General features: G+C 33.7%; 1 protein-coding gene and 1 long non-coding RNA gene across 2 annotated transcripts; both read left to right on the top strand.

Annotated features, from left to right (window-relative positions):
- The first annotated feature begins 33,673 nt into the window (after nucleotides 1–33,673).
- Nucleotides 33,674–34,409, top strand: LOC107870759. Its single transcript, XR_007056887.1, has 3 exons — nucleotides 33,674–33,806; nucleotides 33,881–33,965; nucleotides 34,037–34,409. It is a non-coding gene; the product is annotated as an uncharacterized LOC107870759 (long non-coding RNA).
- Nucleotides 34,410–58,023: 23,614 nt separating this feature from the next.
- Nucleotides 58,024–62,205, top strand: LOC107873437 (mitogen-activated protein kinase 3). Its single transcript, XM_016720287.2, has 6 exons — nucleotides 58,024–58,481; nucleotides 59,208–59,337; nucleotides 59,991–60,128; nucleotides 60,251–60,583; nucleotides 60,906–61,089; nucleotides 61,585–62,205. Exons 1-6 carry the CDS (start codon nucleotides 58,309–58,311, stop codon nucleotides 61,752–61,754), a joined length of 1,128 nt encoding a protein of 375 aa, XP_016575773.1. The 5' UTR covers nucleotides 58,024–58,308; the 3' UTR covers nucleotides 61,755–62,205.
- The last annotated feature ends 9,884 nt before the right edge of the window (nucleotides 62,206–72,089 follow it).

The raw sequence follows: 72,089 nt of genomic DNA, 5'->3' as shown, positions 1-72,089 counted from the left end.
ATCTTCCTCATTGAGTTCTAACAGATATTTAAAAAGAAAATGAAAGATGATGAAACCATAGATAAATATAAGACAAGACCAATTGTTAAAGGATTTAGACAATTAGAATATCTTGATTATTTCATCATGTACTCATCGATAACAAGAATCATATTTATTCAAGTGTTGATGGCATTAGCCACCATGTACGATCTTCAAATTCATTAAATAAGTGAAGATTGTCTTCTTAAATGGAGAACTAGAGAAAGAAATATACATGGATCAATCCAAAGAGCTTGTAATTCCACGAAAAAAAGAAGGTGCAACTATTTGTTATGACCTTAATGCACTCAAATAATAGTATGCAAAATTAAATAAAACAATATTGTCAAATGAATTTAAGATTAATAAGTATGAAAAAAGTATTTAAATCAATAACACTCTACATGTGTGTAGGAAGGCCAACGACTACATAAGCTAACAAACTACGACTACAAGAAAGAACAAAAGTGACTCACTTTTATTCTCATTGGGAATAGATATAGATGGGAAATCTATAGATCGTAGTAGTTTGTCAACCTCTCTAATTAACATATGATACAATTTCACTTCACGGCATGACCAAAGTAAAGAAAGAGCTTTCCTCGGTTAGCCTTCCTACGCTGATGAATGCCTATTTTTTCTTCTCTAAAGTCTATAACAAATAAGTGGGGGAGGCAAGATTCAAACTTATGTAGAAAAAAATCAACAGATTATAGTCTACCTTTTTGACCCATCATTCAATACATATTAATTGAGAATCTGTATAGGATCGTGAACCTTCTTTACTCTCAGGTCCAGAGGGAAACTCCTAGTATTTTCCCTCAGTGACTTGGATTGATGCCTATTGATAAGAGAAAAGCTCAAGGGTAGAACTAGGTTTTCTTTCTGTTGAGCCAAGGAGATAATCCAAATTGTAGTCAGTTTCCATTAATTAATTCATAACGACATGGTCTGCTAGTCACGTTAAACCATCCAAGGAAGTACCATCATCCCCCAAAAGTTCTTTCCTTTTCATGCAAAGGAAAAAAGATGTTTAGCTTTTTTGTCTGCCTCTTTTACCTATCAACGATTCTATTAACATTGTAGATGACACTTTCTTACCTCTTTCACACTCTGGGTCTATGTCTTTATCCTATATTCTTCATGATAGATTCCATTTTCCTACTAAAAAGAAATTTCTATCAACCACCTTGCAGCTTTTGTTCTCCTGAGTATCTTATCCATTATCAGCGTGTGGGAAGGATTTTTGGTTGATTGGGAAAGCTTTATTATATGAATATTCTTCTCTATATTCATTTTTTTAGTTGCTTCATTCGGATAAGGAATGGGACTCACCATCTCCTGAGACCAATACAACACATAGTATAAGACTTCTTCTATTGTCTAGGGTATATTCCTACATTTTATTCAAATGGGTGGAACAATTCATGTGATTTTTTGTTCGAAATCACATTGTCATTATTTGTTTATATGTTGATCATAAGTTGATAATGAGTAAAGATAATTCTAACATAAATGTTACTAAGTGTATGCTTCCTAGCAAGTTTGATATGAAATACTTAGGAGTTGTAGATTTGATTTTAGGAATTAAAATTCGCAGGACTCCTCAAGTTCTAGAACTGACTCAAACTCATCACATCAACATGTTATTTGAAAAATTTATGTATTTGAAACTTCAAAATTACAAAGATTCCACTTTATGTAAATCTTACTCTCACAAAGAACCAAAGTCAAAGTAAGTCTCAATTAGACTATGCTCAAATGTTAGAAAGTCTGATGTACATAATGAACTATATGTAATGACCCTCCGGTCATTTTCTTAATTTACATACATTTTTGGTATTTGATCCTTCTCACAGCGGCTATAGGTTATTTATGACTTATCAAAATTGTTAGTTCAATTATCAAATAGTTTGTTTGGGTTTTAGGATCATTTCTCTATTTTGGAGCTTTTATTATTTAGGATTTGGTATTGGACCAAAAGTCCTAGTAGATGACTAGAATGAGAATTCTAATAGCGCCAGTAGCTCTAGAATATTAATTTTAGGCTAGAGAAACCCTTGGTTCAAATCTCAAGTCTTCCATACTTATTTTAGGCTATTAGGCGAATTATATCCAAAGTGGAACTATAGGTGTGCGCCCATATTTAGTCAAAATGATCTCGGATAAAAGTTTTGTTGGTTCTATAAAGTCCAGAACACCGAATTTGGTATGGTAGCATAGTTTGTTGGCACACACAAGGTTTTGATCGAATCTCGATCACTTAATAAAAGTCTATTTTGGAATTAGAAAATATTAAGTTTCAGGAACCTGGCGGTCCGATCGCATAAGTGCTAAGGGAGCCGCTTTAGCGGCATGTAGTTTATCACCCCTTGAGTCGCTTAAGAGGCCTTGGACAGTTGTCAGGCTGCTTTAGCGGTAGGGTGGCCTCTTTAACAGACCGCCACTTTAGATCCTAAGGGTCACTTTAGCGAAACCCACGCCAACTTTCCAGACTGGTCAAGCGGTTGAGATGTTGCTTTAGCAGTAGGTGCTTTAGAACTCAAGTGTCCACTATGCCTACACTTGGGAGCTTTTAATCTCCTTTTCCCCACCATATTTTTCATCATTTCTTCCTCTATTTTAACACTAATTTTAGAGTTTCAAGAGAAGAAAAAGTGGGAAATCATCAATTGAAGCTAAGGTAAGCTATCCTAACACTCCTTGGTCATTTTTCATTAAGTTTTCCTTTAATTTCCATCCTATTTCATGGTAAATTCTTAGATTTAGGTATTAAAATTCCTAAACTCTAAGGGTTGATTTGAGACCCGATTTGCACTCTGTTTGTGCTGAACTTCTAAGAACACATTCCTTGTCCTTTGAGAGACCTCGTGATGGATTCAATTTTGGATTCTATATGTGAAGACCCAAATTTTGACCCAACCCATAGTATGGAAATATAGGTTTAATTTTGCTCCTAATGACAAGTAGATTACTATTATGATAGCATGCCAATATTTCAAAATCATAGAGCAAAAGCAGACAATTTATGGGCAGTCCTAGAGTTTGCAATTCGACATTGAGTTAGGCTTCTATCTACTCTTCTTTATGAAATGGCATATTATATATGAGTTGTGAGATATATTATTGATCTTGGAATTGTTTTTCTTGGTATTTGGGTTTAATATTAAGTTGAGATTTGGTTTTAATTCTTATTATTCGTGAGATCACTTGTATGTTTTCACCTATGAATTTTGTGTGTATTTGTACAATCATTAGCAGCTAAACTCCATAACTAGGGTTGTGGGAACCCTGATGGATTAACAAAGTAGGAGAAGTGCAACGTCATTCTAAATTGGTGTTCTTACATGTATTGGGACCTCTTTCATATTTATTGCTTTCTTGATGGTTGCAAATATTAGAAACTCATTTGTATTTGATACTTACTCAAGAGAAAGGTAGAGATTAGGAATAAGAAATCACAATAGTAATTTGAAGCTACCAACCTTCATCTTATTAACTTAAGACATAGAGGAGATAGTTAATCTGGGATCTAGAAAAAAAGTTAATAATGCCACACTCTGAAACTAAGAGGAGATAAGTAAAATTCACTCAAAAGGGATTCAAGAGATGGTTAGGTGAGACATAAGTTGTTACATTTGTCATGTAAGGCACCAAGATAGTTTGACGAGTAGGATAAGTCTGTGAAATAAAGAAGTCAGGGGGGACACAATCCTAGTGATCATCTCATATTGATAACAACCTTACTTTTCCAAGCATTATGACTATACTATTGTTCTTAAAAAATCACATTTCCTTTATGAACTGTCCAACTACATCAGCAAGCTCATGATAGACTTTTATCCTATACCTTGTGGGGTCTACCCCAGCCTTATTGTGTTCTATATTTGACATATGACCACATTATACTTTCTTAGAGTTATAATTTGGGTGACATCAAATTTTGGCATCATTACTCGGAATATAGTTATAGATTAATTTATTTTATTTATTTGAGGTTGTTGGTTTTTTGTTATTTTCTATTTCTGGTGTATGCCCAGTTCTCGAAGTCAAGGAAATCCCCTAATTCCATTAGATCAGGAGCTTGAATGGACCTTATAATAAAATTATGATATAGAATAGTATGGTCCAGGAGCCCATCGTGATGGGTTCACGATGACCTACATGCATTGAATCAGCCACCTCTACATGGTGTTCATAGAAATACTAAGGAAACTACTAATCTCTTGATATCTAAAGAGAATGCAAGATTAACACTTGCCTGATGTGCTGAGGAAAGGTCTAGACAAGAGAAAGTAAATCATCGAGCATCACTCAATAGGGAAAAACTTAAAAGGGATAGAGGTCAACCATCCACTTATCAGTACTTCCCAATTTATGATGATCAGAAAGAAGATTTGGAGTATGTTGAACGAATTGAGATAGGAGATATCATTTCTTCAGAGTTTCCCCAAGGAACAAAATTTGATGTTACAACTATAACAATCCAGTTGCTTAATCTGAATGGTGCGTTTATTGGTTTGCCTACTGATGATGCAAACATACACATTATGAACTTTGTTAGAATTTGAACTTTAGATAATCTACCATGGGTGAGTGAGGAAGATTTGTGACTCACGTTGTTCTCTTTTTCTCTTACAGGTAAAGCAATATTATGGTTAAGAGAGATACATCATAGGTCTATTACTACTTGGAATGAATTGAGGACTAAATTCTTGGAATGATTTTTCCTGCCTTCTATAATGATATAGTTGAAGGATGATAATTATAATTTCAAATAGTTATTTCAAATAGTTACATTCAGAGGCATTGTATAAGACTTGGTTGGTATTCAAGAAGAAGCTGATGAATGTTCCCAATCATAGAAATTTAGTAAAGAATTTGAAGATATTTTATGGATCCTTGAATGCAAACACCAAGCATGTGGATGATACTATTACAGGTGGGTATTTCATGAGTCTTCACTGGGAGAATGCAGTGGAGATCTTAGATCAGATCACTAAAACCAACCAAGGATGGCATACTTAAGAGGTGGATAGAAGATTTGGTACTTATGCTTTTGGTGTTTTCAATGGGCGAAGAGCCCTAGAAGAGATAGTGTCTCAAAAGGTGGCACAGCTAAGGATAGAATTGGGTTGCTTACTAAGCATTTACAATCATTGGAGATAAAAGGTGAATTAAATTGGTGCATAAGGTAAATCTTCTAGACATGATAAGTTTGATATTTAGGGGGTGTAAATTACTTGGATAGAGAGATGATAGGTTTTTGAGCCAAGAGTCGAGGGTCTAATCAATACACTTAAAACTCGAGGCAAAAGAATCAAGGTTGGAACTATTATAAAGACAGGTATAGGAACAGAAGAAGAAAGCGTGATGGTGATTATTGGAGAAAGAATTGTTATAAGGAGAAGTGTCGTTTTTATTCTCCACCGGGGAATCGTAATGCTGACTCTAGAATGGAAGAGTTTCTAGCTAAGTTGGTTAAGGGTTCAGAGGTCCAAGAAAATTACCCTAAGGAGATTAAGGCAAACATATTAGGATTGGGCCGAAAAATAGAATCATATGCTACCATGATTAAGAAGATTGAGCAGCAACTTAGGCAGATTTCAGCTACATTAAATCAACATCAATCAAGATCTCTTCTAAGCAATACCATTCAATACTCAACGAATGAGAATCACTACCTAGCCATCCTTATTAAAAGTGTTAAGGCTGCTATTGATCTGTCTATACCTATAGCTAATGAGGTGAGGAATGATACCATGGATGTTAAGGATGCAATGGAAGATAAAATTGAGAAGTTGATAATGAATATTGAGGCTTATCAGAAGCCTATAATTACAAAAAATAGAGTTAAAAACAAAATAAAGGTAAGGAGGTCACCCCACCACTAAAAACCCTTTCCCCAACCTTCTCTACCATTTACCTAACAATTGAAGCAATAAGAAGAAGAAGGAAAGTATAAGAAGTTTATTTCTATGCTGAAGGATTTGACTGTTAACATCGATCTTTTTAAAGCTCTAGAACAGACGCAAGGCTATACAAAATTTATGGAGGATTTAGTAACAAAGAAGTGAACTATCATTTATAAGGATATTGGTGGTTTGCATCATTATAGTGCAATTACATCTCGATCGCTTGTGCAAAAGAAAGGTGACCCAGTGGCTCCATAATTCCTTGTATGATTGGGTCATCTAAATTTATTAGGGCTTTGTGTGACTTGGGTACAAGTATTTACTAGATGCAGTTGGAAGTGCTCAAACAAATAGGAATGAGACCACCTAAACCAACGATAAGGCGGTTATTGATGATGGATTATATAGTTAAGAAGCCTATGGGCATATTATTTGATGTTTTGCCAAGGTGGACACATTTATCTTTTAGGACGACTTTGTTGTCTTAGATTGTGAGGTTGATATTGAGATGTTCATAATTTTGGAGAGACCCTTTTAGTCATGGGTAGAACATGGTTGGATATGAAAAAAGGTGAGCTTAAGTTAAGGTTGAATAATGAGAAAGTCATATTCAATGTTCATAGAACTATGAAGCAGCCAATTGATATGAGGTTGGTTTTAATAATAAACAGTCTTGATGACCCAAGAGGACAACCTTATGGCTACCTTGATGAAGTCTAAAATATTAAGGTCCCCACGCCATGTCACGACGTTAAATAAAGTGTTGCTTGGGAGGCAACTCAAAATGTCTTGTTATTTCTGCTTGTGATAATTTATGTTATTTGTGATTGACATTATATCTATACACCTACATACAACAAAAAATTATCTTAACTCTGTTACTTTATAGAGTGCATTGGGGATAATTCATGCTTATTAGATGAGGGTAGGGCTACCGTGTCTCTTTTCCATGGAGTGTGTTATTGTAGTAGAGGCAGCATGTTTAGATTTTGTGTTGTGTCATTATATGTTTTATTGTTGTTTTTGTTTAATTCTAAAAATAAGGAACCTAAGTGTAGTCGATATATTTTGTTTTGTATTTTTAAGTGTATGAAAAATATGATACCCCTCCAAAAAAAATTTGTGAACTGTGTGTTGTGAACATATGTATGAACATTGTCGAATCTTGTGGTGGCATTAGTTGTAGGGACAAAATAACCACAAAGTTTGGCATTGCATGAATCGGATAGATTGTAGTTGATAACATATCCCTGAACCATGTGTGTATGAGGCATTTACGTAGTTCACTTTGTGCATTTAATTTAGAACTTACCCAGTTAGTCTTGCCAAGGTTATAGGATAGTTGGTTGGGACATGTTTGAACAAGTCTACTCTTATCCTAAAAGACTAACCAAATGATAATAAGCATCAATTGATCCCTAAGTTGACCTATTTTGTTGTTTTCACCTTGTCACCTTCCCGTTTAGTTACAATAAACCTATTTTTACCTGATCCTTCCTTGGATACTGCGTACCTCAACTTATACAAATTGCATAAGTTAAGGGTGGCTATCATAGGGTGCGTAGATTAAAATGGGTATAAAGAAGGGTGTGGAATAAAATTTAAAAAGTAGGGTTGGGTGTGGTAGAAAAGGGTGAAAAAAATAAAAAGAATAAAAGAAAAAAGAGAAGTGAATAAATACAAGGAATGAAGGAAACCACACCCAATCCAAATAAGCAATAAAGGAGAAAAGGGGAGAAGTAAAGTGTAGTATCATAGAGGGTGAGTCACTATATCCCATATGTACCATACCTACCCCCAAGACTATATTACAAACCTCGAAAGTCCTACAGAAATCCCAGTCCAACTGTTCAAAGAAAATAAGGGCAAGCCTATGATATTTTATACACACTGTTTGAACTTATTTTGAGAGTGTGAATGTTTGACATAGTCCCTGTATTGATATGTATAATGATGCTGTGAGAGTTGGGACTTCCTTGATTTGAGAATACAATGGGTTATGTTGTTAACTATCTATTTGTTCAGGTAGTGTTAATTGAAATATACTTGGGTTTTTGCTGTTAATCTAATGTCATCACTTGATTCCTTTATGTCATATTGTTAAGCTACATGGATCCACACAGTAGTTTTGAAAGATATAAATAGGAGGTGGTACTATATGAGCTAAATTGAGTTGACTATTGTAGGTGCCTTAGGTTTCTTTTAGTTGAACATCGTGTTTTTTAATTATATGTTAGTTGCCTGAGAACATGCAAATGTTCTAAGTTGAGGGTGTTGATGTTTCATGGTTTCATAGAACTTTCAATGCTTAAAACAAGGAAATTATACAAGTGATTAGGTATTTTTGATAGATGTGATGTGATTTTATGTTAGTTTTGCAGGAAAATAGAGTTCAGAGCAGAGAAGGAGCAAAAAGTGTTGAAGATTAGCAGTAAGGCTACCTATGAGCCCTACTTACGGGCCCATAGGTTGGACAAGTGAGTTGATTCTGCAAGTTGATGTTGAGCTTTGATTCCTACGGACCCAACCTATGAGGTGTAGGTACTACCTACGACCCGTAGGTTACCCTCATAGGTAGATGTACTGAAGTCTGAAGATTCCTTTGATTCCTACAAACCTACTTACAGGGTAGATACTACCTACGGCCCGTAAGTGGGGTCGTAGGATAGTGCCGACTCTGATTTTCTACTTGCTTAGAATAGGTTTTCTGATGTATTTATAAATACCCATTGGAATTTCCATTGTTAGTTTACGTACTTTTTACAATGTTATGAGTTTTGAGATACATTATTGATCTTCGAATTATTGTTATTGGTTTTAGGGTTTGATATTAATTTGAGATTTTGGTTTTAATTCTTATAATTCATGAGATCATTCATATGTTTTCATATATGAATTTTGTGTGCGTTCTTACAATCATAGGTGACAGCGCCCAAGAACACATGCAAGAGTATGTGGTCTACCAAGTAATATAGTGGCCTTCAAGAAAGCCAAATATCGATACCACATGAACTAGTGTTAAACAACTATCCAATTCTAGTTTAACAATTAAGATAAAGTAACCAAGAAAGTTTTAGAATTATAAACTAAAAGTAAACTAAACTAATGCGGAAAGTAATGACTTTTGATAATCAATGGATAGAGATCCAGGGTTAAGGCCTAGGAACAATCATACTATGTCATTGAACTTCATTCGTTAGATTGCTTATCTTGGTTATTGATTCATAAGGTTTATCGCATGATTATGGTCTCCCGACCTCTGATCGTCTACCTAAATTGGACATTATAACTACATTGTTGAGCGGGGATGTAATAATCCAATTAAGTTCATGAAGCTATCATCCTACATGTGAACTAAACAAGGCCTCTAGGTACATCCCTGTCCTAGATGCTAATTCAAATTCCTTGTTTTATAAAAGAATAAGAACCTTATTCTATATGCCCCCACGTTCTATCTTTCTATTCCCCCTCCCAAGATCACAAGGTCGACAATGAATATATTTTAAGGGTCATGAATCCTTAAATAGTTATAACAAGGGTAAATAAACAACCATAATGATAAGCAATTCAACAAAATTAATTCAAAATGAAAGTAGTCATGATCTTGGCCTTAACCCCAAAAAGGTGGAGTTTATCCGCTAATCGAAAAAACCATAATCAACATAATTGAATACATGTTATAACTATTAAAAGGATAAATCAAAAAGATATAAACCCAAAAAATGTATGTAGCAGACTCCTCTCCAATCCAAAGACGTCCAAAAGTATCCAATAATGTGTACAACAAGTGGTATTTATAATGAACCAATCACTAGCCTTGTAGGAGTAGAATGTTGTACAAAAAGTTAAGAACCAAAGTGAGAAGGAAACGCAGGCTTCCTTGAACTTATTTGGAGTAGGCGACGCATCCTAGCAGCACCACGATAGAGCATGTAACGCGGGCTTGGAGCACCACTGTAGAGTAGGCGCCGAGGGCATCAATGAACCGCTATTGACCACACGTCATGTATTAAATTACATGACCTCACTGGAATTCATCTCCAACATTCTCACTAAGGAAATGGATCACTGAAATACGGCATGGTCATATCATAGGCAGCCACTGGAAATTGCATCCAAATATTTGGTTAAATGTTTTAACGTTGTTCCTTCCATCCAAGACTTTGGTGTTACTTTCCCTCTAATTTTTAGTTTGTTCAACATCCATTTTTAAAAATAATAAACACAACAAGCATCCAAAAACATCAAACACCATGTATTAGAGCTCAATACAAAAAAATATCAAGAGCAATAAGCTAGAAACTCAATCGTAGCACTAGTCTTGACCACTTACGACTAAACTTATTGTTAACTCTTGGATCATTCTAATTGAAATTTACACACCCTAAACAAGTTTTTACCCACATACTCACACATTAAAACCAATAGGAACTCATTATACACGTTACAATCCAACACGATAGATCAGAACATCACATAGCTCAAGCTAGTAAAACTAGTTTTCTTGTCTAGACTCTAAATGATCAAATTGAACCCACACTTCTTTGAAAACACTTTTAAACATTATAATCACATACTTGAACACTTATATGCTTACTTATATTATCATCACACATAAAGTACATGAGTTTTCCTCAAAACAAGGCTTAATAACCTAGGATAGCAACGCTAGAATGCATAAATACACCCAACATCGCCACCCCACACCTAAAGCCTTGTTCGTCCTCAAACAACTCTTTACTCTAAGAATCATAAGTTAAGGAGACTCTACGCTTCTACTACTATAAGACACTCAAGTTAGTACTATAATGACTAAACTGAATGCAAGTTTCTACACTCAACATATTATGTACACAATTGAAAGTTCAACAGCACTACTTACTAATATACTAGCCTTAAGAATTGACTCAAACAGAGGTAAACTCACGCATATTGATCAATAGAAGACATCATATAAATCACCTGCAGTTATCAAATATGTTCCCCTTATACCTAGAGTGTTACCCATTATTACTCACAATAATGCAATTAGAATAAGATGGGTACAAGAATCAAGTTATGCTCACTCTCACAGGGAATTCACAAGTTACACATGATGAACCATAGGCTTGCCCTTAGTGTAGTACTCCACTAATATCAGAATGATGAAGCTTAGGATAAAATAGGTCTTTAATGGTTATAATATTAGCTAAGGGGTGGGTAGGAACTATTTTGGCTAAAAAATAGTTACTATCTTCCCTAAGCGCTTTAATACATCATATTATACAATTAAAACCAATCTCCAACAACCAAATTAGACCTCTTTTGCCTACCCCCCTTCTTTTATTTTTGCCCCATCTCATTAAGATCATTCATAACACTATGGTGGGAGTATGCTAAGTATATATCTTTTAATATTACCCTTTTTTGCGCCTACTTTACGCTATGCACCCCGATGATACCCACTCTTAAATTAAGCAATTTGTCTTAATTGAGGTGCACAATGTCTAACAAGGACCAGGGCCAAAACAGGTTCATTATATCACACTTAGGATAAAAATAGAAACTTTTTAAGCACAGATTTCTCTAACTCCCAACCACAACACAACAATTTTCACACACCAATAACTATCACTTTGGGGCTTCAATTTCACCTTTTTCCCTCTTATTTTTTTTTAAACTCCTCACTCCAATAATTTTACACTAAAGAACTTAGGAGCTTTTGGATCAAATTTTAGGTTTATCTAAGAAGGGATTAGGCTACACACGAGGCTGCCAAAGAAAATTTAAAGGCTCAACGGAGGTTAACTAAGATTAAGGATAAAGGTAGGTCAAATGAGGTATGAAATAAGGCTATCAAATAAATGCCTAAATTATATCCTAAATCCACATTCCTTATTTTATTTTGCACACACAGCAGGAAATTTCCAACATCAAATGCAATAAGGAATATACAAAAAACTTTCACACACGTGACACATGCTTCACTCACATAGGATCATCATAGACTCTTAAGCTACAATAGCATGAATTCAAATTTTAAGCCAATAAATACAAGAGTCACAAACATGAGCCTAGGAGTCTAAAAAGCAATCATTCATACAATCAATTTTTTTTTCAACCAATAAACTTGCATCATGCTTTCAATTATAGCACTAACAAGAACATCTTATTTATTTCTAAATAAAATAAATTGACTCTAAAAATGGAAATTTCCATACCCCACACGTAAAAATCTACTTTGTCCCCAAAGTATATTCAAAAGTTAGAGATAGAAATACTCTCTGAGGCCTCTGGGCCTAGCTAGTAGCATATTTTTGCATTAAGAAGGTCCGAGGACCCCACACTTAGTATTTGCCATACTCCTTAGCTCAGGTTTTTTGGTACCCAGACTTCCCATCAACTTTTGACTCAATAAAAACAAAAAAACTAGTGATGTAAAAACTAAAAATGCTAAAAAGAAAATAAACTATACTTTACTTGGGTTGCCTCCCAAGAAGCGCCTGATTTAGTATCGCGGCACGACCCAATCAACTTTTTCCTCCACCTTGAGGATATGAATTTCACCCCCAACATTGCATCTACCTTTTTACCATGCTCATAGGGAGTGGTACAAAGATTAAAGAATCGAGTGATGTACGGTGCATTGTAAACCACTCATCCTTGAAGTGAGGTATGTTTTTATGTTGCTTTTCTTATGCAAAATTAAAAACATAGGATTATTGTTCCTCATCTTCATATCTCCTACTATTTCAGATGATTCCACAGATAAGACATCATCTAAAGATAATGTAGAAAAGTGCTTTGAGTGAGACCAACTAATCCCACTTCTAAATTTACATAATCCACAACACCCTAACTCATATTCACCTTCTCAATAGCAGCTAAAAAGAAAGATGGCAGTTGAGTGGCTATGATTCTTGTGTTTGTTCCATGGATTGGATAGGATCCTCTATTTCTTTTCTCACCTTTTGTGGAGATGGTGGTGGTGGTATCTCCTTAACCTGCTCAGCAACTTTATTTTTCAAATACTCAGATTTTCTCAAATTATCAGCAACTTTGTCTGTATTTGGTTGGAGAGTCCTCTCTACATCTACCTCCAGCTGATTATACAAATGCTTTGCAGCCACCTGCCGATTCTTCATATCTACCAATATCTGTATTTAAAGACGCTAAAAGTTATTTCAATATCTCTTCCAAGTTTTTAGTTGACTGATTTGGTTGAGCCTGTTAAAACTGTTGCTGGTTGTTGTTCCATGATTGAATTTATGGCTGAGTTTACAATGTTTGATTGTAGGTGTTCACATAATTTTGCCTTTGAGCATAGCTTGCATTCTACTCCACAGTTAGAACAGTATCTGTATCATACTGTGAAGGTCCTATCCACGCACTTTCATCAAAATCTGGACAATAAGCCTCATGATAGGGTACCCTAAAATATCAACAAGAATCATCATCACTCGAGGACCATCTATCCCAGGATGACATATCAAGAAGTGTGATAAAAAGAGAAATAAAAGAAACTAAAAAGAAACTAGAAAAAACTAAACTATTTACAACTCAATATAGCTAAACTAAAAATAAGATAGTTGCCAATTTACAAGTCTCCGACAACGGCGCCAAAAAGTTGACAGTGCCCAAGTGCACACGCAAATGTATGTGGTCTACCAAGTAATATAGTGGCCTTCAAGAAAGCCGAATATCGATTCCATGGGGACTAATGTTAAATAACTATCAAATTCTAGTTTAACAATTGAGATAAAGTAACCAAGAAAGTTTTAGAATTGTTAACAAAAAATAAACTAAATAAATACGGAAAAGTAATGAATTTTGACAATCAATGGATAGAGATCTAGGTTTAAGGCTTACGAACAATCATATTATGCCATTGAACTTCATTTTTTATATTTCTCATCCCGGTTATTGATTCGTAGGGTTTATCGTATAATTATGGTCTCCCGACCTCTAATTGTCGACCTAACTTGGATACTACAACTACATTGTTGAGCGGGGATGTAATAATCCAATTAAGTTCATGAAACTATCATCCTACATGTGAAGTAAACAAGGTCTCTAGGTACATCCCTGTCCTAGATGCTAATTCAAATTCCTTGTTTTATAAAAGAATAAGAACCTTATTCTATATACCCCCACGTTCTATCTTTCTATTCCCCCTCCCGAGATTACAAGGTCGATAATGAATATATTTTAAGGGCCATGAATCTTTAAAATAGTTATAACAAGGGTAAATATACAACCATAATGATAAACAATTAAACAAACTTAATTCAAAATGAAAGTAGTCATGATCTTGGCCTTAACTCCAAAAAGGTGGAGTTTAACTGCTAATCGACAAAACCATAGTCATGAGAGTAGTTATGAGATCATTCATATATTTTCATCTATGAATTTTATGTGCGTTCTTACAATCATAGGTGACAGCGCCCAAGAACACATGTAAGTGTACGTGGTCTACCAAGTAATATAGTGGCCTTCAAGAAAGCTAAATATGATACCACATGGACTAGTGTTAAATAACTATCCAATTCTAGTTTAACAATTGAGATAAAGTAACCAAGAAAGTTTTAGTATTATGAACTAAAAATAAACTAAACTAATGCGGAAAGTAATGACTTTTGACAATCAATGGATAGAGATTTAGGGTTAAGGCCTACGAACAATCATACTATGCCATTGAACTTCATTCGTTAGATTGCTTCTCTTGATTATTGATTCATAAGATTTATCGCATGATTATGGTCTCCCAACCTCTAATTGTCTACCTAACTTGGACATTACAACTTCATCGTTGAGCGGGGATGTAATAATCAAATTAAGTTCATGAAGCTATCATCCTACATGTGAACCAAAAAAGGCCTCTAGGTACATCCCTGTCCTAGATGCTAATTCAAATTCCTTGTTTTATAAAAGAATAAGAACCTTGTTCTATATACCCCCATGTTTTATCTTCCTATTCCCCCTCTCAAGATTACAGGGCCGACAATGAATATATTTTAAGGGCCATGAATCATTAAAATAGTTATAAAAAGTTTACATAAACAACCATAATGATAAATAATTCAACAAACTTAATTCAAAATGAAAGTAGTCATGATCTTGGCCTTAACACCAGAAAGAGAGTGTTTAGCCGCTAATCGATGTAATCATAATCAACATAATTAAATACATGTTATAATCTATTAAAAGGATAAATTAAAAAGATATAAACACTAAAAAATGTATGTATGTAGCAACCTCCTCTCCAGTCCAAAGAAGTCCAAAAGTATCCAATAATGTATACAACAAGTGGTATTTATAATGAACCAATCACAAGTCGTGTAGGAGTAGAATGTTGTCCAAAAACTTAAGCACCAAAGTGAGAAGGCGATGTGGGCTTCCTTGCACTGATTTGGAGTAGGTGATACGGCCTCAGCAGCACCATAATAGAGCATGTAACGCAGGCTTAGAGCGCCATTGTGGAAGGGGCACCACGGGCATCAATACACCACTATTGACCATGAGTCGTAGGCTAAATTACATGCCCTCACTAGAATTCATCTACAAAATTCTTACTAAGGAAAAGAAGCACTGAAATAGACCATGCGACGTGGGCATATCGTGGGCAGCCACTAGAAATTGCATCTAAATATTTGGTTAAGTGTTTTAATGTCGTTCCTTCCATCCAAGCCTTTGGTGTTGTTTTCCCTTTAATTTCCAGGTCGTTCAACATATATTTTTCTCCATAATCAACTCAATAAGTATCCAAAAAAATTAAATACCATGGATTAGATCTCAATACAACAAAATATCAAGATAAACAATCTAGAAACTCAATCATAGCACTAGTCTCGACCATTTATGCTTAAACTTATTGTTAACTCTTTGCTCATTATAATTGAACTTTGTACTCACTAAACAAGTTTTTCCCCACATACTCACACACTAAACCAATAGGAACTCATTATACATGTTAGAATCCAACACAATAGATTAGAACATTACCTAGCTCATGCTAGTAAAACTAGTTTTCTCGTCTAGATTCTACATGATCAAATTGAAACCACTCTTTTTTGAAAATACTTTTAAAAATTGTAATCACATACTTGAACAATTATATGATTACTTATATCAGGATCACACATAAATCCCACAAATTATCCTCAAAATAAGGCTTAATAATCTAGGATAGCAATGCTAGAATATATAAATACACCCAACATCAATGGGCAGCTAAATCCCATAACGAGGATTGTGGGAACTCTGATGGATTAAAAAAGCAGGAAAAGTGCAAAGTCATTCTAAATTGGTGTTTTTCCATATATTATGACTCTTTCATATGTATTATTGTCTTGATGGTTGCAAACATTAGGAACTTGTGTGTATTTGATACTTACTTGAGAGAGAGGTGAATATTAGGAAAAAGAAGTCACAAAATTAATTTAAAGCTACCAACCTTCATATTATTAACTTGGGACCTAGAGAAGGTAGTTAATCTGGGATATAGAACAAGAGTTAGTAATGTGACATTCTAAGACCGAGAGGAAATGAGTGAAATTCACCTAAACCAGAGTTTAGAGATGGTTAGGTGAGACGTAACTTTTTATATTTGGATACAAGGCATCGAGATAGTTTGATGAGCATGATAAATCTGCGTAGTTAAGAAGTCAGGGGGAACACTATCCTGGTGATCATCCCATATTGATAACAACCCCACTTACCTAAGCATCATTACTATTACTATTGTTCTTAAAAAAACCCCTCTTTTACTTCCTTCACTTTCCAACTACATTAGCAAGCTCATGATAGACTTTCGTCTTATTCCATGTGGGATTGACCCTAACCTTGTTGGGTTCTATATTTGACAATCGACCGCATTATACTTTCTTGGAGGAGTAATTTGAGCGACATCAGTTGCTACATATAGTTGAAGTGAATAACACTTTAGCATATGGTTTATAACTTGATTTGGTGGATTATGGCAGCTTTTAAGAATTATGATATTGTTATGTCAATTATATATTATTGGGCCCAAGACTGTGATCATGATATTAGTTGAATTTTGGGCGAGTGATTCATCCTTGTAGAGGATGCGGTTTAGTTTATTAATATTTAGATGCTTATAATTGTATTATTTGGATACTAATGATGGCATGCATAGATTTGGTACATTCATGCTCACTTAATGGTACAGTTCCAACTAAAAGTATGAATTTACCACTATTTTCCTAAAAAAAGATTTATTCCCACTTTTTATTTTAAAATAGATTCTTCCATAATGGGAATCACGCCACTTTAATAAATTATTTATGAGCTTTTGAGACTAAAAATTATATTTTTGAGATTTGACCGAGATAGATTTTGGTTCATGATTTTACTACTACTATTTACTTCGGTCGAGAGAGACTTCAACCCTTTTCTAGACTTTTATGATGATTTAGCCCTGGATTTTACCTTAGGAAATGAATTTACAGATTTACACTCTTTTAACCACGGTTTGAGTCTATACATTTATAACATATAAGATATGTTATGATTTCATAGAACTTTTGATGCATAAAATAATGAAATTTGAAAGTTACTTAGGTCTTTTTGTTAGATATGATATGTTTTGTAGGAAACATGGTTTTGAAGTTAAAAAGGACAAAATATGTGAAAGTAAAGATTTTAGGAAACCTACATGGGTACCTATGCCATGTAGGTACTACCTACGTGGAGTAGGTGTTAGAATATGTGCCAGAAAGTTGAAGTAGAGACTCAGAAGCTAAAGAAACTTGACTGTCACCTACGCCAAACTACCTACGGGCTGTAGGTATTACCTATGCCCCATAGATGTCAGAACCAAGAAGTTCAGAGAGTTTTATAGAAGTATTAGGCACTGTCACCTACGGCAAGACCACCTACACCCCGTAGGTGGTCACGGACTTTGATTTCCCTCTTTTGTTTAGTATTGGTTTCCTAGGGTTTCCTTATGTTATATAAATACCCTTTTGATATTTTTTATTTAGTTTATGCACTCTTACTATGTACAAACATATATTTGAGCCTGAGATTCAATTTTGATTTTGGGATTGCTTTGTTCTTGACATTGGTTGATTATTCAATTTGAGACTTTGAATTTTATTCATTAATTATTGTGATATTGTTTTAATGCTGTCAAATATGAATTCTATCAATTTATTCACAACAATGAGCGACTAATTCCCTTATCTAAGGTTGTGGGATCCCTGACAGATTAACGAAGTAAGGAAAGTGTTCAATCCTTCTAGATTATTATTGCTGCATGATTGTGGTATATTTGTGCTTATTGCTTTTTTAACTGTTGCAAATGTTAGGATCCCACTTTTATTCACTACAAACCTGAGAAGGAGGTAGAGATTGGGAAAATGAGATAATAATAGTGATTTGAAGTTAATTATCAAAATAAGCTAAGCATTACTATCTAATTAAGATAATTATCTTCATCTAATCAACTTGAGACCGAAGAGGAGATAGTTGAAGTTGGGGTCCATGGTAAGGGTTAGCAATGTGAAACTCTGAGATCAAGAAGAGATGAGTGATATTCACCAAAGTGTGTTGAGAGTTTGTTGGTTATACATAACTTGCAAGATTCTACATGCGCAGCAGTTTGATTGGTGGATTGAGCACGATAAACGTACCGATTTAGAAGCCAGAGGGAACACAATACTATTGTACATTTCTAATTGATGACAACCAAAGCAAAATCTTGTTAATTTTCATAGATTACAACTATAATCCCCTCATTTACTTCTCTATATTACCTGTTGATTTCAACAAGCTTAAGAGATAGTTCACGTATTCCTTATGGGTTCGACCCCAACCTGAGTTGGGTTACTATATTTTGTATCGACCACTTTATCTTCATATTGATGTGAAGATTTGGGCAAAATTAAAATTTTGGCACTGTTGTTGGGGAATACAGTGTGATTGTTGATTGAAGTTGTTAAAGTTTTTGGGGTTTTGTTTTTTATTTCATAGTTGGGTGTACGTCGATGTATGCTTAACACAATGAGTAGAGGTAATCCCTTACTCCCATTTAATCCTGAACCAAAAAGAATCCTATAGCTAACTAGTAGGATGATAGAACAAGTATGTAAAGGCCATCTTGAAGGGGTTCAGAATGATCCTACTAGTGTGCATCCTCATCCTCCTAGAGTAGTTTAGGACATTATTGATCAACAAATAGAGGAATTATTAGTAGAAGTAGCTGCTAACCATAGGAGGGATGCAAAAGCTAACGTACATCTCGAGAGGTAGAGCTAGCTTGGTAGAGATAAGAAGCAGAACATCGAGCAGTAATTAATGAAAATCGAGATAGAGATAGATGGTTTAGAGCTCAAGTACTCCTAGCATATTAGTACTTGCCACTATATGATGATATGGAGGAAGATCTGTCATACAATAAGCCTACTGAGATAGGAGCTATCATCCCCTCTGCACTGCTATTAAATGTGAAGTTTGACATCACTAGTGCCATAATCCAGCTATTGACTCTGAAGGGTGTGTTTGCAGTCTTATCGACTCATAACACAAAAATGTACCTCATAATCTTTATTGGGATTTGCACTTTATATACTATACTAGGGTAGATTAGGAAGCTCTTAGACTGAAGTTGTTCCCTTTCTTTTTGATCGATGAAGTTATATTATGGTTAAGGGAACTTCATCAAGGATCGATTACTACTTGGAATGAGTTATTATAATGCCTCAAATTTGGAACTTGAAACGTTACACGGTGCTCATAACCCTGAAGGACTACAAGCTAACCATGACTGATATCTGTAACTGAGCACTAAATAATATACTGTAACTATAAGGAATATAAGTTGTAAAGCCATAAGGTTCAAAACTGAACTAATATTGAATATAAAAAAAAATTGTAATGGGGTATAACAATACCCAAAATTAAAATAAACTGTCTAAAACATCTTGTAATATGAAAGCCTCTAAACTGTTTGAAATCTATTGAGTTGATGGGACATGTCACCAACTAACTTCAAAATACTTAAATAATAAAGTAATAAAATAATCATGCTATACTCAAATGATGAGGACTCACTATTAGTCTGGATGCTGAAATATGATCTACTAAGGATGCTTGGGAGCTCGTTCTTCTAAACCTATGGTATAAAACACCATAGCACAAGTGTATTAGTACATTAAATGTACTTGTATGCAAGTGAGGTAGGTTCAATACAAAGAGTTCATATGCATGAACAATACTAACTGACTGTATAACATGAACGTGAGAATACATGCATAAATATGTAACTGTAACTGATATCGTGATAGGACTGAATACTGAGTACTGACTACTGAGTCTACTGATAATATGGATTTACTGATATCTAAGTTTACTAGTAACTGATAACTGAAAGACTGTTTTGATGGTCCTGACTATAAATAACTGATCTAAGTGTTATACTGAGCTGGATGAGTGTATCTGACATTCCTAAAATCTATATAACTATTCGAGTTCTTTACTAAAGTGGGTGACTATATCTGACAGTCCCAAATTCTGATGGAACTAGTTGCGTTCTATACTAAGCTGAGTGACTGTATCTGACAGTCCTGATATTTGAAGAACTATCTGGGTTCTATTACTGAGACTGAGTGATTGTATCTGATAGTCTTGATTCTATAACTAAAACTGTAACTGTGGGAAGTAGTCATCTAACCAACATATCCCAAATAAAGCAATATATCTAGGTTGGGGTTCAATCTGTAACCCCAATTGGAAGGGGGCAATACCGCACCACTAGTAAAGATAAGTTGTGGGTGACCCTCATCTGACAGTGTCCCCAAAAGAGAACGGTGGACCCTCATCTGACAGTGTTTATCAACCTTATCAACCCTCATCTTTCAGTGTTGATGTCTCAACCTTTGTTGGCTATATATTTCTGGAATGCAAGGATTGCTTCTAAGGATCACACCCTCAACTGTTAGTATGTGTCCTCATCCTTGTGTTCACTCGGTGCTAAATCCTACTTCCATCTGAATAGACACTAAACCTGATTAACTGAACTAAACTGGACTGAGTTCATTGAGTTCCATTGACTAACGGAATACTACTGAGATTACTGAAGTACAGAGCTTTCTGAGATAATTAGGATTACTTAGTTTACTGAGTTTTCCTGAGTCACATGACTGACTGAATTCTACTGAACATGGCTTGATTGAGGATATCGTGAAAACATGACACTGGCTCTAGGCACACAGTTAAATTATTGGGTATTAGATACCCCCAAGAGTCAATAGCATAATATATAAATCATGACATAAGCCTAAAATCCCAACAATGGCTATATACTCACAATTCATTCATTAAAATATTTCAACGAACACTTAGGGTGTATCACTTGTACATGAATGGGGAATACATAATTACATACTATATCGAGGCATTAATCCATTCTTATGGACCATTTATCAAACACTTGCACATAAACTAATCTTGGCATGGTGTCTTCTCTTATTAGTTCACATAGGAAATTCATCAAGCACAAAATGAACATAGTATATGTAGAAAAATTGCACAACAAGTAAACATCATGATTCAATTCTAATTTCACAATTAAAGGGTTTAATCATGGGTTCACATGAATCTACTCATTGAATAACTAATTTCACATAAAATTTATCACCAAACATGGATTAGAATTCAATTGGTCATTATCAGCATGAACAAAAGCAAACCCAACATGGGATTCATAAAAATCCATATACTTGAACTTTGAAAAAGAGATTCTTAAGCTTCATGGGTGAAAGGGACCCATGAATCAACACTTGGCATACCTGTCTTAATGAATTTGGAAGGATTGATTGAGAGTTCTTGTGATTTGGCCCTTGAATCTGAGAGTTAGGGTTCTTGTTCTTGAGTAAATTTGGTTTAAATTTGAGAGACTACTACAAAAGTGAGAAAATAATGCACTCTTAGGGTTAAATCCCGTGATTGGGCAAAATTCAAGTCATGGGAAAATACCAAATGGCCCCTGGGATTTAATATCGCAAAAACTGAAAAATTCCCAATTTTCATCCTTGGCGCAACACGCCACTATCGCACCAAGCCACTGGAACTGGACAATTAGGAATTTGCATGGTGGCGCGACGTGGATCGATCGTGTTGCCACTTTGTTTGTGACCTGGAAGTTTGGCGCGATGCGAAGACATTGCGGAGATTCACTAAAAAAAGGAAAATTCTAAATTTGAGCCTTGGCGCAACATGCCATAATCATGAAGGCTCACTGGATTTTGACAATTGTCATTTTGGCATGTTCTGCGATACGTTGATGGCTCAGGTGATACACTATCTCACTAAAAAGGCTCTAACTCTTTGCCTAGGTGTTGGATTTGGGCGAATTTGGTATCGATGGAAAGATTATTGAATTTCCCACACAACAAAAAATAAAAATCTTGAAAATTCCACATATATAAAAGTGGATTCATATCTTAAATCAAGCCTTTAACATTTTTCGAATTAATTTAAGCTAGGTAAAAGTATGGGGCATTACAATATCATCCTCTTAGGAATATTCGTCCTCGAATGAGACTGATTGAGATGGGAGAAATGATAAGTTGAAGTACATACTGATCGTGAACAACTGAAACATGACTACATGACTGACATTTTTTAGATTCATACTAAGCATGCACATCTGATGTATAATTTCATGACTGAACTAACTCATGAATACATGACTGAGATTTTTGATAACTGAGTTTCTCAAAAGGAGAATGTATATCTGACATATGAACACATGACTGATCTGATACATGAACACATGACTCAATATGCGATGGTATTTGATACCAAGTTTATGATGGGAATCTGATCATAAAACTGCTTTGTAACTGAAATTTGAATATGAAACTGAATAAGCTTAAGGAAAGCTATAATCTTGGGCTGATCTAGATTAGCGGAGAAGAGGTGAGGGTACTTGAATCACATGTCTGCTTCTGCTTCCCAAGTAGCTCCCTCAATAGATTGATTCTACCAAAGAACTTTGACTAGAGGGACCTCTTCGTTCCTCAGTCTGTGAATTTGGTAGTCAAGAATTTTGACTGGAATCTCTTCAAAAGAGAGGCTATTCTGAATGTCTACACCCTCAACAGGGACTATGACTACTGGGTCACCTATGTATTTCTTAATCAAGGAAACATGAAAGATTGGATGCACTAAATCTAGATCTGAAGGCGACTCAAGATCATAAGCTACTTTGCCAAAGCGACTGAGAATTTTGAACGGACTGACATATCGGGGACTGAGCTTTCCCTTCTTGCCGAACCTCTTCACTCCCTTCATAGGAGAGATTTTTAAATACATAAAATTTTCTAACCTCATCTCGAGATCCTTTCTAAACACACATGAATGGGAATATAAGAACATGGTTAAGTCTACAACATATGATGTGGACTGGGTATCGTGAACTGAACTGATCCATTGAGCATATGGCTTATGGGTGATATTGGAGCTAGAGGTTTAACCTATGGGTATCCACAACTCCAAACTGGATTCATTACACAAAGATAAATTGGTGGGTTTAGGGCATGATAGCTCAGTGTTATAGAGCATCTCCCCCTTGGGACATTATGCACCTAGAAGAATAATAACTTGACTGAGATACTGAGGAAAATTAGGACGATGCATAGGGCACCTATGAATTGAATCGTGATTAAATATCTGGGATCTGAAACTGAGATATAATACATGAACTGAGTTCATCTTGTAACTACTGGGACTTTGTATCTTGGAATAGTTATATTCTTGAGTTCTTATAGTAGGAATAGGTGGAAAGAGGGGAAACCACAACATACAAACTTATTGCCTAATTGTTAAACTGAATTACTGGCTGATCGATCTAACTCATACTAAAACTTGTACTTAACCGAAGTACTTCTTTTTCACCTAAGACTACTAAAAATATTCACATGAGTGCTGAGCATGAATGCCTAAACATACTAACTTATCTGATTAACTGAGTGACTGATAGCTGAATAGTGGGTCTGCAAGATGGAACTGTACTTAGTCTTAAATAACTGGGCTGAAATTGCAAAGCATTATGCATAGAAGATAAGGACTTAGTGAGAGACATGAGATAATTGAGTATGGATTAAGGGTAACTGTATTATTTAAGAATGCAACACCAGGAGTATAACACAATTCTGGAAAAGTCTTGTAAACTAAGGTACTGGAAGGCTGACAACTGAGTAGATGATAACTGTATGCTATGGTTAAGTAAACCCAAAATTGAATTGAGTTACCGACCTTATTACTGGGCTAGGACTAGGACTGAGATTGTAGCTAAGACGGTAATTGAGACTGTAACTGTAACTAAGATTGTTGCTGGGACTGAATACTGGTTTCTGATAACTGAGGTTTAGATTGGTACTAAAGTACTGAATTCTTATTGTTAAGTAATTGGTAGCTAAAAGCCGAGGTTTTGTAGGACTATCTGAGTTCTTTACGAGATACTGACTACCAAATGATGCTGTAATTGAGAACTTAGGGATAGAACATCAATATCATGGATTTACTGAGGTATTTAAACTAAGAGTATACGTGTCATAATATGAGTTTGGATGATCACTAGGAGTGGAGCATGAGTCATATAGGCTGAACATATTATAAGATAGGACATAAGTGTATAAGTCATGAGTTGCATGACCTGAGTCTGATGTTTTTCTACTCATGGAACATGATTCGTAACACTGAGTAAGCCAAAACTCCTCATACTAGGAACTTAAAACACACACTATTTAATGGAAAGTGCGTGAATATAAGTTGGGTACATGGAATTGTAACGTGAAGTATGCATAAGTATCGTGATATTTGAAGTACAAAACTTCACATTTAGATAGGAATGGGCCGAGAATCATCTTCCCTTACTAATTTCCTACACATACTGCTATTACTACTAGAACCTGAAGGCCTGACTTTCTGAGATATCATAACCGGACAGTTCCTGTATATCTGTCAGCCAGTGTTAGACTGACTCTCTGGGTGGAGACTGGAAAGGTCATGTTAACATTTGGTCTGGCCTTAAAGTTTGAAAAGAAAAAAAAACTCCTAAATCTGAAGAAGTGTAAACATGCAAGTGGAAGAATTGTAACATACCAGTGACTACACCAAGAAAAATTTCCTGATCTTATAAGGACTGAAATGCATAGAGTCTGTTTGGGCGTTGCCCACTGATAGTGCTGGAATTAGCACCCTACTAATTTGGGTGATCAGACTGAGTTGAAGAACGACCATGCTGACTTCACAGACCGAGTTTATGATAGTATCGGACCTTGTGACCTGACTCGCCACATCTAAAACACACATTACTTTCTGCTCTATATACACCCTTGTGATACTTACCACATTATTCGCAAAGCGGATGAGTGCGAATAATGCTTGCACTATTCTGAGATTTTGAGCCTGGTGCCTTATCTTTTCTATCATTTCTGAACTTAGGAACTAAAGCACTAGCTAAGGAAGGAGCTGGAACTGAAAACTTCTGGCTATGCTAAGAATGGTTACCACCCTGCAACCCTGGCTAAGAAAAACTATAACTGCCTATTTTTGGCTCTCTTATTCTCTCTCTCCTTCTTCTTAAGTTTCTACTCTTCAATCTATTGAGTATGGACCATAAGCCTAGATATGTCCATTTAATTAATCAACATCGCAATTCTACACTTCTTAACCACTCTACCTAAAACCCTAGACACAAACTTACTTATTCTGGATCTACTATCTGCTACTACATGGGGAGCATACCTGGCTAACTGGGTGAACTTGAGGGAGTATTCTTGTACACTTATACTACCTTGTCTGAGATCGATGAACTCTAACACTTTGGATTTTTCTGCTCTAGGGGAAAGAATCTATCTAAGAAGGTTGTGGCAAACTCCTCCCATTCTATGGGCCCTGCATTTGTACCTTTATCTACTTTCCACTACTTAAAATATGTATGGGCTACATCGTGTAGATGATAAGTGGCTAACTTAGCACTCTTACTGGAAGTCACTTCCATAATGTTTGTGACTTTTTAAACCTGGTTGAGAAACTCCTGTAGATTCTTTTCAGACTTAGAATTGGAGAATAGGGGAGGATTCATTCGGGTTGAAGTCCTGAATCCTGGCTGCAGCTGAATTGGCTACTGGGTTAGCCAGAATAATAGCAGGTCATTCACTCAAAGTTATGACTGAATTGGCTAGAGTAGTAAATGCAATCCTGAATTCTACATGGGAAATATGTTCGTCCAGGGGATCTGCCTGAACGGGCTGAGGTGCTGACTGATTACTAATTCTCCTTTTGCTAGCCCTTTTGGAAGGCATATTCTGTAAGCGGGAGGAATAAGCTAATTAGACTGAGAAAATAATTGGAGATTATGTTCACTAGCACGACATGAATACTGAAAGAAAGGAATTATTCCTAAAATATCTCATAGCCTCCTGCACATAAGTGTGGTGCACAACACACCTATGCACAAGACTCTACTAGATGTGGCTTTTCAGACTTCCTAGGACACTGTTGAACTTAGGCTCTGATACCAAGTTTGTAATACCTCGAATCTGGTACCCAAAATATTACACGGTGCTCATGACCCCGAATGACCACAAGCTAACCCATGACTGATATCTGTAACTGTCCATTAAATAATATACTATAAACATGCAGAATATAAGTTGTAAGGATATAAGGTTCAAAACTGAACTAATACTGAATATAAAATAATGTCTGTAATGGGGTATAATAATACCCAAAACTAAAATAAACTATCTAAAACATGTTGTTGTCTGAAAGCCTCTAAACTATCTGAAATCTATGGATTTAATGGGACATGTCCCCAACTAACTCCGAACTACTAAAATAATAAAGTAATAAAATAATTATGCTATCCTTGAATGATGAGGATTCACTGCTAGTCTGGTTATTAAACATCTGATCTACTAAGGATGCTCAGGAGCTCGTGCTTCTAAACCTATGGTATAAAACACCATAGTGAAAATGTGTCAGTACATTGAATTTACTGGTATATAAGTGAGGTAGGCTAAATGTAAAGGGTTCATATTCATGAACAATACTAACTACCTTTATAACATGAATGTGAGAATACATGCATAAATACATAATTATAACTGAGGTCATGATAGGATTGAATACTGAGTTCTAACTACCGAGTTTACTGACAATATGGATTACTTCTAAGGATTACACACTCAACTGTCTAGAATGCAAGAATTACTTCTAAGGATTACACACTCAACTGTCAGTCTGTGTCCTCATCCTTGTATTCACTCAGTGCTAAATCCTACTCCCATCTGAATAGACACTGAACATGATTAACTGAATTAAACTGGACTGAGTTCATCGAGTTTCGTTGACTGATGGAATACTACTAAGATTACTGAAGTACTGAGCTTTTTGAGATTACTGGGATTACTGAGTTTACTGAGTTTTCCTGAGTCATATGACTAACTAAATTCTACTGACATGGCTTGACTGAGGATATCGTGAAAACATGACACTGGCTCTAGGTACACAGCTAAATTATTGGGTATTAGATACCCCCAAGACTCGATAGCATAATATGTAAATCATGACACAAGCCTAAAAGCCCAACAATGGCTATATACTCACAATTCATTCATTAAAACATTTCAACGAACACTTGGGGTGTATCACTTGTACTTGAATGGGGAATACATAATTGCATACTAGATCATGGCATTAATCCATTCTCATGGACAATTTATCAAACACTTTCACATAAACTAATCATGGCATGGTTTCTTCTCTTATTAGTTCACCTAGGAAACTCATCAAGAACATAATGAATATAGTATATGTAGACAACATTGCACAACAAGTAAACATCATGATTCAATTCTAATTTCACAATTCAAGAGTTTAAGCATGGGTTCACATGAATCTACTCATATAATAACTAATTCCACTCAAAATTTATCACCAAACATGGTTTAGAATTCAACTGGTCATTATCAACTTGGACAAAAGAAAACCCTTGAATCCCATATACTTGAACTTTGAAAAAGAGATTCATGTGCTTCATGGATGAAAGGGACCCATGAATCAACACTTGACATACCTGAGTTAATGAATTTAGAAAGATTGATGGAGAGTTCTTGTGATTTGGCCCTTGAATCTGAGAGCTAGGGTTCTTGTTCTTGAGTAGAGTTGGTTTAAATTTGAGATACTACTGCAAAAGTGAGCAAATAATGAACTCTTAAGGTTAAATCTCGTGATTGGACGGAATTGAAGTCATGGAAAAAAACCAAACAGCCCCTGGGATTTAATATCGCAAAAACTGGAAAATTCCCAATTTTCATCCTTAGCGCGATGCACCACTATTGCTCCAAGACACTGGAACTAGACAATTGGGAATCTTCAAAGTGGAGCGACACGGAGCTATCACGTTGCCATTTTTTTGCGACCTGAAAGTTTGGCGCGACGCGGAGACATCGCGGAGATTAACTAGAAAAAGGACAATCCTAAATTTGAGCCTTGGCGCGATGTTCCATAATCGCGGAGGCTCACTGGATTTTTATGATTGTCATTTTGGCATGTTCCGCAATGCATTGATGGCTCAGGTGGTACACTGTCTCACTAAAAAGGCTTTAACTCTTAGCCCGAGTGTAGTATTTAGGCAAATTTGGCATCGATGAAAAGCTTATTAAATTCCCACACAACAAAAAGTGAAAATCTTGAAAATTTCATGTATATAAAATTGGATTTATCTCTTAATCAAGCCTTTAACATTTTTAGGATGAATTTAAGCTAGGTAGAAGTACGGGGTATTACAGTTACAGAGGCATTTTTTAGACTATTTCTTTCCTTCATCCAGAATATTGTAGTTGAAAGATAAGATATATAACTTGAGACAGTTACATTCTGAGTCGATGTATGAGGCATGGTTTCGATTAAACAAGAAGTTAACGATGGTACCCAATCATCAAATCTGAGGGATGAATTTGCTTGAAATATTCTATTGAGCCTTTAACACTAGTTTGAGAGCTATGGTAGACATAATTACTGGTGGAGCATTCATGCGTCTGCACTGGAAAACAACCTCAGATATATATTAGATCATATCTCTCTTACCAACTGAGGATGGCATACTTGGAAGGCAGAGAAAGGTACTAGAACATATTTTATTGGAGCTTCCAGTGAGCACAGAGTTATTGATGACACGATGGTGCAAGAGGTTGCTCAGTTGAGAACTGATAATGGGTTACTAACAAAGCAGTTTACAATAATGAATTCTGATAAGGTAAATGCAGTAGGCTCATAGGGTAAGGCCTCTAGATCACATAATTCTAATTTAGAAGGAGAGGCAAAGTACCTAGATCAAGAGTTGGTGGGTTTTCTAGCCAAACAACAAGGAAACAAGGTCAAAAAAATTATAAGGATAGGTAAAGAGATAGGAGAAGAGAGCAGGATGGTGATTAAAGATGCAAGGATACTTAAAAGGAGAAGGGTGGTATGAATATTTCACTAGGCAGCCGTGACACTGAGTTGAGGATAGAGGCTATGTTGTCCAAGCTAGTCAAAGGTCAAGAAAATCAAGAACATTACCCTAAAAAAATTAAGGCAGACATCTCAGGGATGACCTAAAAAGTAGAGTTGCATGCTACTGTGATAAATTAATTAGAGCATCAGTTTAGACAACTGTCTACAACTTTGAATCAGAGGCAGTCGAGCACCCTTCTAAGCAACACAGTTCAGAATCCTAAGAACGACGATCATTGTCTGGCCATTACCACTCAAAATGGTAAGGCAATTATTGATCTCCTATGCGTACATGATGAGTTGAAGAATAATAGTAATGTGGTTGATGAAATAGATGAAGCGGAGTCAAAAAAACCTACAGGCATTGATGGTGTTTCTGCGAAAGACAAAGGTAAGGGAAAGGTCGATGAGCTTGTCATATAGCAAATTCCATAACCTCCCCTACCTTTTTCTCAAAGGTTGAAATAAAAGAAAGAAGAAGGAAAGTTCAAGCATGTTGAAAGAGTTGAGCTTGAACACCCCTTTTCTTGAGGTTCTTGAGTAGATGTCTAGTTACGTCAAATTTATGAAGGAGTTGGTGACAAAAAAGAGAGCTATTAGTTTTGATGATGTTGGTGGATTGCACTGTTGTAGTCCAATTACTTCTAGATCTCTGGCAGAAAAATAGAAGGACCCTACAGTTTTTACTATTTGTGTTCTATTGGGCCCTTCAACTTCATACGGTCTTTATGTGACTTGGGAGAAAGTAACAATTTAATGCCGAGCAATTGGGGTAAGGGGCATCCAAACCAACATCTATGAGATTATTGATGGTCGACCGCATTATGAAGAGACCGGTTGGTATTCTGTGTGATGTATTGGTCAAGGTGGAATCCTTTATATTTCTAACTGACTTCATAATTATTGACTATGGAGTAGACTTCCAAGCCCCTATTATCTTGTGTCGACCATTCCTAGATACGGGTAGGGCATTGATTGATATGGAGTTAAGGCAGATTAAGTTCAAACTAAATGATAAGCAAGTGATCTTTAATGTGTGTCAATCGATGCAATAGCCAGCTGATATACAGGTAGTATCTATGATAGATACTCTTGATAATAATGATGATGCGGCAACTTTGCCCATTGAAGAGAGGCTTGGGTTTAAGGCATTAACAATGGTCATTATGAATTTCCACAGCGATGGCATTTATAAATATGAAGATATGGTTAAAATATTTCATGGAGAGGTTCTTATAATTATTCTCCAAAAAAGATGGATCTTGATTTGAAGAATAGAACCACTCTTCCTAATCAACCATCTATTGAGGAGCCATCAGTTTTGGAATTGAAGGCCCTCCCAACTCACTTGCGGTATGCATTATTGGGGGCGATAATACATTACTGATTATTATTGCAGCAGATTTGGCAGAGTCCCAAGTTAAAGAATTATTATTAGTGTTGCAAAGGTTCAAGAGAGCCATTGGATAGAACATAGAAGATATTGTAGAGATTCTACCTGGTATTTGTACGCATAAGATATAGCTTGAACCGGATTATATTTCGAGCATCAGCATCAATTGAATCCTTCTATACAGGAGGTTGTGAAGAAATAAATCATCAAGTAGTTAGATGCTTGGGTGGTTTACCCCATTACAGAGAGCAAGTGGGTTAGCGCGATTCAGTATATGCCGGAGAAGGGTGGCATCACAGTGGTTCCCAACAAAAAAAATAAACTTGTGTCCATGAGACCAGTCACTGGTTGGAGAGTTTGCATAGATTATAGAAAGATGAAAACTTGGACCAAAAAGGACCATTTTCTTATGTCATTCATGGATCAGATACTCGATAGAGTAGCAGGTAGGGATTAGTGTTGTTTTCTTGATGGGTACTCGACATACAATTAGATTACTATTGCTCCTGAGGACTAGGAAAATATGACCTTTACTTGCCTCTATGGGACTTTTGCATTGAAGAGAATGCCATTCGAATTATGCAATGCCTTTGCCACCTTTCAGCGATGCATGATGTCTATTGAATGATTTTTTAGTCATTGGGGACTCTATTGATAATTATTTAGCCCATCTGGCCAATGCACTACAAAGATGTGAAGAGTGTAATCTGGTATTGAATTAAGAAAAATGTCATTTTATGATAAATGAAGGTATTATTCTCGGGCAAAAGATCTCAAAATGGGATATTGAGGTAGATTAAGCAAAGATTAAGGTAATCAAAAATTTGCCACCACCAGTCTCAGTGAAAGGTATTCAAAGTTTCTTTGGGCCATGCTAGTTTTTACAGGAGATTCATCAAGGACTTCTCAAAGATTTCTAATACTATATGCAAACTTTGGAGAAAGAGGTAAAATTTATATTTGATGATTCATGTCATAAAACCTTTGAGTGTCTGAAGGGGCGGTTGGTGTCAGCCCATATCATTATATCCTTTGATTGGTCTTCACCATTTGAGGTTATGTATGATGCAAGTGGAGTGACCTTAGGTTCTTCTTAAGCCAAAGACGAGAGAAAATTCTTCATCTAATTTATTATTCTAGTAATGCATTAAACCCTGCACAGAAGAACTGCATAGTCACTGAGCAGGAGTTGCTTGCGGTGGTTTTTGCCTTTGAGAAATTTTGGTCCTATCTTATAGGGACCGAAAGTCATAGTTCGCACAGACCACATAGCTTTGAGGTATTTAATGTCAAAAAATAATTCCATACCACGATTGATATGTTGGTCTTTTTACTGTAAGAATTTAACTTTGAACTGAAAGACAGAAATGGCATAGAGAATCAGGTGGATGATCGCTTGTCTTGCCTCAAGGGGGAGTAAATTCAGAACTTAGGAGAAAACCTTTACATAGATGATACTTTTCCCGATGAGCGGGTCTTAGCGGCATCTCAAGACTTAATCCCCTGGTTTGCTGATTTTTCCAACTATTTGGCAAGTGACCTTATTCCAAAAGACATATCCTTCCAGCAGCGCAAGAGGTTTATGCATGAGGTGAGGAAGTTCTTTTAGGATGAACCATATCTTTTCTAGATTTGTGCAGATGGAGTGATTTAGAGGTGTATCCCTGAGGTGAAAATGATGAGTATTCTTGAAGCCTCTCATTCATCACCAGTTGGCGGTCATCAAAGTGGTACCCGCACAACCCACAATATCCTGCAGTGTGGGTATTATTGGCCTACTATATATAAGGATGCACACAATTTTGCTCAAATCCTGTGACCAGTGTCAGTGTCAAGGCAATATTTCACGGTAGAAATGAACTCCCCATGACACCTATCTTTGACCTCGAGTTTATAGCTTTAGATAAGGCTAGTGAAGGCAAAATGGCTATATAACCTTTTAGAAGATATTCCTCTTTGTTAAAACCAGTAGCTCTTATAGTATACATTGTGATAGTTAAACAGTAATAGGATAAGCTGAAAAATATTATGTATAACGAAAAGTCACATCACATATGATGAAGATATAATATTATTAGATAATTACTCTCTAGTGGAATTATCACAACTGACTATGTAAAGTTAAAATATAATATGTTGAATCCGGTTACAAAAGACCTAACTAGAGAGACGGTTGCTAAATCATCAAAGAAAATGGAATTATGATCGAGAATAAGTCACTATAAAGTTAATTCTATCTAGCTGACTGGAGATCCCAAGATCTAGATTCAAGGAGATCAACCAAAGTTATGGATGATGATTTGATATTGTCGCTAAAATTATATCATTTCCATGATAAGATAATGTTCAGAAACAAGGATAAATGCTAAGATATTTTAATGATTCCTAAAGGTGGTAAGATCAAATGGTGTGTATATGGGTTACACATTTAGGAAATTACCTATGTGAGTGTAAAGTGTAAGTTGCTTCAAGGAAAATTAGAGTAAGGTCAGTTCTCTACGCACTCATGAAACCAAGCATGTTCATGGATAAAACGAACAAAACAATGAGAACCAAAATCAGTTAAGGGTTAATTGTGTGACATATATTTCCTAGGTATTCATCAAAGATTTTTTTTTTGGGGGGGGGTTTAATTTGGTGATTTTATTAAAAGGGGATAATCCAAATTGTCTTTACATTAAATAGACCAACCCATCCTTATTGAGAATATTAAACAAAGACCCACATCAGCCGAAGCAGGCCCAAACCAATTTGAAGAAATACCCGGCCCTATCCTAATCGTTATTACATATAAATGCAAACATGGGTTTCCTAGAAGCATTTCCATCTTCTCTGTTATAACCCTTGTCCAGCTGAAAAATATTGGACTTCAATGTGTTCAATCGGTTCTTCCTCAAGTATATACTTTGGATCATCAATGTTGTTCCAGGGAATAAAGCTGTTGCTGTGGATATCAGCTCTCAGAAGTAAGTGTTGCCTCCTCTTTTGTGCTTTCATTTCAGTACTTTTATCTATAACTTGATTGCTTTGTTGTTTTTAGGTATGTTCTCAGATGTAGTGGGTGAAGTTCTTGTTGTTATGTTGTGTTGAGGGTTTTAGGTACCTGAAGTGTATTCCAGATCTGAGTAAGTTTTGCCTCTTCATCTTTTTTTTCTTCTCAGCTGCTCTGAATGCTGATGGTAGCCTTGTTTGGTAGGTACTGATGGGATGGATATAGTAGGATGCTCGGACCCTCATGTACTCAGACTTCAATACTCCTTCCAGGTGTTTCAATTGCTAATATCTCACATGACCCTCCCTTTTTTATGCTCTGAGTATCTCACATGGAGTCCTTTTTTATGGCTGACCAAGATTAGGCTAGGAAATTTCTTTCCTATTTTTGTTTGTTTTCCGGTTGTAAATATTTGCATGTGCCTAATGTAATATGGAAACTGTAGCCTATTCAGCCTGTATAATCTCTTATTGCTCTGACTCATATGTATGGACTCTGTAGCTTATCACTGTTCAGTATTTTCTTGCCATTTACTTCCAACTGCTGAAAATGTGAAATTGTGAAGTCCCCTTTGTCTAGTGTTTGATTAGTGAGATGATCTGCAAGCTGATTTCCTTCCCTCATAATATGTTGATACTGTACTTTCTTACTACTCAGTTATTTCCATATCTGTTGTACATAACCAAGAACATTCCAAGGACAATTCCATTCTCTAATTAACATTTTTTGCATTAACAGAGAATCGGTTTGAATTATCACTTTTGTCTGATTTGTATGATCTGCATGTACTGCTGCTTGTAGTATAGAATAAGCCTCAGCTTTCACATTAGATGTATTATCTATTTTAGAACCTTTAGCATATATTAGGTCACATGTTTGTTCCTTACATAGAAAGCATAAGAACTAATTTCGGGGTTACCCCTTGATGCTCCATCTATGTTGTATTTGACCCAACCCGCCTCTGGACACTTCCATAGCACTTTGAAAATCTTCATCTTTGTCTTCATCCTTTTTAGTTCCTTTAATATTTCTGGCCAGCTACTGGGAAATACTTGTCTTGGATTTCTTACCCTGAGTAATAATCCTATATGTCTGGTAATATTGAAAATTACATTATGTAAAGACAAGTTTTTCCATCATGTTTCAAGCTATTTCGTCTTCTCCATATCTCCCATGTGATCATGCTTGGAATTAATTGGAAATAAGGTCTAACAAGAGTTCTCACTTCCTCATTCCACCATCCTAGAATGGTATCTCTAAATGATAATCCTTCAATTAGAATACCTGCACAAGAAGCAAAGTAGGACCAAGTCCTATTAGCAATAGGTGATTTTAGAAATACATGAGTGATGGTTTCTTGATTCGGTTCAGTGAAATACTAATATCTAGTTGATACTTCAAAACTCCATCTTCTCATACTAGTATCCATTGGGACTTTTCCTTTCCAAATCCTCCACATTATGAAAGCCATTTTAAAAGGCAGTCCCTTTACCCAAATCTCTTTATAAATTCTGTTCTCTTCTTGTTTCTGCCTAATATACTGCCATGCTGACTTCACTGTAAACTTTCCGGTAGTTTCTAGCATCCAAATGGGAATATCTTGAGTTCCTTGACCACCTGCACTCTATTATCCCATACCATGCTATGTTATATCATATTGTATAGATCATCAATAGCAGTCCAGTTATCAAAGCAAATACTAGCACCCCCTCTTTTAATCTTACATAAAATTTGATGATCGACTAAGTTTTTAGCTTGCAACATTTTCTTCCACACCTGAGAGCCAAGACCTGTTTTCCATTGAATCTCATTAGGATGATGTTTCTTGCAATATTTGTTTTGCATGAACCTAATCCATATGGAGTTCTTGGTTCTAAATTTCCACCACAATTTGCAAAACAATGTCATAGAGACGTCCTGCAACCTTCTGAACCCTAGACCTCCTTCACTTTCTGGAAAGCATAGAGAATTCCACTTCACCCAATGCCTTCTCTTTCCACCAATTCTCTTTCCACCAATATGATTACTCCAAAAAAATTGAGCAAACATCTTCTGAATAGAATTGACCAACAGTTCAAAAATATCAAATCTACCGATTTACCAAGTATGTTCGATGTATGTTCACTATCAAAAGTTCAAAGGAAAGCCTACTTACCCAGATATGATTGATCCTTGTAGATCACACAGTTTTTTCATAATTTCATAAAATAGTCATTCTCCATTCAAGTGGGGGATTGTTGGATTTGTGTTAAGTGTAAATTGAAAAATATACTGGTATTAAGAGAACTGAGAAAAGGATGGACATTGAATGAACGAAAAAAAAAAAGAAAACGAAAAGTCATTTCTCCCTCATTGGTAGAATAGAGAAATACTTTTGTCCTTTTAACAGAACACACTTCTTCTAGCTAGTAAAACATTGAGAAGGAAATGCTCCCTCGAGTTATCATCGTTGTCGTTCCCTCGACTTTGATTTCGACAAATGATGGGATTCATTGATAACTTTTTTGGATGAAATTTATCTTTTAATTTACTAATTAATTTTTATTTTTCCTAATATTAATTCACGAAGATAGTTTTTTTTAACAGCCATGTCTATTTTTGAACAGGCATTTCTCTTTTCAAACAACACACCTTTTACAAATCGGTCTTTATTCCGAACAGCTATGTTTGTTTTTAAATGACACATCTTTTCTTAATAGGTACGTTTGCTTCTGTTAGTGGCTATGAATATTCAGAGGCTTTGCCTCATTTCAACTAGTGAAAAATGATTTTACTTACAAAAATAAAAACAAACTGATTTTTCTTTCATCTTCTACACTATTTTTCTTCAAAGATATAGCAATAAGTGTGATTTACTTCATTTCTTGAGTTCGATGAAGTAATCCAATTTCTATTGTCAGATTGCAAAATAGTGTTCTATTCTATCATGAAAGAAATCAATCTAAATTTTGGTTAATTGTGAGAAAAATAAATTCTTTAAGCAAACACAGTTTTCAATAGGCTTGGAACTTAATTTTTCTATCAATTTTTTGATTTCGTCTTCTGCAGGAATAATAATAATAATAATATCATAAATCCTTGACAGTTGTGAAAAAATTTGTTTAGAGGGATAACTACCGTTAGAAAAAAGATTAAAATCACTCATTTGATCAATTGAAGGTAAAATGTTGGAAGTCAAATATCATAGGATCCAAATCATAGTAAGGTTTATAATAATTTTCTATCACAAACAAAAGGACAAAATAATTTTCTGTATCACAAATGATCAAACTTATACTATATCATATTCTTTTGTTTTATGATTACACAAACTTGTTTAATTGAACTTTCCGGTTGGTGGTAGATTTTAAGTTTGATTGAACTTTCCAGTTGGTGGTAGATTTTGGATTCAAAATTAGAAATAATATTTTGAGATTATTTCAATTAATTGTTTATTTGTGAAATTAGTCCATTATTTCAATTTTAAACTTAAATATAAAAAAAACGAAAAATTACAGAAACTAGCATCCTTAAGACTATAATTACAATAAATAGCAACACTTTTTCAAAATTACAATTTATAGCAAAAGAAGCAATATTTTACCCACTTCATAGTAATAGAAGAATATATATTTTTCAGTTGTGCATATGTATTTATGAGTAATACATATATATTTGTATATGTATTTATATAGCAACATTTTACTTAAATACAAATACAATTTGTTATCTTTCGTAATTATGAAACTGCTGCTATAAAAGTTATAATTAAGACTACAAAGTTGTTATTTCTGAAATTTTTCCAAAAAAAAACTATTAATATGGGCTGGCCCAACTCATTCGGGCTAGTCCACACGGGCTTTGGAGTTTGACGGGTCAGGCCGGGCTAGCCCATCAACATGACAAGCCAGAAAATAGCAAGCTCAATCCATCACACTGTGGGCTGCAGGCCTCCACGGGTCAGCTCACTTTTTAAAATATATTATTTATATAATTTAAATTTAAATTTTAAATTGTTAATTACATAGATATTGTATATTTACAATAGAATATTACATAAAGTTACTACTTGTTAATCAAGTCTCAAATGTAAAAAAAAAAAAATCTAATAATCTGTGAAATTAAATAACTTTTGACACCAAATAGAGATGTTGAAAAACAAACGAAACTACTAATGAGTAATAATATAACTAGCTAAATAGCAATATTAACCTAATTTTGTTTTAATTGATCACAATAAAACACAAAGAAATGTCAATATTTTGTCCATAATGAACTCCTCAAAAAAATTAACATGACACTTATGGTGTGTTCAATATCGCCACATCATCTTCATAAAACATATCTACTTCCTTAAAAAATTTAGTATTTTATATTTTAATTATTTATATATTTTATAAACATGTTTAATATTTAAATATCTATGATGGTCCAAATAGATTTTGAGTTTGGACTTTTTTTTTTAAATTTTTAGTACTCTATTTTATTTTTTAATTATTTTTTATTTGGCCCACGAGTCAGCCCCCCTCCCATATTGCTCAAGCTCCATGAGTCAACGGACTTATACAGGCCGTACTAAAAAGTCTTGTTCTTAAATAGGCCACAAAAATCGTAGCCCAACCCTATCAATTTATGGGTTGGGCCAGGCCGGCCCTACAGGACTGGCTCATATTGACGGCTCTTATAAAAGTTAAAGTTAGAAAAATAAATTTTAAGTGCTTTAAACTTTTAAAAAATTTTGCTCACAAATCTTCAATTTTGTATTCATGTTCAAACATAAATTCAACTTTAAAAATATTTTTTTTTTCAACTTTTAACTTCAAAAATGCTACTCTTTCTCATATCTCAACCTCATCATGTCCAAAACTACTACTTAAGGTCATTTGACGTGAGTTCTCTTTTCCTTTTTTAATAAAAAATATTTTAAAATTATTTTCTTGGTTATACATCATTATGAATTTTTTATTATTTTTAAATATAATTCAAATATTTATAATTAGTTTTCAAGTAGAACTTTTTTCTTCGCATAAAATATGAAATGTATAGTTTAACTTTCAAATATCACTTAATTCATTTTCAAATTGATATGTAAAAACAATAACAAAACATCAATAACAATAATGGCATATTCAGTGTAATTTCTTAAATGGAAACTCTATCTTTACGGGGCATGGAGAGATTATTTTTATTAGATTATTTGCTCAAACTGCTACTCATGTTTGATATTACTTGGCCTTCGTCGACTTGATACACAATTTAAGAAAATTTCAATTAAATATATTCTCTTCATTCTTAAATAAATTATTGTTTTAACTTAAACACCTCCTTTAAGAAATTACTTATATATGAAAAATTTTAATTTTAAAATATTGACCAATATTTTACTGGTACCAACTAAAAGTTTAGCATAAATAAAATATTGTATGTAAAGTTATCTAACTCACAAATATTTTCAAGTATTATTGGTATCTATTATGAAAACATTCATTTCTTACTGTTCTAAAGCACTAAGGATCTAAAATTTAATTTGTTTCCCAATATCGCATAATGACATAAATTTATTGTGATTTAAAATATAATTTTATTTGTTAGATTGAATTGAATCATATGTGAAATATGCTATATTTAAGAAAGTTAAAAATCACATCGTACATTTAATGAATTTCCTACGGAATTCCTAACTCCTTTATTTCCTTTGGAATATCTATTAAGAACATGGTTCTTGTACTTTTTTCTTTATTATTTTTTGCACATAAATTGTTACTTGTACAATATTATTAATTACTAAAATAATGTTTAGTTTTAATTGATACAACAACATGTCCAATATATAATTTCACAAAATTGATTTGAGGATGATAAAATGTACATAAACCTATCTCAGAGATAGAAAGTCTTTTTCTAACAGAATTTAAGTGATAATTGATATCTTAAAACAAAAAAAAAAGAAAATATGGAAAATAATTTACTATGATTAATTAGATTTTGATTTGATCAATTTAACAATATAAAGATATTTTTTTCTTGATTTTTCACCCAATGTCTGATATTCGCATTGAAGCCCCGACTAATTCGAACTGCGCACTGCAAGGGGTGGCGCTCCCAACAAAATTTTCTTCATTCCCAAAGCTCAAATCTGAGACGTCTGATTAAGGGTGGGGCAATCCCAACACTGCACCACTATCCATGTTGATAATCTAAAGATATTATATTATCAGTATATATTAACTGGACTCAAGAATACTCTATTCTTTTTATCAAATTTGATTCGACAACCCAAAATTAAATCAAACTTACTTTAATTCAACTATTTAAATTATTTTCTAATATTTAAAAGAAAATAAAATGCAGACTTGATTCTCTATTTCGATGAAGATCTGCGATTTTTAAATTTAGGGAATACTCTTAGGATACGGTTGATCATTGTATTTTGAAAATGAGTAGTTTGAAGTTAAAAACTATAGAAATTGAAAATTAAAAAAAAAATTAGAGTTTTATGAAAATTAAAAATTTAATTTTAAAAAATAAATTAAAAAGAACAAAAGGTGAATTTAAAAATAGTGAACACCTATTGAGGTGTTTTTCAAAAATCCAAAAGCAGTGAAAAAGTATTTTGAAATATTTATGGCCAAATAAATATTTTGAAATAAAGTAAAAATGTATTCTGAAATACTGTGAATAATATTTATGGTCAAATGCCTACTTAGTCTACATTAAATTTCAAGCACTCCATTTGATTCATTTATCTGTCTTGATATTTTTATGCTCTATTAAATATTAAAAATAATAATTCAGTAAATTATTTTTATTTATTATTTTTATTCACTTTAATATATACTATTTGATTTTATCACACTAATTTCATTCAATTTTTATTATATTAAAGGAAAAATAAAATTAAAAAATAATTAATTTATTTAATTTCTAAAATAATAGATAGTTCATACTCACATTAGTTATGTTATGAATTAAAGTGAAGCAACTACAAAAAGTAACTATATTAAATTTCATATTAATTTAAATGAAGAAAAAAAAGTGCATGGTATTGAATATTACCTTTTGAAAAAAATCTTCTCTGATAAGGGTGATAATTGATGACTATTTGAAGACAAAAATTGAGTTTATATTTTTACACGTACACATGCTATTTTTGTTATTCCAATGTGTTGTTACCACATGTCCATTACAATTTAGTATAATTTGAATGACTTTTCAGAAATTTAATATATTTTTTGCTTGTTGTACTAACTGCATGAAGCTGGATTATGTTGTTAAATCACAACATTATCGAAATAACATTTTTACTTGTGGTCTTCATTCAACTCATGATTTTTGTAAAAAAAAAATTATATAACAAGTCTCTACAAAAATAAAATAAGCATTATTGGTTAGACAAAAAGAAAAGTGAGAAATAGTAACTTAAGTGCATACATTATTAACGTTTAATAATCTAATGAATGAACAAAATTTTTTTAAAAAAGATTTTTTTTTTCAATTTAACATATACTATTTGCTTTTATAACAATAATTTCATTCAATTTTTATTATATTAAAGGAAAAATAAAATTGGAAAATGATTAATTTATTTAATTTATTTAATTTCTAAAATAATAGATAGTTCATACTCACATTAGTTATGTTATGAATTAAAGTGAAATAACTGCAAAAAGTAATTAGATTAATTTAAATGAAGAGAAAAAAGTGCATGGTATTGAATATTAATGTAATGGCCCGAGTCTGTACCCTGGACGCTACACAGTGCTCATAATCTCGAAGGACCACAAGCTAATCTATGTCTGGTACCTGCTGTAATAACTGAATAATAATACTGTAACTTTACGAAAATAGGCGAAAATTTTCCATAAGGTTCAAATATGAAATAAATACTGAATATGGTATCACAATAACAAAACTGAACATCAATACTGAAAACTGAACAACTGTCTGAAAATACTCTAGTCTGAAAATTCTCTAAACTGACTGAACCGCGGAGTTGATAGGACAAGCCCCCAACTAACTCCGACTACTGAAAATGAACTAAAATACTGAAAAACAATCATGTCCTCGAACTATGAGGACTCACCACTAACTCTGTCTGCTAAGAATCTGAGCTGCTAAGGGTGCTTTGGAGCCCGTGCGTCTGAACCTACGATATAAGACATCATAGCGTAAAAGAAAAGCATGTGTCAATATTTTAAATGTACTAGTATGCTCAGTGAGGTAGGCTAAAATACATGGGTTCATATGCATGAACAATACTAACTGAATAACATGAGTATGATTGAATGAGAGTACATGCATGAATACATAGACTATAACTGAGATCGTGATAACACTGAATACTGATTTACTGATATTTGAGTTTACTGATACTGTATTACTGATAATTGAATGACTGTATCTGACAGTCTTGATTCTGTGGAACTATATTGAGTTTTGTACTAAGCTGAGTAACTATAACTGACAGTCCTGAATCTGTAGAACTGAACTGAGTTCTATATTGAGATTGAATCTGAAACTGAGATATAGAAGGTAATCATCTAACCAATATGTCCCTTTATGAATAGATTGGGGTCCAACCTGTAACCCCAGCTAGAAGGGTGTCAGTATTGTGCCATGGGTAAGGACAAGTGCTGAGTCACCCTCATCTGCCAGGTGCTTTGAACAAGAATGGTGGTACCCTCAACTGGCAGGTAGATCACGTCATCAACCCTCAACTGGAAGCTTGATGTCTCAACCTACATTGGCTACGTAGTTTTGGAATGAAAGGTTTGCTTCTAAGGATTACACCCTCTACTGGCAGGTGAGTCCCCATCCTTGAGTTCACTCGGTGCTGAATCCTACTCCCAACTGAATAGACACTGGACTGAATTCAAAATTTTACTAGGCTGGACTAAACTGTTACTGATCATACTGTATAACTAAACTAAACTGAACTGGACTGATTCTGAGTTCATTAAGTTTTTCGAAGTTCTGTAACTAATTGAATTCTACTAATCGTGACATGACTGATACTACTCTGTGACTGGTCATGGCTCTAGACAAGCAGCTAAATTGTCAAGTATTAAATACCCCTAAGACTCGATAACATAAACTTAAATGACATGGCATAATCTTGAGCATGGTAACTAACTACTTAGTCATCATTCACTCATTTGGGAATTCAAGCAAACACTTGCATGACATGAACTTGCATATATGCTAACATGATATAATTTCACTATTCAACTCATATGGATAATTTATCAAACACTTATGGGGCATAATATATGCACATAATACTAAAACAACATATAGACATCGTGATTCAATTTCAATGTCACAATTCTAAAAGTTTCAATATGAATTCACATGCTAAAGCATACATATCCATTAACTCTACATGAATCTTAAAATAAATCATGAAATAGAAACCCAATTAAGTAATAATAATGAATACACTTTGATTCAAATCATGGAAATCATAAAATCACTCTACATGAGCTTTAAAAGAGTTTCTTAGACTCCAAGAGTGGAAGGAACCCTTGGATGAATACTTCGCATACCTTGGTTGCTAAATTTCTGAAGAACAATGGTGAAATCTTGAGCCTTAGCCTTGAAAGTAAATCTCCTAGGGTTTGTTCTTGAGAGCTACTTGAGAGAAAAGAGTGTAACTTGCTTTGTGAGGGCTGAATTTCGTGTTTTAGAAGCTGGGTCAAAGTGGGGAAAATATCCCAAATACCCCTCCGAACATTGTTTTTAATTACTGAAAACTGGTCTAGCGACGCGCAGACCGACGCACCATGTTGTTGGCATCGACCCGATGGCCAATGCACCGCATCGAGTCTACGTTGGTTCACTAGAATTTGCACTGGGAGCTAGGAAAAAATTCTCATCGATGCGATAGATGATGCGGCGTGTTGAGATCAAATCGATCCACTGGTTTAAGCTTTCAAATATGATCCAAACAAAGTTCGAAAAATCCAAAACTTGTTCGGGAACACCCACTGATATTTCTGATCATGATTCAACCTAAAAATCATTACTTTAAGGTCATGAGGGTCGTGAAATAGAGTCGCCAACCTACGAAGGCTAAAATAAATTCTAAGTGTAAATACTTAGCTAAAATTTCTAAGTCTGGGACCTCTTTTCAAGCTTTAACGGACTGAGTTAAGCTTAGAATTTTGCGGGATCTTAAAATATCTCCCCCTTGGGAAAATTCATCCTTGAATGAGACTGACTAAGCTGAGAAACACTGATAGGCTGAGCTTACACACTAAACATGCATATCTGATGCATAAAACACCTGAATAAAGCTACTGATAAGCTAAGTTTTCAAACTAAACATGCATATCTCATGGATGAGTACATGACTGAACCAATTCGTGAATGCATGACTGAATATGCAATGGTAATGGATACCAAGTTTATAACTATAACTGAACATGGAATAAGCCAATCTAAGGAAGACTGTTGCCTTAAGCTGAGAATACTGATAAACATGAGATCATTTACTTAGCATGCATGAATGGGAATATGAGAACATAACTGAGACTGAAACATAATACATGAACTGAATATCGTGAACTGAATTGAGCCCCCGAATACATGGTTTACGGCTGAGATTAGAACTTGAGGGTCCACTTATGAGTACCCACTACTCCAAACTGAATTTGTTACGTGAAAAGAAGATGGAAGGTTTAGGTACTGAAAGCTCGGGGGATTATAGTGCATCTCCTCCTTGGGACGTTATGTCCCCTGAAGAATGCTGACTTAGCGACGATACTGATGAGAAAGCTGAGACGATGCACAGGGCACCTTCAAACTAAATCGTGACTGTATATTAAGGATCTGAAACTGAGGCATAACACCTGAACTGAGCTAAACTCGCAACCACATGGTTGCTCGATCTTGGAATAGTTACATTCATGAAACTTCGGATAGTGAGACTAGTTGGAAGGATGGGAAACCCTACCATACGAACATTTTCCTCCTAACTACTAAACTGAATTGTTGATTTTAGGGACTAACTTATGCTGAAAACGTATATTCAACTGGAGTCTTTCTTTGACACTCTTTCTGTAGAGTTCTAGTAGCTTTAGGGAGCAAAAGTCTTGGCATGGCTAAATAAAATAGCTGAGTAAGAAAAATCACATCCTGGCTAAAATTATGTAATACTGATAATTGTACGCTATGGTCAAGTAAACCTGAAACTGAACTGAGTTACTGATCTGATTACTGGACTGAGACTATGACTGTGATTGTAACTGGAACTGAATACTGAGTTCTGATAACTCTAACTACTGAGGTCTGATCTGTACTAAATTCTCTCACTATGGTCAAGCCTACTCAAATCTCCAAAATGCATTTAACCACTTACATATCAACACCCTGGATTTTATCAAGAAATCTAAAATAAGGATTTACATGACAAAATCTGAACTTAGCTAATCATTAGGAGCATAGAATAAGTCATGGGAACTGAGCATACTGTAAAGCATGACATGAGTACATAAGTCATGAGTTGCATGACGTATTTTTTTTGGAGTTTTTATATTCATGGAACGTGATTCGTATCGCTGAGTGAACTGGAACTCCTTATACTAGGAATTATAGGCGTACATGATTTTTGTTACTGTGCATGAATATGAGCTATGATCATAAATCTGACATGTAAGGCATGGTAGTTGTCATTATAACTGAAGTACAAAACTTTGCACTGAGGTAAAGACGGGTTGGGCATCATTCCCTCCCACTGCTTGTCTATATATACTGACATATTTTTACTAAAATCTAAAGGCCTGACTTTCTGAGATATTATAACCAGGCAGTTCCTGTATACCTGCCGAGCTATGATAGATTGACCTACTGAGGTAGAGCCTGAGAAAGGTTTTGTTAAGGTTTTCGATTTGACTTTGAAATCGACCGCTATGTAAGCAGCTACGAAATACAGAGAAGCTCCTGAATCTAATAAGACAAAGCATGTAAATGGAAGATCTATAACATACCAGTGACCACATCAAGAGAATTTCCCTGATCTCATCTGGACTGAAGTGCCCAGAGCCTGTTTGGGCGTTGCCCACTGGTGGAACTGAAAGTAGCACCCTGCTGATTCGGGCGATCGAACTGAGCTGATAAACGATTAAACTGGCCCTATTGGCACAAATATTTTCCCCTCTAAGCCATTACTCTACACTCCCGCATCCTATGGCCTGGATTACCACATCCAAAACACATATCATTGCTTGCTCTACATACACTTAGGTGATTTCTACCACATTATTCGCATAGCGGATGGGTACGACCACTGCTCACACCATCCTAGGTTTTGGAGCCTGGTGCCCCATCATGACTATTATTCTAGAACTTTGGTACTAACGCACTAGCTAAGGATGAAGCTGGAACTGAAGATTTTGGATGAAACTGGGAACGGTTACCGCCCTCTGACTTAGGCTGATTGGAATTGAAACTACTTGTTCTAGCTCTCTTGTTCTCTCTCTCCTTCTTTTTAAGCTTTTGCTTCTCAATCTGTTGAGCATGGACCATAAGCCTGGATATATCTATCTCCTTAATTAGCATCACTATTCTACACTCCTTAATCATACTATCTGACACCCCAGACATGAGATTGCTCATTCTGGACCTATTGTCTACTACTACATGGGGAGCATACCTGGCTATCTGAATAAACTTAAGGGAATACTCTTTCACATTCATACTGCCTTTCCTGAGATTGATGAACTCTAACACCTTGGCTCTTCTCAGCTCTAAGGGAAATAATCTATCTAGAAAAGCAGAAGCAAACTTTTTCCATTCTATGGGCGCTGCATCTGTACCCCTGTCTACCTTTCACTACTTAAACCACGTATGAGCTACATCTTATAGCTGATAGAAAACTAACTCAGCACTCTCACTAAAAGTTACTTCCATGATATCTGTGAGTTTTGAACCTAATCGAGAAACTCATGTAGATCCTCTTCTAACTTAGATCCTGAGAATAGGGAAAGATTCATTCGGGTGAAGTCCCAAATCCTGGTTGCAGCAATATTGGCCACTAGGTTGGCCTGAACAAAAGCTGGTTGTTGGTTTTGAGCTGCTACTGAATTGGCTATAGTAGTGAATGCAGCTCTAAATTATGCATGAGAGACATAGTCATCCAGGGGATCTGTCTGAACGGGCTGAGGTGTTAACTGATTTTCGGTTCTCCTTCCGTTATTTTTTTTGGGAGGCATGTTCTATAACCGAAAGGAAGAAAATGATTATATTGAGAATTTAGCTTGAGGTCATACTCACTCGCACGATATAAATACTAAAAAAAGGAAAACTTTTCCTAAAACATCTCATTGTCTCTTGTCCATAAGTGTTGCGCGCTACACACCCATACACAAGACTCTACTAGATGGGGCTTTCAGACTTCCTAGGACTCTATTGAACCTTAGGCTCTGTTACCAAGTTTGTAACGCCTCGAGTCTACACCCTGGATGCTACACGATGCTCATAATCTCGAAGAACCACAAGTTAATCCATGTCTAGTACTTACTGCAGTAACTGAATAATAATACTATAACTTTACAGAAATAGACAAAAGTTTGACATAAGGTTCAAATATGAAATAAATATTGAATATGGTATCACAATACCAAAACTGAACATCAATACTAAAAATTAAACAACTGTCTAAAAATACTATAGTCAGAAAAGCCTCTAAACTGACTAAATTGTGAAGTTGATGGGACAAGCCCCTAACTAACTTTGACTACTGGAAATGAACTGAAATGCTGAAAAATAATCATGTTCTCGAACTATGAGGACTCATCACTAACTCTTTCTACTGAGAATCTAAGCTGCTAAGGATGCTCCGGAACCCGTGCATCTGGACCTATGATATAAGAAATCATAGCACAAAAGAAAAGCATTCGTCAATACTTTGAATGTACTGGTATGCTCAGTGAGGTAGGTTGAAATACATGGGTTCATAGACATGAACAATACTAATTGAATAACGTGAGTATAACTAAATGAGAGTACATGGACGAATATGTAGACTGTAATTGAGATCGTGATAATACTGAGACTGAATATTGATATCTGAGTTTACTAATACTGTATTACTGATAACTGAATGCATGTGTCTGACAGTCTTGATTCTGTGGAACTATACTGAGTTTTGTACTAAGCTGAGTAACTGTAACTAACAATTCTAAATCTGTAGAACTGAACTGAGTTCTATACTGAGATTGAATTTGAAACTGAGACTGTGGGGGGTAATCATCTAACCAACATGCCCCTTTCTGAATAGATTGGGGTCTAACCTATAACCCCAACTGGAAGGGTGTTAGTATCGTGCCATGGGTAAGGACAAGTGCTGAGTCACCCTCATTTGGCAGGTGCCCTCAACTGGAAAGTAGATCACCTTATCAACCCTCAACTGGTAGGTTGATGTCTCAACCTACGCTGGCTATGTAGTTATGGAAAGCAAGGACTGCTTCTAAGGATTACACCCTCTACTGGCAGGTGAATCCCTATCCTTGGATTCACTCGGTGTTGAATCCTACTCCCAACTGAATAGACACTGGACTGAATTCTAAATTGTACTAGGCTGGACTGAACTGTTACCGATCGTACTGTATAACTAAACAGAACTGATTTTACTGAACTAAACTGGACTGATTCTGAGTTCACTAAGTTTTTCTAAGTTTTGTAACTGAATGAATTCTACTAATCATGACATGACTGATACTATTCTGTGACTGACTATGGCTCTAGAAAAGTAGCTAAATTGTCGGGTATTAAATACTCCCAGGACTAGATAGCATAAACTTAAATGACATGGCATAATCTTGAGACATGGTAACTAACTACTTAGTCATCATTCACTCATTTGGGCATTCAAGCAAACACTTGCATGACATGAACTTGCATACATGCTAAAATGATATAATTTTACTATTCAACTCACATGGACAATTCATCAAACACTTTAGGGCATAATATATGCACATAATACTAAAACAACATGTAGACATCGTGATTCAATTTTAATTTCACAATTCCAAAAGTTTCCACATGAATTCACATGCTAAAGCACACATATCAATAAACTCTACATGAATCTTGAAATAAATCATGAAATAGAAACCCAATTAAGTAATAATCATGAATATACTTTAATTCAAATTATGGAAATCATGAAATCACTCTACATGAGCTTTAAAAGAGTTTCTTGGACTCTAAGGGTGGAAGGAACCCTTGGATGAACACTTTGCATACCTTGGTTGCTAAATTCCTGAAGAACAATGGTGGAAATCTTGAGCCTTGGCCTTAAAATTAAATCTCCTAGGGTTTGTTCTTGAGATCTACTTAAGAGAAAAGAATGTAACTTACTTTGTGGGGGCTGGATTTCGTGTTTTAGGGGTTGGGTCGAAGTGGGGAAAATATCCTAAATACCCCTCTGAACGTTGTTTTTAATTACTGAAAACTGGTTTAGCAATGCGCAGACCGATGTATTGCGTCATTGGCATTGACGCGATGGCCAATGCGCCGCATCGGTTCACTGAAATTCGCACTAGGATTTAGGGAAAAACACTCATCGATGCAATGGATGACGCGATGCGTCGAGATCGCATCGATCCACTGGTTTGAGCTTTCAAATGTGATTCAAACAAAGTCCGAAAAATCTAAAACTTGTCCGAAAACACCCACTAACATTTCTGATCATGATTCAATCTAAAAATCATTACTTTAAGGTCATGAGGGTCGTGAAATAGAGTTGCCAACATACGAAGGCTAAAATAAATTTTAAGTGTAAACACTTAGCTAGAATTTCTAAGTCTGGAACCTCTTTTCAAGCTTTAACGGACTGAGTTAAGCTTAAAATTTTGTAGGGTCTTACAATTACCTTTTGAAAATAAGTTTCTCAGTCAAAGGTGATGATTGATGATCATTTGAAGACAAAAATTGAGTTCATATTTTTACACGTGCTCATGATGTTTTTGTTGTTCCGATGTGTTGTTTCCATGTGTCCGTTACTATTTAGTATGACTTGAATGACTTTTCAGAAATTTAATATAATTTTTGCTTATTTTACAAACTGTTTGAAGCTGGATTATGTTTTAAATTACAAAATTATTGAAATGACATTTTTACTCGTGGTCGTCATTCAACTCATGATTTTTTAAAAAAAAAATTATATAACAAATCTCTACAGAAAAATAAGCATTATTGGTTAGACAAAAGAAAAGTGAGAAATAGTAACTTAAGTGCATACATTATTAACGTTTAATAATGAAATGAATGAATAATTTTTTTAAAAAAAAATAATTATTAATAATAAAAAAAATTTAATATCTTTTTATACAATTAAAAATAACAGAGAGTGATAGTTTTATAGATATATTTCAATATAAGTCATAAAAATAATTAATAAAAAATAGAAGTATATTTTATAATAAATTCCTAAAAGATCATCCATTTATATTATCATTAAATTATAATTTAGAAACAACAATTAATGACAAAACTCGTTTATCTATATAGACAATTAAGAATAAGAGATAAGTAAAACTTAAATATACATATATACTTACTACATGTAATATTTAAATAATATTATAAAAGATAGCATTAGATTTTGTAATAAGTTTCTACTGATAATGTTAATAAGCTAAAACAAAAATTTATAAATACCTAGAATAAACAAATAAAAATATTACATATAATCTAAAAATACATTACAAAGATGGAGAATTGAAAATATCAATGGTAAAATCAACATTGAATAAAATAAAGAGAAATAATATATATGTTCAAAGTAGGAATTTGTTCAAATGAAAAATTAAGAATATTTATATTCTTGAAATAGTAGGAATCAATTTGGGAAAAACTAATGTCTTGATATTTCAAGGGACAAATATGAAAGTTAACTAATAGAGAAGATCACAAAACATAATAACCTGGGTAAAAATATAATTTTTTATAATGTATGCATTAAGATGTGTAGCGGTATACAAATAGCATGTTTGTAAGGTATTTTTATTTTATATCAAGAAGCTTGACAAAAAGAGTGAAAAAAAAAGATATTTTCAAGTTAAAGACCTTTTTCCCTTGATAATAAGTATAATTACAAATTTTCCCTTGGTCGTCCTCAACTCTCCTTTCTATATAGTAGAAAAAATATCAAGAAGCTTGAAAAAATGTTAAAAAGAGATATTTTCAAGTTAAAGACCTTTTGCCCTTAATCGTGAGGATAATTACAAGTTTGCCATTGATCGTCCTCAACTCTCCTTTCTATATAGAAGAAATAGTACTAGATAATTTTTAGGCCCATAAACGGGCCCAATGTAACCATTACAAACTTTGAATTTATTTTCTATATGCGAAACAATTTAAGTCTTCGCTATTATTTTGCATATTAAACCAAAATTTAAAAATTTTTGAAAAAAATATGATATTGCATTTTGACCAACACTTTACTGGTACCCACTAAAATTTTAGCATAAATAAAATATTGTATGTAAAGTGACCTAACTCACAAATTTTTTCAAGTATTTTTGGTATCTATTATGAAAACATTCATTTCTTACTATTCTAAAGTACTAAGGATCTAAAATTTAATTTGCTTTTCAATATCACATAATGACTAAATTTATTATGATTTTAGATATAATTTTATTTGTTAGATTGAATTGAATTATACGTGAAATATATATTATTCAAGGAAGTCAAAAATCACATCGTACATTTAATGAATTTCCTACAGTGTTCCTAACTTCTTTATTTTCTTTGAAAGATTTGTTAAGAACATGGTTCTAGTACTTTTAATTACTCTTTGTACATGAATTGTTACTTGTACAATATTATCAATATTAAAATAATGTTAAGTTTTAATTGATATAACAACATATTTAATACATAATTTCACAAAATAGACTTGAGAATGGTAGAATGTATATAACCTTACCTCCACTCTCAGAAGTAGAAAGACTATTTTCGATATAATTTTAAGTATTTATTGATATCTTAAAATTAAAAAATAAAGAAAATAAGGAAAATAATTTATCATGGTTAATTAAATTATGATTTGACCAATATAAAAATATAAAGATATTTTTTTGATTTTCCACTCAATGTCTGTTACTCGTATTGAAGCTCCGAGTAATTCGGATCTTGCACTGCTGGAGGTGACGCTCCCAATAGAATTTTCTTCATTCCTACGGCTCAAATCTGAGACCTTTGATTAAGGGTGGAGCAATCCCAACATTGCACCACTATCCACGTTGATAGTCTAAAGATATTTTGTTATCAATATACATTAATTGAACTCAAGATACTTTATTCTTTTATCAAATTTGATTCGGCAACTCAAAAGTAAATCAAACTTACATTAATTCAACTATTTAAATTATTTTCTAATATTTAAAATGAAACAAAATACATTCTTGATTCTCTATTTAGATGAAGAGCTATGATTTTTTAACTTGGGGAATACTCTTAGGACTCGTTTGACCATAGTATTTTGAAAATGAGTATTTTTGAAGTTAAAAAATATAAAAAGGAAAATAAATTTGAAAAAATTTAGAGTTTTATGAAAGTTGAGTTATTTTATAAAAATAAAAAAATTTAACGTTTTTCAAAAAGATCAATTAAAAAGTACAAAAAGTAAATTCAAAAATAGTGGAACACCTCTTGAGGTGTTAAAGAGGTGTTTTTCAAAAATTCAAAAATATTGAAAAAGTATTTCAAAATATTTATGGCCAAACAATTATTTTGAAATAAAGTGAAAATTTATTCCGAAATACTGTGAATAATATTTATGGCCAAATCCATACTCAGTTTACTTTAGATCTCAAGCATTCCATCTGATTCATTTATTTGTCTTAATACTTTTTATGCTTTATTAAATATTAAAATAATAATACAACAAATTGTTTTTATTTCAGTTTAATATAAACTATTTGTTTTTATCACACCAATTTGATTCATTTTTTATTATGTTAAAGGAAAAATAAAATTGAAAAATAATTAATTTATTTAATTTCTAAAATAGCAAATAGTTTATACTCACATTAGTTAAGTTATGAGTTAAACTGAAGCAATTGCAAAACATAATTAGATTAAATCTCAAATTAATTTAAAAGAAGAAAAAGTATGATATTGAATATTATCTTTCAAAATAGGCTTCTCTGATAAGGGTGATATATAACAGATGACCATTTGAAGACAAAAATTGAGTCCATATATTTACATGTACACATGATGTTTTTTTTTTTGTTAAAAAGTGTGACTTTCACGTGTCCATTAGAATTTAGTACAACTTGAATGAATTTTTAAAAATTTAATATAATCTTTACATGTTGTACAATTGCTTGAAGCTGAATTATGCTTTTAAATTATAAGATTGCTGAAATGGCATTTTTATTGTTAATCATCATGAAGAGAATTAGACGAAATTTGAGTAGATATTGTAGAAAAACATACATGAAAATTTTGAAGGAAATGTCATAGAATGGACGATTCGAAAAATATGTTTGATTTTTTTAAAAAGAACACAAGAAAGAGAAGTGCTTGTTATGAATTAAAGTGAAGCAATTACAAAAAGTAATTAGATTAAATCTTAGATTAATTTAAAAGAAGAAAGAAAAAGCATATGGTATTGAATATTACCTTTTGAAAAAAAGCTACTCTGATAAGAGTGATAATTCATGACCATTTGAAGACAAAAATTGAGTTCACATTTTCCCACGTACACAAAATGTTTTTGTTGTTCCAATGTGTAGTTTCTACGTATCCATTAGAATTTAGTACAACTTAAATGACTTTTCAAAAATTTAATATAATCTTTGCTTGTTGTACAATTGCTTGAAGTTGGATTATGTTGTTAAATTATAAATTTGCTAAAATGACATTTTTACCCTTGATCGTCATGAATTGAAGTGAACGAAATTTAGGTAGACAGTGAAGACAAAACATACATGAAAATTTTGAAGAAAGTACCATAGAATGAAAAATTCTAAAAATATGTGTTTTTTTTTTGGAGGAGAAGAGCAAATGAAAGAGAAGTGCTTTTTTAGGACTTAGCAAAGGACAATTTTGCCCTTGATCGTTCTCCAACTCACATTTCTATACAATACTAGCCGGCTTACGCCGTGTTACGTACGACCCAATGTTGATCCTTAAAAGTTTTACGTTATGTATAATTCTATCATTTAATTAAAAGCTTTATTTGTTTGGTTGATAAATTCTAAGTTAAACATATAATATTATATTTAAATTGATGAAATTTGCATAACAATATTTTAAGTTGTCCAAACTTTTCTGACATTGATAGTCAATTATATTTTTTAAAATATTTAAGTTCTTAATTATTGCGATTTGTAATTTTTTTTCTATTCTACTAATTATAAGTGACATAGTAAAATTATTATAAAAAATACTTGTGAATTTTTTTTTAAGTGGCTCCATATAAGACATCATATTAATTTAAAACATCAAAAATTAATTTATCATTTTACGTCTATTTTACTTTTTTTTTAATTAAATATTATTAATTTTCTAATACTTAAATGACTTATAATAATTAAATATGGATAATTTAGTAAAATTACGATTGAAGTAGTTGAAACAGTCAGGCCATAGATATCTATTTTAGTTTTTTATTAAATATTATTAATTTTTTAACACGTAAATGACTTATAATAATAATAATAATTACTTAGGAGTAATATAGTAAAATCACGATTGAAACAGCTGAGGCAGGCATGTCGAACATGAGCAATCTACTTCACCTACTTATTGTGACTTCTTATATAGGATACTAATAATATAATTTTTTTAATGCTTAAATAACCATAATAAGTAATTAGGGATGATATAGTAAAATCGTGATTGAAGCAGTGAAGCTAACATGTATTAAAAGTGATATAGCATAATAACTATAAAAAATTACTTGTGAAAATAACCTAAGTGAGCCTTATATAAGACGTCAAGCTAATTTAAAACATCAAAAGTTAATTTATTATTTTATGTCTATTTCATCTTTTTTATTAAATATTATTAATTTTTTAATACGTAGATAACTTACAATAATCAATTAGGGGTGATATGGTAAAATTACGGTTGAAGCAACTGAAGCAGACATGTCAGAAATGTTTATTTTACTTATTTGTATTAAATATTATTAATTTTATAATACGTAAATAACTTATAATAATTAATTAAGGGTGATACAGTAAAAACATGATTGTAGCAGCTGAAGCAGGCATGTCAACCTGCTGCCTGCTTCAGCATGAAACTCCCTCTTATATATAACTAAAAAATAATATATATATATATACTTCAGCATGAAACTCCCTCTTATATATAACTAAAAAATAATATATATATATATATATATATCATATAAATAAAATAATAATAAAAATTTGAACATTTTATTACCCAAAAAAACTTGGAATAAAATTTTATAATCTTTTTGATTGAATAATTACCAACTAAATGCAACAATTGAAACTCAAAACTTGTTAAAATGATATTAATTTGAAATAGTATAATAAATATTAAATTGTAGATTATTTTGAAAATTTTCGTTTGGGTTATATAGCTAAGATGAGAAGTGAGAAGTAGTGTATTTTAAAGAAGAGAGAAAAGATTGAATGAGAAATGGGGCCCACAAAAAAATAGTATGAGTTTGAACGATGAATTTGTATTGTGAAGTGACTATAATGCCCTTGGTCGTCCCCTAACTCATAACAACTTTAAATTATAACCCAGCAAGTTAATGCGTGATAGTATTTTTTGAGCAAAAATTTAAATATTAAAAGCTTGGAGTATTGAAAATTTTGGCAGAGTCAAAATTTTCACTTATAAAGTTTAAAATATAAGAAAATAAATATATGATGAAAAAAATTCAACACTTACCATATAAAAATAAAAAATAATTTTAATTTTTTGTTAATAATCTAATATTTCGTGAAAGGAGATTCAGATTATAAATTTAAATTTATTTAAAGTATTACTTCATAAATAATGTAATGGAATAAGTTGGGGCTTGAAAGTAGAAATGTTGTTACCAACATAATGGGTCCAATTAGAAAATGTAGATACATCAGCTAGAAAAAGAAAAGAAATGGCTAATGGAGTTCTTTGTTGATATTACTATTGACTAATAATTATACTATTTAAATATGAAATAACAAATATATTCTTGGTCGTCCTCCAACTTACTCTTCTATATAAACTAGATAAGCATGCCCGTGCTATGAACGGGCCCAATATTTTGAATTCAAATATAATTTCATTTCTGTTTAATTTTAGTTGCATTCATTATTTAAACACTAAATTGACATACATACCTCATAACAAAACATAATATACAAATAAAAAATAAAGTTTTATCCTTTACAAAATAGCAAGCATATAAAAAAGGTCATATTAAAATAAAAATAACATTACATAAGTAAAAGAAAACAAAGTTAATTCAATGTCCAGAAACAACCAATTCAAGAGAGAGAATGAAATCATTCTTCGGTCAATGCTAGATCAAATTTAAAACTTAAATTGAGAGCTTGTACCTCAATTATCAGCAATTAGGACAACTGATTCTTTAGATTATTTCTTGATTTCTTTTTTCATCTTTTTCTATCTAATGTGATTGTTGTTTTGATAAAAAATTCACATCTATTGCACTTTAAAATATATATTTTTTCTCATCTCTAAATAAAGAACCTACAACGAAAAAGTTGATGATGTAACGTAATATTAGTTTTTAAGATATAGCTACTCAGGAATATTTAATAAACATTTGCATTTATATAATAAAAGTACAAAATCTGTAATAAAATACTAATCAATAGAATAAAGGTTGAGAGATTTCATAATGCAATCCACTATAAAATATTAATCAATAAAATAAAGATTGAGTACAAAATTCGTAGCAAAATCCTCATCAATAGAATAAAGATTTGACAGATTTTATTTTCAAATCACACGTCATAGAAGAAGTGTATATCGTGTCCATACAAGTGTCATGGATATTCAATCTACATAGGATTAGATAATATTATTGTAGAATAAAGTAACCTGATGAATAGTATAAATACAACCAATCCTTATTAATATGAACACTCACTTGAGCAGACAGACATGAATAAATAGATAATATGACGCAACTATCACTACTAATATTAAAAAATAACTAAATTTCATACGTTTCTTTCTCTTCTAATTGGCAGGCCATGTAAATCATTTTTTAATAATATACTTATTTAACTCATTAAATTTATTTAGTCAAATTATATTCTTATTCTTTTCTTTAGAAAAATATATTAATTTATTAAGAAGGAATTTTTTAACAAATTGGCATGAGTAAACCATCATTTTTTAACAAATAATAAACATATTAACTTAGCAAACTCATTTAACCAAAATTATAATCTTAGTTTTCTTTAAAATGTACACTAATTTATTAAGAAGAAATTCTCATTGTTGGGTATTTATATTTTTTTAGAGTTATTTTTCTAGATAGTCATTCAGTTTTTTTTTATATATAATTGCCTAAAAAAATTAATTATTTTCTAAAAAAAATAATATCACTAAATTAAATAAGTTATCTAGAGATTTTAATTTGCATGTAAAATAATATGGTAAAGATCAGGGGTGGATGTAGAGTATTTGGTGTGGATTCCCGGGAACCCAGTAACTTTCGTACGACTCTTGAATTTATATTGAAAAAACTAATAAATATATAATAATTATAAGTTGAAAACCCACAAGTAAAGTGTGTTATTGGTCTAGTGGTAAAGAATTATAAGTTGAGAACCCACAACCTTTAAATTCTAGATCCGCCTCTAGTAAAGATGTATGACAGAGAATTTTCAAGCATGAAAATTAAATTAATGCATTTTTAGCAAAAAAATAAAGTTACAATTTTGGTTAAACGAGTTTGATGAATTAAATAATTTATTATTTTGAAAAATATTATTTTAATGACATTGCAAGCCAATTTAAAGAGAAGAATACTTTTGAGGTGTTCAGTATTTTTTTAGGAAAATACCTAAACTGTAGGATAACTAATTGGTAAATTCCATTAATATTGATCAAAATTACAATATTGCCCTCGACATAATTAAGCAATATTTTTTTTAAATGACAAATATACCCTTGATCATCACACTCTTCACTCTTTTATATAATATAATAATATATATAAATATAAAAATATATATAATAAGACCGTTGACTTGGCGGCTAAAGTATAACGTGGAAAATAACCAGATATCTAATCTATATTTGTATTATGAAATTTTCCAGTCAATGGCATCCAGTACACCTAACGCGTCTCTTCCTTCCTCTAAACTTCCTTCCTCTTTCCTGCAATTCCTCCATTAACAACCCCCTCCCCCTCTACACCCTCTCCGATCATATATATTTATTTTTATATCAATATATATACGTATATTCATAACTTTCATGATCTTGTGTACATTAGGCACATATATAGTTTTACGTGACATAAATCAATAATGGTTGATGCAAATATGGGTGCGGCTGGTGGTCAATTCCCTGAGTTTCCTAACATTGTGACTCACGGTGGACAATATGTTCAGTATGATATTTTTGGTAATTTCTTTGAGATCACCACCAAATATCGGCCTCCTATTATGCCTATTGGCCGTGGCGCTTATGGAATCGTCTGGTAATAATACCATCTTTTTCTTCTTCTTTTTCCATTAATGTTATTTTTTTAGAACACTACCTGGCCAATCCAATTTGCCATAGTTTTATTCTTATTTTTTCAGATCTAATATTTATTGTATTTTGTTGTTTCTTACATGTATATCTATGGTTGGATACTCAGTATATTTCAATTTATGTGAAAGTTTTTAATTGAACATAGAGAGTAAAAAGAACGCATTTGAAACTTGTGGTCCAAATTAAGGGAAATGGGAAGTTTTGAGTTAATTGTTACTCTCTCTTCAATCGACGTGTCCTAGTTTGATTTGACACTGAAAAAAATGAGATTTTTGAATATTGTGCATTTTATCATGTCAAGTAGAAATACTCTTTTTGGGACATACTAAAAAGTAAAGTAATTCATTTAAATTGGGACGGAGGGAGTACCAATGTCTCACAAATTTGAACGGAGGGAGTAGTGGGTTGAACTCTCATGGTTTTATTTGTGTGCCACACCTTTAAATTCCATGAAATTACTTTTTCTTGGTCGTTTCACCTTTTTTCCTTTGTGTTAACAACATAGTCTGCATCTAGTATATAAGCAGTAGATGCACATGACACTGACATATTATGCATATAGAAATTTTATAAATATGTTATTAAGTGGTGTATCTGCTGACTTTAAATCTGGAAAACCTATTATTCCGAGTGATTGATTATGATGCTTTGTTTGTCTATCTATGTGAAGCTCGGTGTTTAATGCGGAGCTGAATGAGATGGTTGCAGTTAAGAAAATTGCCAATGCATTTGATAATTACATGGATGCTAAGAGGACGCTCCGCGAGATAAAGCTTCTTCGCCATTTAGACCATGAAAATGTGAGTTTCTTGCGTAACTTTTTCACTCTGGCTATTCTTTTAGGTGTTGTGAGTTATTATTGATAGAGATTTTTTTCTGATCAGGTGTGAAATTTCACACTATTGCTTTACGGGACGGGTAGTTTTACTTCCTTTCCCCTAGTATCGAGATATGTAAATAGTTGGGATTAACTAGTTACCTGTATTGGGAAAGTGAGGCGAGTTATGATTAGTATTGGACTAAAGTGGACCAGAATTGCATGAACGGATATAGAAGTCATATAGGCGACCCCAGCTGATCTCCCTCGTTATAGTGGAATTTCCAAAAGCCGATAGTAAAGTATACCTCTGGTTTTCAGTTGTTAAGTATCATGATTTATCTGTTGTCTTAATATGCAAAGTACCTACTATGGGGCAGAAAATTTTTAGTATCACTATGATCAATTATATAGTGGGCGGATACTTCTGAGTGTAATAGTTAATACTTCATATTGCCTCACGTATTGCGGGATATTTCATGCTGTATATCAATGTTTCTGCATAATTCTGGAAAACATGTCTTGATGAACTATATACAAACAGAATGAGGATTAACGCAATGCAATTTGGATGCCTCATTCAGTACAAGTACCTCATATTTTTTGCTTATCAAGGAAATCAAAAATGCTATGCAGGTCATTGGTTTAAGAGACGTGATTCCTCCGCCCTTACGAAGGGAGTTTTCTGATGTTTACATTGCTACTGAACTCATGGATACCGATCTTCACCAAATAATTAGATCCAACCAAGGTTTATCAGAGGATCATTGCCAGGTAAATCCACCCCCTGCTCACCCAAATGCCTTTAAAAATTTCAACAGCTTAAATTATATTCCTATCTGATATGCATCTTAATATTGCTTCTCTAAATAATTTTGAAAGTGTTTCTTTTGCAGTACTTCATGTATCAGCTTCTCCGTGGGCTAAAATACATACATTCAGCGAATGTTATTCATAGAGATCTCAAACCAAGCAACCTTTTGCTTAATGCAAATTGTGATCTTAAGATATGTGATTTTGGTCTTGCTAGGCCAAACCTAGAGAATGAGAATATGACGGAATATGTAGTAACCAGATGGTACAGAGCACCGGAGCTTTTGTTGAACTCGTCAGATTACACTGAAGCCATAGACGTTTGGTCTGTTGGTTGCATCTTCATGGAGCTTATGAATAGAAAGCCTTTGTTTGCTGGAAAAGATCATGTACATCAAATACGCTTGCTAACTGAGGTAAAAACTGATTCATGAAAGACATATATCAGAATAAGATACACTTTTTTTCATGCTTTTCACATGAAACAACGTTTTACCATGTGGATTCTTGACTTGATTTTATTGTTTCTTCCTGAAAATCAGTTTACCAATGATGTTGTCAAATACTTTGTCTATATTACTGTGGAATATCATCTGTTCGAGCTGTCCAAACGGGATAATTCCTTCCCACCAAACAACCATTATATCAGCTTATTTTGGGCTGCAAATAACAATGTAGCATACCCTTCTGAGTAATCTTGTGAGGAACAAATGCTTATTCTATCTTTATTTTTCTCAGCTTCTTGGTACCCCAACAGAATCTGATCTGAGCTTCCTCCGAAATGAAGATGCAAAGAGATACATCAGGCAACTCCCACAACATCCACGCCAGCAGTTAGCAAAAGTGTTCCCTCATGTGAATTCATTAGCCATTGAACTTGTAGATAAAATGTTGACACTCAACCCTACTGGAAGAATTACAGGTGATTTCCCTACCTGTACTGCTATTTAAGATAGACTGGAAAACTTGAAAGATAAACTATTTTGACTCAAAAGAATCTCTTTTGTAATAAAATTGTAATATACCTTTTCTTCTTGAATGTATTCACAGTTTAACACTATGGAGTCCAATTTGCCTTGTCTTTTTACTGAAACTAAGTCAATTTTCTCCCTTCTTGCATTAGTGTAATAAGGGGCGCTAACATGGCTGAAAGCCCCTTCAGGAAGAAAGATTAATATAATATCAAATTAATAAATTAATGATTAAGAAAAGAAGGGTTGGTTAAGAACGATAGACTGCAAACTATTGCAGTTACAGGCACTCCTTGTGTTCATCAACATTTATCTTTAGGAAAGCTTATGATTCTTTCTTTCCGTTCATTTTTGCATAGGCAACACTAAAAGAAGATCCTTGCTGGAACATTCTCCATTCATTATCTTTTACGGTCATCCTCTAATGTGTTTGTCTTCGGTTGCAGTTGAGGAAGCATTAGCTCATCCCTACCTTGCAAAGCTCCATGATGCAGCTGATGAACCAGTCTGCCCCGTCCCATTCTCCTTTGACTTTGAGCAACAAGGGATAGGAGAAGAGCAGATTAAGGATATGATTTATCAGGAAGCCTTGGTACTGAATCCTGAATATGCTTAAAAATAAGAGAAAATCAGTTCTTCTCTTGCTTCCCTTTTTATCTGGAGTATCTACATTACCTAGTGTGGCTTTTCTTGCTTGGGCCAGCCCTCTCAGAGTTTTTGTTCACAGGGTCGGTAATCCTTGGCAACTTTAATGTAAGGAAGCTATCAATAGATCTTTCTTTTTATTTTTTCTTAATTACGGTGGTGTCCGGGCTAGCTTGTGTGCACCTAGATTATTCCATTGGATATTTGCTACCTCCCACCAGCACAAACATTTATGTCTTCCACTCATTTTTATGACTTGTATCTTGTGTTCTGTATTCAGCTTATTGTAGTCTGTATTTTTGTCCTGTGTATCATGTTGTATTATGTACAGTGGGAGTGTACTGAAAAGTAACTCAGTAGCATGTAAAAAAGCTATCCAGAATCTATTGTCATTTTGAAAATGAGTGTATTTCTGTGTTCAACTATTTGTGCATGAACCTCTATGCTGGGTTTTTCTTTTTTGATCAAGTATGCTATTGGAATGAGTTCCGGAAAGAATATAATCTTACTTTTTGACATTTCCTAGTGTGCCAGGCACTTGAAGGTGCACTTACTAATGTGCCAGTCACTTGAAGGTTTATGTAAGGTTTAGATATTCAAGGTTGTTTCGAAGTTGTGCTATTATTCGTTTAAACTAATCTTTGATCTAATTTAATTTGTATGAAGATAGAAATCTGCAATGGAAGTAGCAAAATGCGTTAATACTGAAAATGCCACAATAATAGAGTAACCTTGAAATTTGTTTAGAGAGACTTGGCACTAGTGTCATGTTTAAATAAAACAACTATGACAAATTGTTGAATTGTCCGCTTGGTGTGAAGGATTGTAAATCTGTCATAGGATATTGAAACATAGAAAGGCTACAAGAATAAGATTGAAAAATTATGTAGGAAAGTTCTGTATTCCTAAAGATCCAATAGACTGAAGCTGCTAATAAATAAGTTTCTTACCAGACGGATAGTTCCACCTAACGGCTTAACTTATCAATTATGAACTTTTAAATGTATTGATGCACTAGCTAATTTTAATAAAATATAAATTGGTTTGATATCCGATTAATACTTATCACGCAGTGTATCAACTAAATTTATGAGACACTACAAATTAAAATTAGAACGTGTAGTCTAGTTTCCATCGATGGAAATAAAATCACAGTTTCCAATTCTTTTGCTCAACTGTTTTTGTAAAGATTAAACATCGAACCTTGGAACCTTTGTGTGTATAGAAAAAACAACCAGCAGAATTTTAATAATTGGAACAATTGTTTGTGCCAAGTTCCTTTGCACAACTCTTCCAATTTTAGGGAGATCAACTGTGCTTTAGGATTAGAAAGAGTAATACAACCGTTTCCTGATAGTATATAGGCAAATATGAGCCTTTTTCTGATTGAAAATGTTAGACTGAACATCTTAGTTAATTTAGAAGGAAAAAATATACCAGCGATGTACATGATCGGGTTGTTTTGGATTTTTTAAATATCAAATCAAACTATATGTGTTGCGGTTTTAAATCTATAAATCAAACTAAATCAATAAAAATCAGTTTTTTCAACCTCGGGCTTTTTGGATTTTTTCTGTTAAGGCTTCATTCAAATATATAATTAACTTATACTTAAAATATCTCTTTAATCCTAACAAAACACAACTATCTTAGGTATTTCTTAAGAAAACAACACACTATGAAGTGATTTACGACTCTAAAATATTGACAAAAAATAATAATAAAATCGGTTAAAATAAATATTGCATATTAATAACTCACAACTAAAGAATAGATGTCCAACATTATTATCATTTTTAATGTTTTAGTTGAATATTTTTGTTAGCATTAGTATTGATTTTGGCTTTATCTGAGTTACTAATATCTGTGGGCATATAAACTTGTTGGATCATTCACAATTCTAAGTTTAAACTTGAACTAATATGTTGAAAGATAAAAATAATGAAAAAGTTTAAGAAATGTTATAAATTACACCACAGTAAATATTTTTATGTATTAAATATTTTTAATAATTGTATAAATATAATATTAGATTGATTTAATTACTTTTAGTTAAAATCAAACTAATTATAATTGAGTTTTTTTTTTTTTTTGTTTCAAAATCAAACCAAACCATTAGTAGAATTTTTTTTTGATTTCACTCCATTTGTTGTTTGATTTGATTCTGTTCGCACCTACATATAACTAGTCAAGTAGATTTATGGAAGGATTAAGTTAAATTGTTTCATTGACTTTTACATGTTAATAATCAAAATGGTAGCTAAAACAATTATTCTGCAGTTCAGTACTTTAATAGGAAGATAATTCTCCAAGCTAGGATGAGGTGGGAAAATACTCACTACGACCATCGACGCCATCGAAAAGCCCCACCCAATGACACCTCAAGAAGGACTACATACGAAGGGAGCACTGCCGCCCAAGGAACAAGAATGGTGTGGAGGAAAAAGAGCAGGGGACAAAGGCGTTAGGAATATCGATGCACAGATGTAAAATGTGTTGAGTCTAATTGGTGTGAATGAAAAATGAAGGGACACAATTTTTTAAGGAAAAGACACATTGTTTTGAAAAAGGAATGACTGTTCGGATAGTTGTGTCTATTAAAAAAAAGACACAATATTTCAAATGAACAGACATGACTCTTCCAAAGATACACCTTTTTGGATGAACCATTGCCACCTTTCGGAAGGGGCATTTTATGGCTATATAAACCTGCATTTTTTCCACAGGTTTAGGATGAAAAATTTATGTATAAGAAAAATATTCTCCTGCTTCTAAAAACTCTGTGTGGTCATCTCCCGTTGAGTGAGTTCAAAGAAAATCAGAAAGTTTGAGGTATCGCTACATTTTGGTTGTGAAACCATTTTATCCTGGGAGGAAAATTCTGCAACCTCTGGTACTTGAGGAAAATTATTTCCTTAAGGACACTTCGTGAATTCGGAGGACTAGACTTTTTTCTGTTTTATCTATTTTTCTTTAAGAACTGAAAACATACTTCTTTGAAAGATCATTTTGATCTTGTGTTGAAGATGTTGGACAACTTCATAAGTGTTCTTGATTTATTTTTGAACTTGTGTTGAAGTAGTGTTGTTAAAATATAGATTTTGTGTACCCGAAAAACAACAATCTTAAGGAAATAATTTTTGAAAAACAAATCTATATATTTTTTTGCTTGTTTGGTGAAATTTTCTTTTCACTAAAGTTTTTTTTTTTGAAATTTTTATTGATTGGTTTCTGGAGACTAAAGCTTTAAGCTTTCTACTCCGTTTGAACTTAACTAGTGGTTAGAAGAAATAAAATCTTCATCACAAGTTAAAGATCACTCGGTTGACGATTGGAAGTCATAAAAACGTTATCGTTAAACTAGAAACAAGAGGTGTTTAAGCTGTAACTTTATTAATAGTATTTTGATATACTAGAGGTTCTGTTTTGCTGTGATAGGAAAAATGACTAACGATAGTCAAGTGCATGATGTTGCAATGACTGTGGCAGTAACTAGTATTGCCACAACGAGTCGTACAAATGCTCCACCGGCAATAGCACCAACGGAGAAACCCAAAAATATTGCGGGTATTAACTTCAAAAGGTGGCAGCAAAAAATGTTTTTCTACCTTATAACTCTTTGTTTTCAAAGGTTCACATTTGAGGAAGCTCCAGAGGTGCCCGAGGAGCCTCTGAACAAGAGCGATTTGTGATTGTGGAGGCTTGAAAATACTCCTATTTTCTTTGCAGGAACTACATCTTGAGTGGTCTCCAAGATGATCTCTACAATGTGTATAGTGAAACCAAGATAAGAAAAAAGTTGTGGAAAGCGCTAGAACGGAAGTACAAGATAGAGAATACAGGAACTAAAAAGTTCTTCATTGCAATATTCCTAGAATATAAATGATAGACAGCAAGTCAGTTGTCTCCCAAGTGTAGGAACTATAAGTGATCATCTATGATATCCTTGCGGAAGGTATGATTTTGAAAAATACCTTTGTTGAACAGTTTAAAAATGTTCTTAGTATTCACATAAACTTTTTTGTAGGTTTAATCATGAATGAAGAGTTTCAAGTAGCAGCAATAATAGAGAAGCTACCACCCATGTGGAAAGACTTCAAAACTATTTGAAACACAAATGTAAGGAGATGTCTATTGAAGATCTAATCATTAGATTGCGCATTGAAGAAGACAATAAGGATGCGGAAAGAAGGTCGAGAAAAAATTCTACAATGAATGGAGCAAATATTGTAGAAGACGACCACAACTCCAAAAAGTGCAAGAAAGCTGGTCAGGAAAGCAATCATACCAAGAAGAAATTCAAGGGAAAGTGCTTTAACTGTGGCAAGATTGACCACAAATCTACGGATTGTCGTGCCCTAAAGAAAGGCAAGAAAAAGAACCAAACAAATATGGTTGAATTCAAGAAAGAAGTGGATGATCTGTGTGCTATGCTGTACGAATGGAACTTGGTAGGAAATCCTCGTGAATGGTGGATGGATTTCGGTGCCACCCGCCACGTTTGCGCTAATAAGAAGTTATTTACTGATTTTGCTCCGGCTCAAGGAGAAGGAAAGATCTTCATGGCTAACTCCGCTACTGGAAAAGTAGATGGATCAAGAAAAGTATGCTTGAAAATTACTTCAGGCAAAGTGTTAACACTCAACAATGTCCTGTATATACCGGAGTTAAGAAAGAACTTGATTTCTATATCACTTTTAGATAAAAACGAATTCAAATGTGTAACTATTTCCAGAAAAGTTTTAATTAGCAAAGGAGAAGTGTGTGTAGGAAAATGCTATCTCACTGATGGCCTAAATAAGATGAATGTAATGACTATTGAAATCAATAAAAGTTCTGTTTCTTCTTACTTTCTTGAGTCTAATGAATTGTGGCATGAACGTTTAGGACATGTCAATTATAAAACTTTGCGAAAACTGATTAACTTAGAAGTTTTGTCAAACTTTGAGTGCACTAAATCAAAGTGTCAAACATATGTGGAATCAAAGTATGCTAAGCATCCGTATGAGTCCGTTGAAAGGAATTCAATCCCTTAGACTTAATACACACTGATATTTGTAATATGAAGTCAACACCATCACGCGGTGGGAAAAAATATTTTATAACTTTTATTGCTGATTGCACTAGATACTGTTATGTCTATTTTCTAAATAGTTAGGATGAAGCAATAAATACGTTTAGGCAATACAAAACTAAAGTTAAAAATCAGTTAGAGAAAAAGATCAAGATTATAAGAAGTGATAAGGACGGAGAATATGAATCTCCCTTCGGCGAAATATGTGCAGAGAATGGAGTTTTCCATCAAACTACGGCCTCGTATTCACTTCAATCTAATGAAATTGCGAAAAGAAAAAATCAAACTTTGAAGGAAATGATGAATGCCTTACTTATAAGTTCAGGTTTACTGCAAAACTTGTGGGGGAAGGCTATCCTCACAGCTAATCGAATACTCCATAGAGTTTCCTATAGTAAGACACAATCAATTCCATATGAAAAATGGAAAGGAAGGAAATCCAACTTGAAATATTTCAAAGTGTGAGAGTTTCTAGCAAAATTTCAAGTACCTATGTCAAAAAGGGTAAAAATAAGACCTAAGACAGTGGATTGCGTGTTCATAGGATATGCTAAAAGTAGCAAAGCATGTCAGTTTTTGATTCATAAATCCGAACATCCGGATATCAATGAAAATACGGTAATTGAATCAGATAATGCTGAATTCTTTGAAAATATTTATCTATATAAAAATAGACATGAACAGTCTAGTGGGGGGTCTAAACGACCTCGAGATGAACCAAGTGAGAATGTACATAATGATGAAAATCCACGATGTAGTACACGTTAAAGAACATCAGCTTCGTTTGGATCAGATTTTGTACATTTCTCTTAGAAAATGAGCCTCAGAATTTTAAAGAAGTGATGTCATCGTTAGACTCATCCTTTTGGAAAAAGGTAGTCAATAGTGAGATTGATTCAATCTTAAGCAACCATACATGGGAGTTTATTGATCTTCCTTCGAAAAATAAACCTTTAGGTTTCTTCAAAAGAAAAATAAAAGGGGATGGTACTATTGACAAATACAATACAAGACTTGTAGTAAAAGGCTTCAAACAGAAACAAGGCCTTGATTACTTTGATACATACTTTCCAGTAATAAGAATAACGTCGATTCGAATGTTAATTTCCTTGGCGATGGTATATGGTCTTGAAAGCCATCAAACGGATGTAAAAACAACATTCTTGAATGGAGAATTGGAGGGAAAAATCTATATGGAACAACCCGAGGGTTTTGTGGTTTCAGAAAAAGAAAATAAGATGTGTAAACTTGTAAAGTCACTGTATAGACTAAAACAAGCACCTAAATAATCGCATGCAAATTTTGACCAAACCATGTTGGCAAATGGGTTTAAGATAAATGAATGTAATAAGTGCATCTACATCAAAGACACTCCAAATCACCAAGTCATTGTTTATTTATATGTGGATAATATGTTGATCATCAGTAGAGATATTTCTAACATAAATTCCATAAATCGAATGCTCAATAGCAAGTTTGATATGAAAGATCTTGAAGTTGCGGATGTGATCTTAGGAATAAGAATCCATAGAACTCCATAAGGGTTGGCCTTGTCACAGTCTCTTATATAGAAAAAGTACTCGACAAATTCAAGTATTTAGAATTTGGTATTGTCAAGACTCCATTGGATGTGAGCTTCACACTTCAAAAGAATGAAGGCAAAAGTGACTCGCAAATGGAGTACGCAAGAGTATTAGGATGTTTGATGTATATAATGAATTATACATGACCAGACATAGCATGCGCTATTAGTAAGTTGAGTCAGTACATGAGTAATCCCAACAAAACTCATTGGATGGCAATGAAAAGAGTTTTGGGGTATCTTAAATATAACTAAGACGATGCTTTGCATTATAATAAATATCCTACAGTACTTGAAGGATATAGTGATGCAAACTGGATCACTGATTTAAATGAAGTAAGATCCACGAGTGGATACGTATTTCAAATAGGTGGAGGGGCAGTCTCTTGGAAATCATCCAAACAGACATGTATTACTTGCTCTACGATGGAATTAGAAATTATCGTGTTAGATAAAGCCGGTGAAAAAATAGAATGACTTCGGAATTTTTTGAAAGATATTCTATATTGGCCTAAACCAGTGACACCAATATGTATACACTGCGATAGCCAAGCGACAATAGGTAGGGTAGAGAGCATGATGAATAGTGGTAAATATCTTCACATAAGATGGATACATAATACCATTAGAGAACTTCTCTCTAGTGGAATTATAACTGTTGACTATGTGAAGTCAAAGGATAATGTGTCGAATCCACTTACAAAAGGCCTATATAGATAAGGAGATGCGAGAATATCCAAGAAAATGGGTTTACGGCCTAGGATAAGTCAGCATAGCGGTAACTCTACTTAGCAGACTGGAGATCCCAAGAGCTAGGTTCAAGGAGATCAAACAAAGTTGTGTCTGACAGGCTCAACATTGTCAATATACCCAACCCATTCTCATGATGTAGACTGTGTTTAGTAAATAAGGATAAGACTTATGGAGTGAAATCTTTTAATGATTATCTAAATTTGGAAGATTTGATCAAATATTTTAATCTATAGGAATGAACGTTTAGAAATCACCTATGTGAGGGCGAAGTCGAAGCCACTTCAAGGAAAATGTTAGTAAAGGCCTATTCTCTAAGCTCTTATGAGATCGGGACGTGTTCATGGTTGAAACAAACAAAATTATGAGAACCATAAATGGTAAAAGGCTGGTTGTGTGATATGTGTTATCTAGGTGTACATTAAAGCTCGACGGTTCAAAGATATTAAATCTACCAATTGATTGAGTGAATCCGATGCATGTTCTCTACGAAAAGTTAAAAGGGAAACCCACTTATCCAGATGCAATCATTCTTCGCTTGATGATCATATACTTTTACATAAATTTTACAAAGAATAGTCATTCCCCGTTCATGCGAGGGATTGTTGGGTTCAATTGGTGTGAATGGAAAATGGAGGGACACAACCTTTTAAGGAAAAGACACATTGTTTTGGAAAAGGAGTGACTGTTCAGATAGTTGTGTCTGTTCAGAAAAAAGACACAATGTTTTGAATGAACAGACATGACTCTTCCAAAGGATACACCTTTTCAGATGAACCATTGCCACCTTTCGGAAGGGGCATTTTATGGCTCTATAAATATGCATTTTCCACAGGTTTAGGATGAAAAATTTCTGCAGGAGAAAAATATTCTCTTACTTCTAAAAACTCTGTGTGATCATCTCCCGTTGAGTGAGTTCGAAGAAAAGCATAAAGTTTGAGGTACCGCTACGTTCTGGTTGTGAAGCCATTTTATCCTAAGAGGAAAATTTCACAACCTCGGGTACTTGAGGGGAATTATTTACTTAAGGACACTCCGTGAATTCATAGGACTTGGCTTTTTTTTGCTTCATCTATTTTTCTTTAAAAAATAGAAAACATACTTCTTTTAAAGATCATGTTGATCTTGTGTTGAAGGTGTTGGACAACTTCATAAGTGCTCTTGAGTTATTCTTAAACTTGTGTTGAAGTAGTGTTGCAAAAATACAGATTTTGTGTACCCAAAAAACAACACAATGTTCTATCGTAACCTTGGCAGTGGATAGTGGCCAATGCCTGTAACAGATAGGACACCCGACACCTCGCCATAGGTTGCAGTACTACAAAGACCTCATGAGGAAACCTTTTCCACTGGGTTATCATTCACCCACTATACCTTATAAATAGGCACTATCTCATTTGTAAACCATATGAAATCAAACCCTAAGCACTTGCATGCTCTTTGAGCGGTGCCTTTCTATAATACCCCGTATGTTTCTAAGCTAGGAGACGAACCATTTTTCCTATGTATGAAACCTCCCATCCTGTGAGTAGCATTTTAGTCATGACTTACAATGAGTATCCTAGTGATAAGATAGCTTATGATTCATTAAGCATGTTCATATGAGTCACTTAAGGTAATACAAGCTAAGAGTTTTTGAATCCATGAAGTTTTAGTGTTTGATTTTGCAAGGGTCATCTTTGAACGAGTATAAATAGATGTTAATGTGGTATTTCTACATATTTCTACCCACCAGACCCATTCTCATCTCAGTACAGAGTTTTTCACTTCAGCTATCACGAAACCAACTCAGGCATTGCATACCAACTCTATGGTCACGAACTATAATCATGCATGAATTCAACTTCCAACATAAGGAGTCCCTTTTACTCCACAGTACGAGTTATGTTCCATGAGAACAATCTACTTTCATGCACTTTCCACGGGATCATGTGTGCCTTCAGTTCCCAGTATAAGGGGTTCAGTTCCAGCTCCCTCAGTATTACGAATTATGTCCCACGAGTACAAAAACTCTAGACTCAGGTCATGAAGCTCATGAATCATGTACGCATATCATACTTTCCAGTATACTTAGCTTCCATGACTCATGCTATGCCCCTACAGATCAGATACATTTAGACTATGTCATGTATATCCTCAGTTTAGACGTTATTGGTAAATCCAAACTGTTGATATTTTATTCCTCAAGTTTCAGTTATGTGTCAAGTTTAGTTTGTATCTATTCATGTTTCAGGTCCTCCTGATTCACTCCTCCAGTTAGCTCTCTTTATGGAGCAGTGTAGTGTGAGCAGTTGTTTAGATAAGAGAAGATTGTTGCATGCTTACTTTGCATGAGGGTGTAGTTGTGAAGATAGGCTTGAATGTCATGATAAATGTTCAAGTAAACGTCTAGAAAGGGGTCGTATTTAGAAGTTGGGAAAGTACAAAGTGTAAGTGTACATTTAGATCCTTAACTTATGTCAGTCCCCAGCATGTAGCCATCAAAAACTCAATTGCCAACTCAATTATAGTTTTAGTATCCAGGACTCAGTGATCAGTGTTTAGTCCTTGAATTCAGTACTTCTGTACTAGCTGTAGGCTTAGTTATAATGTCATCTTCAGTTCAGTAACCAGATTTGAAACTAGTTCAGTTCTAGACATACTTGACCATAGCATTCAGGTTGTCAGTACTCAGTTATCAATGTTTCAGTACCCTAGTTTATAGAATACTTCAGAGCCATGTCGTACGCTTGGTCTCACATTCAAAAATAATATAGACTTCATAAATCCATGCTCAGATACCTCATTCTACTCAGTTAGTCCTTATCTCCTATGCATATAACTCAAAAATCTCAGCCCAGCTATTCAGACTAAGTACAGTTTAGCTTTTCAGATCCAGTATTCAGCTATCAGTTATTTAG

This window comes from Capsicum annuum, chromosome 6, assembly GCF_002878395.1.
Source record: "Capsicum annuum cultivar UCD-10X-F1 chromosome 6, UCD10Xv1.1, whole genome shotgun sequence".
NCBI classification, from domain to species: Eukaryota; Viridiplantae; Streptophyta; class Magnoliopsida; order Solanales; family Solanaceae; genus Capsicum; species Capsicum annuum.
This window is presented reverse-complemented; position numbering and strand designations above follow the sequence as displayed.

Coding starts and splice junctions, on each gene's coding strand:
- LOC107873437 (XM_016720287.2), top strand. CDS start 58,309: ATGGTTGATGCAAATATGGGTGCGGCTGGTGGTCAATTCCCTGAGTTT. Junction 60,584..60,905: donor AAATACGCTTGCTAACTGAG/GTAAAAACTGAT, acceptor TATTTTTCTCAG/CTTCTTGGTACCCCAACAGA. Junction 61,090..61,584: donor CCCTACTGGAAGAATTACAG/GTGATTTCCCTA, acceptor CTTCGGTTGCAG/TTGAGGAAGCATTAGCTCAT.